Raw genomic sequence first — 70,902 nt, 5'->3', positions numbered from 1 at the left:
GAAGGTTTTCTCCAGCGTTGGGTGGGCGGAGAGACCCAGGAGAATGAAGCCGGTCACAGGGGAGGTCTCATTGGATCTGTCCATGGTACATCTGTTCTGAAACCTGCGGGAACTCAGAAATCAGCATCAACATCCTCTTACTCCAAAAGCTCCCGGGCAGCCAAGCAAAAGCCTTGTCCTGCCAAGCAGCAGAAGATGTCCTGACAGCCCTGTCGTCTCCGTGGCCTTATTTACTTCTAGGAAACAAAGTGGGGATAGATATTTAACTTCCTAACTTAGTGACAAGTTAAGTTGGACTATCCTTTCTGCAGAGGACAATTCAGAAAACGACAAAATGTATTAAACATCTCTGTGAAGCATTGGAGAGAAAATAAGAGATGTTATACGGGTAAGACTAGGGGAAGAATGAGGGTCCAAAGGAGTCAGCCCGGCCATGAGGCTTCTGCAGCCTCTGGAGGTCACCGAGAGGCCTTGGCACTCACTGGCAGCCTGGTGGAGAGAAAGAACAGGTTTTGAGGCACAAGAGCCTGTGTGCAGGGCACCGGTCCAAAGCAAACTCCCTCCACTTTGTGACAGGATCCCACGGCAGCACCACAGGACAAGGAAAATCAGGAGGGTGCAGGCATTTACGAGGGCTGGTTTTCACCTTCAGGTCCTCTAAGCCTCAGGACTGGTCTGAGGAGGTCACAGGCTTTTAGTGCTCTCGAGTCCACAACAGGAGCAGATCCAGACTTCTCCGAAGGAAGGTAGCATCACTCTGGTCTGATATCATTCCTGTGAATAGCTGCCACACATTTCAAAAGAAAAAAAAAAAAAGCTGTGGGTTGGGGGATGGTCCCGTGGGTGAGGTTATTGCTGGGCAACCATGAGTATCAGAGTTCAGGTCCCCAGAACCTTAATAGAAAGCCACATCATCACAATGGCCCACATGAAACCCCAGTGCTCAGGAGGCAGAGACCAGGGATCCCTGTGGTAACCTGACTAGATAGGCTAGCCAAATCGGCATGCCGCAGGTTCATCGGGAGAACCTGCCTCAGTCAATGAGTGAGGAACACATCTGATGTCAGCCCTGGCCTCCACACACACGTATACATGCACACATGTGTCCCTCTACATGTGGACTCATGTTTAACACAGCACATGAAAGAGAGACATGTACACGAGTGCATTTCCACATACATGAACACACATGCATAACACACACCACAAGAGAGGGAGAGAAGTAGACAACACAAATGAAAGCCAGCAGAAACCCATCACGGGGCAGTTCCAGTCAAGAAGACAGCCCCATGACACTGACACCGTTTTGAGGGTCAGCCCTGACCACAATGACACCACAGTGCCAATGCTCAGCAGCCTGTTGACACTTCTATCCACTGGGCTGTGAGGGCAGTGAGGGAGATGAGGGCGGTGAGGGAGGATTGTGAGGACTGTGAGGACTGTGAGGGCTGTGAGGGAGGGCTGTGAGGGAGGTGAGGGAGGACTGTGAGGGCTGTGAGGGAGGACTGTGAGGGCTGTGAGGGAGGTGAGGGAGGACTGTGAGGGAGGACTGTGAGGGAGGTGAGGGCTGTGAGGGCTGAGGACTGTGAGGGAGGACTGTGAGGGCTGTGAGGGCTGTGAGGGAGGACTGTGAGGGAGGTGAGGGCTGTGAGGGCTGTGAGGGAGGACTGTGAGGGAGGACTGTGAGGGAGGTGAGGGCTGTGAGGGCTGTGAGGACTGTGAGGGAGGACTGTGAGGGAGGTGAGGGCTGTGAGGGCTGTGAGGGCTGTGAGGGAGGACTGTGAGGGCTTGAGGGAGGGCAATGAGGGCTGTGAGGGAGGACTGTGAGGGAGGTGAGGGCTGTGAGGGCTGTGAGGGAGGGCTGAGAGGGCGGTGAGGGAGGACTGTGAGGGTGGTGAGGGAGGACTGTGAGGGTAGCCCTTGGCCCAAGAGCTCTGACCAAATTCTCTCATCATCTGTTTCACTTTGCTCACACCAGTGTCTCTGCTTCCCTCCTGACAATCCGCTGAGCCCCGGCCTGTGCTGGTCATTCTAGAGACGCTTGTTGGGCACCTCGGAATTTTAAGTTCCTCTCAACACTGGGATTTGTTCTGAGACAGCAGAGAAAACCAAACCAAACCAAAAGAACCCTTGAAACAATAATAAAAACCTTTTGCAACTTTGAGCATCTCATTACCGTCATCTCTAAAACGATCACGAGCTTCCCAGGCAGTCATCCCTCCAAGGGTAGAGATCGAGTGACTCAGTCCCTTCTCGGTCCTTACTGTGAAGCTGAGTCACTGCTCTGTAGTTAGACTTAATGACTGTCACCACGATAGGGCCACAGTGACTCAGTCTGGGTTAACTTACTGGATACCTCCTCTGGGCTACTAGGTTTGAGGGACATCGCAGTAAAAAAGGCACAATCCTTGACCCTAAGGGAAGATTCTAGTAGGGAGATAGCTGTGAAATTAAATAATTACATTGGCCTCCATAACACTGTTATCAACATCAAACTTATTACCCCGGTGATCACAGCAGGCCTTGGATGTACTTAGCAACCTGCTCCCCCGCTGGCAGTGGTTTTTCCTCCCTACATTCCTGATAACCCTGGAGCCCAGGCTTGACTGTCAGGGTGATAGGGCTTCTCATTTCCTCCATCCAGCCCTGTCATCTGGAACCTCATCCCCAAGGCAGTTAATCCCTCTCTACACATCCATGAATATCTGTGAATCCAAATATCCATGAATGGTTGGGTGTCAGGTTGAAGATAAGCAAGAATATACCTTTTCTCCTAGGGCTTTAAAAATACAAAATACCTTTTAGAGGCAATATATCGCCCAGGAATCAACTACGAAGCTGATAGTGAGAATAGTCTCTAAGCTTGAAGACAGCCCAGGATCACGGAGCATGCTGTCTGTGTAGCATGTGGGCTGGGCAGGGCAGTGCCCAGCTGGTTTTCCTCTCTCCTTTGGCCAGCCCTCGTGTCTCCCCCAGGAATCCAGGTTTTGTAAAGGAGACATTTCCTTTAATGTCACCCACACCAAGTTGAGAAATCCAGCTCATTGGTACTATCAGACTATGGACTCTACAAAATGAGAAAATGCCCAATGGTTGTAGGTGAGGGAGGGAGGATGGCTTGTGGAGAGGGGGGATGGCTGGCCAGCCCTTTCCTGGGTTCTGATCTTAGGGACTCCTGCAGCTTCCTTCATGGGTCTTTGTGATTCTGTGAGAACAGCAGCACACCGCCTCAGGCCCCTCTGTTGTGGACAAGCTGATCTGAAATGTTGCTCTGCTAATGAAAGTTTGGTGTGGCTTTGATCAAAGCTTGCACTTACCTTTCTTGGGAACATGTTGACCAAGAATAGCAGCTTTCTCAGAGCGGAAAAGAACGAGAGTGAGAGCTCAGAACGTGTGACACCCAAGGGGTCAGGCTGGACCTCTCCCCTCTACCGACATCTTGCGCTCAGGGCACAACCTCCAAAGGTTGGGACTTTACCCTTAGAAGTCAATTTAAGTTCCAGTTAGTTCTCTGGGACCATTTTAGTCCCCAAAGTCATTTAAAGCTCAGAAAAGTATGTTGTCCTCAGCTTAGAAACTTCTATCCTTCTGGGATATCATCCCTAAGATCCAATTATACGGAAGAACTAGAAGTTTGCTGACTGCTTCCTTTCATGCTTTCCTTCCCTCTCTTGACTCTCTCTGAACAACGTAATTGGACCAGTGGTGTCCATATCTGTTTAGTGATTACTGGATTCTTCAAGACCTTCCCCTCAGCTAGTCTTCTTCAGGGCTGTGGCCAAGTCCTATTAGCCCTACCTAGTCTGTGCTTGTGCAGTGGTCTGGGGGAAATGTCTGAGTGAAAAACTTCTGTTCTTTACATTTTTATCCTCTTGAGTCAAGCACTGTGAAACAAACAGCTATAATCTCCCTCAGTCCTCACTGGGCATCTAATAAAATGATTGTCCATCTGGCTCATATCCCTTAACCTTATAGGAAACACTGACTGAGTGTGACCCAGGACAGGGTCTAGAAAATGGGCTCATTGATGTGGAATAATGTTTGTGCTCTATAAATGTGTATTCCTCTCATTGGTTAATAAAGAGCTGGCTGATTGTATCAACAAAAACCTCTGCCTACATATGGCACCGACATCCACATAAAACCTGAGAAAGCTTTAAAAAAATTCTAAGCACACAAAAGTGAGCCAAACACAGCTTCCTAGTCTCATGTCTCTCATGCTGGTCGTGGTACAGGGACACATCTCCCAGTCACTGCCTGCAGGTGTGAGCTGCCAGTGCGAGCCCCGCCAGCATGGCATGAACTAAGCCACCTGGCAGGTTCCCACAGTATCTCATGTGGGCCTCAGTACAGAGAGGCATCTCCTGGCCGCTGCCTGTGGGATGGAGCCAGCCACCAACTGCCATGAGCTAGCACCATGTGCTAGCACCATGTGCTAGCACCATGCACTAAGCTGAGCAGTGCTGGCAACTCACATAACAATTTAAGATTCATCTCATTCGATCAAAAAACAATACAGATGCTCAGGAAAGACAGATCCAGATGGAAAAAAAAACACCTCTAAACAGGTTGCAGTGTGTTTAAAAACATACATAGGCCGGCTGGAGAGATGGCTCAGTGGTTAAGAGCACTGACTGCTCTTCCAGAGGTCCTGAGTTCAATTCCCAGCAACCACATGGTGGCTCACAGCCACCTGTAATGAGATCTGGTGCCATATTCTGGCCTGCAGGGACACATGCAGGCAGAACACTGTATACATAATAAATAAATAAATCTTTTTAAAAGTATACATAGGCTTGGGAGAGAAAAGAGAAAGAATATATAATCATAGATTAAAATATAGTTTAAAAGTAATAGTAAAGTCCTTAAAAAAGGAGTAAAGGAAAATTAAAAAAGAAGCCACATAAAGATGGGAAATACAACAGAGAGTCTGGGTCCTGTGTGTTATTGTGTTGTTTTTTAATTTTTTGACTGCTGATGAATGAGCAATAGCTGCTAAGAGACACTGGATTATGATAACTGCTAGATTAAACCAACCTATATATTTTTAAAATATCTTGACTTCAAAATGGAAGTCAAAAGGTATGTTGCTTTGGGGAAGAGGTTATGCTTTTATTTCCACAGGAAATGAGAGGCTATGGATTCATTCCAGGTTGATATGAATCAGATTTGATCAGGGAAGATTCCCTTAAAATCTTGGCTACAGACACAAAGAAATAAACCTAGAAAAATTACAAAACATGTAATGTATATTTTACCTGCTCAAACATAAAACAAAAAATCATCTTTGGCTGACTTGTGTACATCACACTATCTATACTTGTATGAATACAGATATGTATGTTGCCTTTAAAGGTTTATGCATTTTCAGAGCATGGGAACCAGGCACCAATAGATGGCCCAGGTGATCTAGCATCTCATAATGCCTCTGTGGCCGTTTCCTCAGAGTTCTGCATCCAGAACAGCTTCAAGGCTGCTGGCTGAGATGGTCCAGCCTCACAAACTACTCCAGACAAGACTTAACCATTATCCTAAATTTTCTCAGGGTCCCCCAAAGATGCCAGTGCCCCCAAACAACAGAAAGCAGTCTAGAGAGAACAACACCCACATCCCCAAAAGATTGGTTATGGATGTTTGTCATCATTTAAATGGGATTGGTTACAAATTATTATTGGTCATAGTCAGGAAAAAAGTTGAACAAATGAGTTAAATTTGAAGATCTCTTTCTAAAGGAAAAAAGGGGGATATGATATAGAAATGATGAGATAAAAGAGTAGATTATTGAATCTACTTTAATAAAAAAAAACTATTAATCCTGAAATATTTTACATTGGTATTGAATTTGGTTTATTGATACAAATTTAAAGTTATTTTTACTATACTAAATCTATATTTCTATTCTTGCTTGTGGTATTATGCTTATGCCACTCATTTAAAAATGTAATATATAATTAAGAAATACAGGTTAGTAGCTAGTCATTTATAATAATCAAACTTGTAGTCATATTAGGTATGTTTTCAAGGTTAAACAAATATATTTAGATGACAGATAGTCTTCAGACACTTCAAAGACTTAGAGAACATGGCATTTAAAAAATGTTTTAATAACATAAGGATTTTCTTGACAATGAGACACGTCTGCTCCTGGCAGCACCAATTTACTTCAGGGAAGATGGTGGACATGGAAGAAACTCCTTATGGAATTTGCTTTCTTTGTGGCAAAAGCTAGCCACTGAGCAAAGAAACTGCCCTTGCCTCAGTTGCTGACAGTTTACCGTCCAAAATGGACTAGCAGGATTAAAAAAAAAAAGTGACTTCCAAACTTTGCTCAGACAAGGTAGGACAGTCCTTCAAAATTCCCGGTTTTTCAGAAAAGTCTGTCAGATATACTAGACCTATAGGCCAAAGTTGGATGCCCCAATGCTACAGAAGAACTTTGGGTGACTGTCCAGGCAGCCAGATGTCCCTGTCATTAGATAATATTACACCCTTCTGGGGTCTTTGATGCAGTTAAAGACTAAATGATTAGACTTAAAGTTTTTCTTAGTTGTGATAAAAGGTAAATTAGGTATAAAACTTTAGACTCACAGAGATAAGAAAGATAATAATTTTCTCTAATTTTGCCAAATACAAATGGATCGGATGTTGTAACTGTAATTCTTACTTGATAACGGTTTTTGTTGTATATAATTTTACTATGTTAAAGTTAAAACCTTCCTTTTTAATTAGACAAAAGGGGAAATGCTGTGGAACGATCTTTGTACACTGTAAATATGTATTACTCCTCTTGCTCAATAAAGAGCTGGCCAGCAGTCCTGATGAAAAACTCTGCCTATAGCTCATTCCTTTACTCTGCAAGCTTTTTATTTATTTATTTTTTAATCCATCAATTAATTAAGTTTTGAGACGAAGTCTCATGTAGCTCAGGCTCCTGGCTGGCTTTAAATTCCTGATCTTCCTGCCTCCACCTTACAAGTGCGGAGGATTCTAGGCCTGGGTCACTGTACCCAGCTTCAGCAAATTTATGAGGCTGTACTCCAATGAAATGGAAACCTGTACTGGAAAGCAGGGCTTGGCCTTCCCGGAGTGCGCCCTCTAGTGACACGGAGGCAGGACCACAGGGTGGTTCAGGGATAGGGCGGTTGCCTCGCTTGGAATCCATCAGTCCTCAGCGTTGGAAAACGGGCAGGAGAAAAGAGGCGTGGAAGGGAGAAGAGGAGAGAAGGGAAAAGAAAAGAAAGGAAGACTGATTTACTAAATGAGAAAAGCCTGCTCAGGCAGAGTGTCCTGCTTGGCTACTGTGAAATTTGGGAGGTGGCAGGGCCACACCTCCTAGTGTGGAGCCTGACCTAACTGGCTCACCAGAGGGCCACATCTCCCACCTCTAGTCCCTGCTGGAGGGAAACCCTGCAGCCAGGGCAGCCAGGAGGCACTTGAGTTTCCATTTGTCGAGACCAAGTTTTAAAGTGTCAGACATCTCATTCTACATGTGGGCTTGTGTGTGTGTGTAAACGTGATTTGGCGAGGATAAGTGGTCTGAGCCCCAGGCCCTAACACTTCCAGGCTTGATAGTTGCATTTGTTGTTTTCCTGATGACAAACGTGGACACGATACCCCCTTGGAGGTCACGTAGCTTCCCAATTTCCTGGAAATGTTTCAGTGCAGTTCGAAGGATTTAGAGATCTGCCAGGACTCACGAGAAGCGGGGCACCTCACAGAAATGGAAGAGGCTAGCAAGGACTGGAACCAGGGGCTGTAAGGTCAGGGGACTAGAACTCTGAAGAGGAAGGCTGCCGCAGGAGGAGGTGAGGGGCCAAAGCTCCGCCCCCTGGTGGCGGGGAGACCACGTATGCGGGCCATGCTGAGAGGAGGAAAGAGGATCCCAGGTGAGTCTGGACGTCTGAAGGCTTGGCTGTCAAACCGTCCTTGGCCGCGCATCTGCTTCCGAGAAGCAATTCATTTTGTTTCCATGTTGTGTGCCAGGAAGAACTTCAGCCACAGGGACCACACACCCCCACCCCCCGACCCAGGGGCAGCAAGCCCACAAACTGTCCAGTGGCAAAGAACCCCTACATCTGTCTCTCGGGGATCCTGAGTGGTTGGTATAAGGAAGGGAAAAGAGAGAAAAGCAGAATAACGCAGAAGGCGGAGGCAGGAAGCCCGCCCGAGTTATGCCAGCTGAGACGGGCGTAAGGAGGGGAGCAGAGTGTAACGAGTCCAAGTCAGAAGCTGAGTAGCCAGGCATGGGGGTGGCGGGTGGGGAAGGTCTGTAAGAGAGCAAGCTCCTAGAACCTCAAGGCATAATGCTCTGCTGTGGAGGGGCCAACAGATCCTGATGAACATGGCAGTCTACCTGTGAGGCCCCACTGTGCTTTTACTCCTCCATGAACCCCATAATTTCCCCCCCCAACCCTTCATCAAAGCAAGTGTGATAAAGTGGAGGCCGCGGGCATCCAGAGGGCAGAGGACAAAGATGCTAGATATCACAAAGGCTGCGTGCAGGAGAGTCCCTCCCTGCTCACAATCCCGCTTCCCATCTACTACTATTCCAGTTTGCTCCCGGTACTCCTGACAGCGTATGTGTGTGTGTGTGGGCGCGCGTGTGTGGCTCTGTGTGTGTGTGTGTGTGTGTGTGTGTGTCTGTGTCTGTGTGTCTGTGTGTGTGTCTGTGTCTGTATCTGTGTGTATGTTTGTGTGTCTGTGTGTGTGTCTGTGTCTGTATCTGTGTGTATGTTTGTGTGTCTCTGTGTCTGTGTGTGTGTGTGTGTGTCTGTGTCTGTGTGTCTGCATGTGCTTGCTTGCTCGCATCCTCAACAAGTAGCTCTCTAACCTTCCAAACATCAAATGGAGATATTGCAATTGTTAGCTGGATCTCCCCACTCTCACATGCTAGTCAAAAGTCTGGTCCCCCAGCTTCTGATTGGCCTGCTGTGAAGGTATAGTGTTCCCACAACCCCCATCATGGTCTCAATAGTATACTACAGTGGCTCACAAAACGCAAGGAAGATTTACATTTATGAGTTTAAATATTATCTATCTATCTATCTATCTATCTATCTATCTATCTATCTATCTATCTATCTATTTATGTGTGCTTTCCATATGACCATAACCCCCATGCCCACTTCGTAGGCTTGTTGGGAACAATAGATACCCCAAGATTCGGAGAACCATTATAATGGTCCCTCTCACTGACACCAATGTTTCACTAATATCACAAGCATCACAAATCCAACTATGTAAACTCCTCAAACACAGAACTATTTATTGGTCATTTATTTATTCACAGATACCGGTGTGGCTGGGTACAACAGAAGTACAGAAATCATGTACTAAAGAGTCAGAATCAACTGTGTAGCTGCCGCAGCCCTGCTGGTCCAGACAGATGCTCCTCCTCACCCGCTCTGAGGCTATCTTCTAAGACAGGGTCTGGTTTGTGGAGGACAGAGGACAGCCTCTTCTACTCATCAGCTAGAGCTGTTAGAGCATAAGGCAGATTGATGAGAGAAAAGCACACTAATTTATAAATATAACTTCCCGACACACAAGCTTTTTTTTTTTAAGCCTTTGTGGACTGGAGAAATGGTTCAGTTGTTTAAGAGCCTGGGACCCTCTTCTGGCCTTCATGGGTACCAGGCTTGCATGCCATGCAGACATAGATGTAGGCAAAACACCCATACACATGAAAGAAATAAATTTTAAACAGCTCTTATTCTTATTTTTAATTATATGTCTCATGCATGTGAGTTCAGGTGCCCTCAAAGGCCAGAGAAGGGTGTCCAATCGCCTGGAGCTGGACTTAGAGGCGGCTGTGAACCACCTGATGTAGATGACGGGAACTGAACTTGAGTCCTCTGGAAGAGCAGCATGTGCTCTTAACCACTGAGCTACCTCACCTCTCCAGCCCTTCTGGAGTTCCTGTTGTTGTTGTTAGCTTGCCTGCTTGTTTTTTGAGACAGGGTTTCTCTGTGTAGCCTTGGCTGTCATGGCTGTCCTTGAACTCACTCTGTAGACCAGGCTGGCCTCGAATTCACAAAGACCCACCTGCCTCTGCCTCCCGAGTGATGGGACTAAAGGCGTGCGCCACCACCGCCCTGCTTCTCTCAGGAGCTTTTTCTAAGAGGAAGAAAAACTTAATCTGAATGTTCATTTTAGTAAGTTTGATGGAAAATGGGAAGTAGTTGCGAGTTACCCTGGGGTAGAAAGAGTAACTAATATAGTAATTAGGAAAACAGCCAGATCTGTTTATTTGGATTCCTCTTGGCAACCTGTGCTGACTGGTCTTATGTCAACTTGACACACAAATTAGAGTTATCTAAAAGAAGGGAACCTCAATTGAGAAAATGCCTCCCTAAGACCTGGCTGTAAGGCATTTTCTTAATTAGCAATTAATAGGGGAGGGCTTAGCCCATTCTGGGTGTGTCCATCCCTGGGGAGGTGGTCCTGGGTTCTGTAAGGAAGCAGGCTGAGCAAGCCAGAGCAAGCCATAAGCAGCACCCCTCCATGGCCTCTGTATCAGCTCGTGCCTCCAGGTTCCTGTCCTGTGTGAGTTTCTGTCCTGACTTCCTTTGATGATGAACAATGAAGTGGAAGGTAAGCCAAAGAAACCCTTTCCTCTCCAGTTTGTTTAATGGTCATGGCATTTTGTCTAAGCAATAGAAACCCTAACTAGGACACACCCCTATGGCTTTAAAAGCATTCTTATTAAATTTGTTTAGTGTGTGTGTGTGTGTGTGTGTGTGTGTGTGTGTGCCCACTTGCACACACAGGGCTCACATAAAAGTACAAGGACAATTTGTTGAAGAAGGTTCTCTCCTACCATGGAGGTCCCTGATATTGAACTCACCTTTACTCACTGAGCCATGTTTTTAGTCTCCACCCCTATCTTTTTAATTTTTTTCTTTCTGAGACAAGGTCTTGTGATATAGCCCATGAAATGTGATCCTCCTGTCTCATCTTCTGGAGTTCAGGGATCAAAGGCCTGTGCCTCAACAGGAGGAAGAGTAAGGGAAGGTGAAAGACACCTTCCTGCGCATTCTTGTTGATCAGCTTTTACTAATTGACCAACAAGCCCGAGAAGATTCACTTATAAAGAGAAAGCTGCCTAGAGACGGAGTCTCATGTAGCCAGTTCTGATCTTGAACTTGCTATGTGGCCAAGCATGACTTTGAACTTGTGATCCTCCTGCCTCCAGCTTCTGAGTGCTGAGATTGCAGACACGAGCCGTCACACCCCTTTAGGTGATGCTGGAGAATGAAGGCAGGGATTCCCGCATGTTAGGCACTCCCCCATCTGAGCCACATCACTGGCCCCTGAGAAAACGTTGATGTTAGCTCACAGGTTTCAGTCCATGGCTATTCGGCTTCTGGGCCTGTGGTGAGCCAGCATGCCATGGTGGGGAGGATGTGGTGGAGGACAGCCATTCACCCCATGGTCAGGATGCAGGGTCTCCTCCAGGCACATGTCTGCGACCAGCACACCTCCCACTTGGCTCTGCCTCCACAGGTTTATACCATCTCAATAGCACCAAGCTGAGACAAAGCTAACAGCAATGCCTTCTGGGGGACATTTCAGATCCAAACTGCAAGTGCCATCTCCAGTTTAAAATACTCAGTAGGCCAAGAGGTGGCATTTGGGGAACATGTCCTAAACCTAGCAGGTGTTTTAGCCTTCACTGGCTCATATCTCCCTGTACCTGCTTCTGAGATGGCTCTCTAAATCTCACCTTTTCTCACTTCTAAGTGTTTCCCAAGGCTACTATGGCTTCCCTGCCTATCAGTTTTCATCCTGGACTAGGTCTACACACCCTGCAGTGTCCTGCCTCCTGCGCAGCTTTATGGCCTGCTCAGTCATATCTGGTCTACCCATAGTTCCACTCTGCTGGTCCTTCTCTGAAGACAGCAACCCACTTCCGGTCACTGTGTCTCCCATCCACCCTGATGTGTTTGTAGCACAGAGATGGTCTGTGGTAATGGAAAGGTTGGTGGGAACGTGGGAAGTTGTTGATGGTGGAGACAGTCAGTGGGTCAGTGGATGGAGTGAGGCGATGTCTGGGTGGCTGGGGAATCTGGATTAAGATCCCTGAGGCTCAGTTTTTCTTACATGTAGTTTCTCTGAGGTGACAGAGCCACCTTGAATCAGTCCTTGGGATAAATCCCAGGAGAATTCTGGGAACCCAGCCCCAGAGAACTTTTTGAGCTGAACTTTGTGTGGAGAGGAAGCTCCGGGTAGGTTTCCGCTTGTTTAATTGGGCCTATAGGGTGGAGTCTCAACTTGGAGCCTCTCACTAAACTTTAAATTGCTTCTGGGATGGGACCTAGCCCCACAGCAACCCCATCCTAAGCTCCTCGGAGAATCTGGAGCCCTGGAGAGCAGGATGGAGCGCAGAGGTGAGCCGCTGGGTGTGGTGGCTCTGGGTGGCTTACCGGCTGGCCCAGGCACAGCCGCCTCTCGGCTGGGGATCCCTGGGATCCCCAGCCTTGACAATCAGTCCCCCTCTCCCTGTTGCTGAGCCCTAAGCTCGGGCATGAGCTCATAAGGCTAAGATTGCATCTTGGAGTCCCTGACCTTCAGAGTCATGTAGAGAATCAGGAAGGGAGACAGTAGTTAAGCAGTATACGCCATGATAAAAACACACAGCTAGCTGTTGCTGGGACACCTCTGAGAAGTGTGCCTTGCCTGGCCTGCTGGGCTGTGGCTAGACAGCTCCCAGAGGGGCAGGTGACCCAGAGCTAGTCACTTGTGCTCACCTTGGTACAGTGGCCACATTGCCATTCCACTAGTCTGCTCCTGGCAGCAATGGACACAGCGTGGATTGGACTCCACACTGGGTAAGTTCTAGGTTACCTCGACGTCCACTTTCTTCTAGCTGAAGGGAGGACGTGAGGAAAGGTGTATGGAGTGGGTTGGGACGGGATTAGGTGGAGAGGGCAGTGGTTTGCTGAGCTCTGAAGGCTCCAGCATGCAAGGGAACAGGTAGGCAGCTTGTAAGAGCCTGGGAAGCTGACTTAGGGCCAGTGAAAGGAAGAAGTTGGAGCAGGGCGTAGTTCGTGTCCCCAAAGAACTCTGACTACCTGACCACATGGCTGTACCCCACCCCTCAGACATTTGAGCAAGATGGCAAAACCACTCAGCAAGGAGAAGGCCCCTCTGAAGGAGGCCTCAGTGCCGAGGTTGATACAGTCTGAGGAAATTTTACTTTCTGATACTAAAGGGAGTTTTTCTTTGGATACCGTCCCTTGTCCCCAAACCGTCGATATTCTGAGATTCTGAACACTATCATGACCAACTAGGAAAAAAACCACCATCCTCAGGACCACATGCTAACCTCAAACCTCTCCTGACCTCTGAACTGAGAGGAGCTGAAACAGATTGGAGACATTCTTAGGGCTGGTATCTGTCAGTGTGTGGGGTTGTTTGTTTGTTTGTTTGTTTGTTTTAGACAAGATGTCTCTGTGTAGCCCTGTCTGTTCTGGAACTCACTCTGTAGACCAGGCTGGCCTCAAACTCAGAGCTCCTCCTAACTCTACTTCTCAAGTTCTGGGACTAAAGGTGCACACCACGCATGCCCGGCTGTGTATGCTTTTTTTTTTAGACATGTTCTTACCATGTATGTAGCCCAGGCTGTCTTCAAACTCGTGACCCAGGCTTGGCCTCCTGAATGGTGAGATTACAGGTATGTACCACCATGTTTAGCTAGGAACTTTTATTTTAAAAAACAAAACAAGCAAACAAAATAGAAACAGACTGCCATAGATGACCTATAATGAAAGTACAGAAACTAACAGCTTAGATACAAGATTGTAAAACATCTGTAGTGAACTTCTGCCCTCCGGGGTTCTCCCATTGTGCTGTAAGCCTGTATTTAAGACCTCCTCCCTCCTTCAATAAATAGCATTCAGCATTTAAAAAAAAATAGCTGAGGAGCCCCCATGGAACTGGACCAGGCCCTCTGGATAAGTGAGACAGTTGATTAGCTTGAACTGTTTAGGAGGCCCCCCAAGCAGTGAGACCAGGACTTGTCCTTGGTGCATGAGCTGGCTTTTTGGAACCTAGGGCCTATGCTGAGACACTTTGCTCAGCCTTGGTGTAGGCAGGAGGGGACTGGACCTACCTCAACTGAATCTACCAGGCTGGGCTGACTCCCCAGGGGAGACCTTGCCTTGGAGGAAGTGCGAATGGGGGGGGGCGATTGGGGTGGAAGGCTGGGGTGTGGGAGGAGGAAGGACAGGGGAATCTGTGGCTGATATGTAAAATTAAATAATTATAAAATAATTTTTTTTTTTTATTTTGCAATACGGTTCAGTTCTACATATCAGCCACGGATTCCCTTATTCTCCCCCCTCCCGCCCATAAAAATATTTTTTAAAAAAGAGTTTTGTTGTTTTTATTGGGTGAGCTTGCTTGCTTTATTTTCTCTTGTGTTTTTTGTTTGTTTTGTTTTTCTTTTTTAATTGGTGGTGGTATTTTTTTCGAAACAGGGTCTCTCTACATAGCTCTGGCTCTTTTGGAACTCACTATGTAGACTAGGCTGGCCTCAAACGAACAGAAATCCCAAGTGTGGGGATGTTAAGCATATGCCACCAAGCTGAGCTGGTTTTGGTTTGTTGAGAGCAGGCCTCATTCTGCAACCTGGCCTGGCCTTGAACTCATGATCCTTCTGCCTGCTCGATCCCCTAGAATTATAGACTTGTGCCACCACACCCTCCTGCAATCATGTGGGTTTTTTCTGTTTTGTTTTTAAGTTTTTCAATTTTATTCTAATTTCTTATTTGTTTTTAAAATTAGCAATAAAGTAATAGATTTCCACGTGGATCTTTGAATACACATTCCATTTTGGTTGCCCCGCCCCATTTCCCACTCATCTCCCTGCCTCCTTTCCCACGCTGTTACCCTTACATCCTCCCCACTTCCACTTTGTTCTATCATTATCCCCAGGCCTCTTCCCTTAAAGCACCCCCCCCCCCCCAAGTTGCAGGGGCCCCTTTCTGGCTCCCTGGCCCTTCCACTTGCTTGCTCTCAGCTGGACATGAATATTTAACAATCAGAGGCCAGTATTCAAATATGAGAGGGAACTTATGGCATTTACCTCTAAGCCTAGGCTACCATGCTTAAAATAATGTACGTCCACTAATCAATTTTCCTGAAAATTTTATTTTCCTTTATGACTGAATAAATTCCTACTGTATGTATGTACCACATTAACATCAGTTTTTAGAAATGTATTCATTTAGTGAGTTGGTTAGCCTTTTTGAGACAGGGTCTTACCAGCCTTGCCTGGCCTGGAACCCTCTGTGTAGACCAGGCTGGCTTTGAACTTGTAGCTGTCTTCTCGACTCCATCTCTCAAGTGCTGTTTACAGACATGTACCATGCTTGAAATCAGTGCATATAGCCAGTGCTAGGCAGCCCGAGGCAGCCAGCTTACGGGTCCCTTTGTCTATCCTGTGCAGGATCTTATGACATTTGGTGCTCCGAACCTCTTTGGAAGCGGGGTTGTGACCATCTGTGGCACAGGCACTGGTTCCCAGAGGCAGAACAGCTTTGCCCACGGATGTGCCTGCAAACCTCCAAATGCTCTGGGAAGGCCTGCCGGAGCTTTTCCTCCCCAGTTTTGATGTGGGTGTGACTCAAGGCCCCACCTTTCTAAAGCCGGAAATGTGAATTTTGAGAAGGCCCCAACCATCAGGTAAGATTCTATATCTCCAGCCACGTTTCAGAGCAGCCAAGGTACAGGTAGGCATGGTCATGGGGGAAACACGAGACTCCTTCTCTCCAGACTGCATTTCTGGAGACGAGGGTGGGGACTCTGTGTTGGAAGTTTCAGAAACTCACAAATGCAGAACAGATAATCGTGGTCAGATAAAGTGACTAAATTTACAAGAGACTGAAGTAGAAGCCGAACACTGACTAAGAGGTAAATGAGCTGGAGAGCAGACTCCATGGTTAGGAGCGCATATTGCTTTCCCTTTCCCGGGGACCTGGGTTTGGTTCCCAGCACCCATATCAGGAAGCTCCCAACCGCCTGTAACTCCAGTTCCAAGAGAGCCAATGCTCTCTTCTGGCCTCTGTGGCATGTGGTATATGTACACAGGCACACACATGCACACACACACACACACACACACACACACACACACACACACAAAGAAATAAAACCATTAAGGTAGGAAACTTTATGTTCTTAAACAAGTATATTCTCAGTGTAGGAATTAAAATTACATAAGTGGGTGATAAAGACCCAGGTTCAGAAGACTAGTCGATAAGCTATGTAATGGCCAAGGTCGCTGAGCTGTGATAGCCCAAAGCCTCTAACTATGTAGCACATAGAATTACTCACAGGGTCCTGCTTTCCTATAAAGTGCCGGAAACACCGTACATCAACATATGACATTACTTTAGATTATAGTAAAATATGTCATTTACATCATTAAATTTAATTTTTTTTCCAGGTCTGCCACACAGATTGGCTTTTAGATAACGTGGTTTTATTTTGTATTTTGTATTTTGTGTTTTATTTATTTATTCATTTATTTGTTTGTTTGGTTTTGGTTTTTCGAGACAGGGTTTCTCTGTGTAGCTTTGTGCCTTTCCTGGAACTCACTTGGTAGCCCAGGCTGGCCTCGAACTCACAGAGATCCTCCTGCCTCTGCCTCCCGAGTGCTGGGATTAAAGGCATGCGCCACCACCGCCTGGCTAGATAACGTGGTTTTACAGTTGAATCTCAGAGGGTAAGTTTTTGTTTTGGTTTGGGACGAGCCCTGACTATGTAGTCCGGGCTGGCTTCAAACTTGCCGTCCTGCCTCAGCCTCCTGAGTGATGGGATTAAAGGTCTACACTACCATACCTACTTCAGAGGCTAGTTTCTGGACGCTATTAAAAGCATTGTGTGTTAAATCCAGCAAGTCAAATCATTAGCATGCATTTTCTGCCTTCAGTATTCCTTGGGATAAAAGAGAGAGTTTGAAATGGAAGTATCCAACCAGTCTACTGTGACAGAATTTGTCCTGCTGGGCCTCTCTGCCCATCCCAAACTGGAGAAGACATTCTTTGTGCTTATCCTGTCCATGTATCTGGTGATCCTGCTGGGCAACGGGGTCCTCATCCTGGTGACCATCCTTGACTCCCACCTGCACACGCCCATGTACTTCTTCCTGGGGAACCTCTCCTTCCTGGATATCTGCTACACCACCTCCTCGGTCCCCCTGGTCCTGGATGGTTTCCTCACTCCCAGAAAAACAATCTCTTTCTCAGGCTGTGCAGTGCAGATGTTTCTCTCCTTTGCCATGGGAGCCACGGAGTGTGTGCTCCTGGGCATGATGGCGTTTGATCGTTATGTGGCCATCTGCAACCCCCTTAGGTACCCAGTGGTCATGAGCAAGGCTGCCTATGTGCCCATGGCCATCAGCTCCTGGGTGGCAGGTGGTGCCAACTCCTTGGTGCAGATATCTCTGGCAGTACAGTTGCCTTTCTGTGGGGACAATGTCATTAATCACTTCATCTGTGAGATCCTGGCTGTCCTGAAACTGGCCTGTGCTGACATCTCCATCAATGTCATCAGCATGGGGGTAGCCAATGTGATCTTCCTAGGAGTCCCAGTTCTGTTCATCTTTGTCTCCTACATCTTCATACTCACCACTATCCTGAGGATCCCCTCTGCTGAGGGAAGGAGGAAGGCCTTCTCCACCTGCTCTGCCCACCTCACTGTGGTGATCATCTTCTATGGGACCATCCTCTTCATGTATGGGAAGCCCAAGTCCAAGGATCCACTGGGGGCAGACAAGCAGGACCTTGCAGACAAGCTCATCTCCCTCTTCTATGGACTTCTGACTCCCATGCTGAACCCCATCATCTACAGTCTGAGGAACAAGGATGTTAAGACTGCTGTAAGGGATCTGGCAAGTCACAGATGCCTCACCCAGTGAAGGAGGGACATAGTCTATGACCCACATGTTCAGATGGCTCTCACTTGAGGGACAAGTTGCCTTAGAGCCAATCAGAGTGTGGTCCACAGACTGACATCCCCTGGGAGCTTATTGGCATACAGAGTACCCAGGGCCCACAGCAGGTTCACTGACTGTTCGGAACCCTCATTTTAACAAGATTCTCCTGGGGACTTATATGCCTGCTAAACCTGGAGACGCATTTGTTAAGAGTGTGGAATGGGGCGTGGCCTGCCCAGTTCAAAGGCAGCGGGGCTGGGTACTCTGGTCCCCAGGAAGGGGAAGGAGAGGGTGAATCCCTCGTAGGGGCTGGTCTGTGACTTGGCAGAGGCCAGGAGCCAGAGGCCGGGTCAGAGCCAACCAAGAAGCATTCAGAATCCAAGTCATGGATCCACCTGACCGGGAAGAAAAATCCAAAGTTAAAGAACCTGTCTTCAGAGTGGAGAAGGCTAAGCAGAAATCTGCCCAGCAGGAGCTGAAGCAAAGACAAAGAGCAGAGATCTACGCTCTCAGCAGAGTCCTGACAGACCTGGAGCAACAGCAGTTTGATGAGTTCTGTAAGCAAATGCAGCCACCTGGGGAGTGAGCCAGCCCCCATCCTAGTCAGAGGACCTGGAGCCTCACAGAACTGAACTGGACTTGTGCCGACCTCTGCACTGAACTTCCTGTAGGTAACTTCCACCACACTGGTTCCTCCTCTCAGAACTGGCCCAGTGCTTGCTGGGTAGACTTTTCATCTGGGACAGCAGATTTTTTTTTAAAGGCCTTTTTTCTACTGTGTGAGAAAAATCATTGTTTCTGGTAAAACTGTGTGTCTTCCTAAAAATAATAAAATATAAAATATTTTTTAAAAAAGTGTGTTGTCTGGATCCCTACTCCTGCCCAGAGATGAATTGCTCATCACCTCAGCCACCGGGCCTGTCGGTGGCTGACGACATCGGTGGGTTTCTCTGCAGCACTGCCCCTCACTAAGGAGAGCTACCACACCCAATGGCACAGGCTCTTCTCAGGTCAGCCCACACCTGTAACCCGTCAGTGGTGATATAAAGCCTTAGCCTTCCTGGTTATCTCTAAAAGCCATGCCACAAGTGCTTCTCTGTGGCAGACTCATGTTCTCTCTCTGCGCAGGTCCTCAGCCGCCTTCAACAGTTCCCACAGAAAACATCCTGCATGAAAATCTCTCCATACAATCAGCCCCAGGGGAAGCCAGCCTTTGACACGAACAACCATGTTGGCACAGGTTTGTGACTAGTGTGCGTGTCACCTGTGTGTGCCCTCTGCAGCCATTGCCTCTGCTGCCTCCTGGAGAGAAAAACACATGACTTCCTTCTGCTTAAAGGAAAACTTCACCCCCTAAAAAGCATTTACTGCATTAAATCCTTTCAATATTTTTTAAAGACAGTCTTGTGATGCAGCCCTGGCTGGCCCATCATACACAGAGGTCCACTTGCCTCTGCTCCCTCCCTACACTGAAAAGTGTGCCCACATAGGCACTCTTAGGACAGACACCCAGATGCCTTTGCCCAACGCTGCCTTTTAACTTTCTTGCGTTCCCCTTGCTTGAAGACATGTGTTGCGTGTGGGGACATCCTTACTATATTGGGCTTAAGTGAGGGCTCAGACGGGTGAAAGATTTGCCTCCAAGAAAGTAAAGCTGTCTCTGCCTTGAGCCTGTGTGGTCTGTGGGCTGAGGGTCCCCAGTTACAGGGCTTCAGAGCTTCATCTCCTCAGCCTTTAGAGAAATGGTCAAGCCCTGGTCAAGCTGAGTCCACACAGTGTTGTGAGAGCTCTGTGCACCTCTCCTGTGGCGTCATGGGCAATGGTGCTTATGTTCTCAAGATGGCAAAGATGAAAAACTCTGACGCCAGCTTCCTGCCTCCTCCTCACCAAGGTGCTATTAGCGCAGAGGATTCCTGTAAGCAGGTACCTTTACCCACTGAGCCATCCTGCCAGTCCCTATTCGTTATTTTATTTTGTGTTATTTTCTTTGATTAGAGACAGAGTCTTGTTATGTAGCCCAGACTGTCCTGACCTCTCCATCTTCCTGCTTCTACATCCTGGGTGCTGGGCTAATGGGCATGCATCGTGATACCCAACTATAACTGTAATCTCATTAATTTGTGTGACCAAACAGTGGGAAGTTAGAGATGCTGGCCTACAATAGACAGGGCCATAAAATGAGAGCTGCACAGGGATCCTCTGCCGCCGCCGCCGCCTCCTCCTTATAGGAGAAATGATTTATCTAAATTCTCTACAAGAGACATAACAAGGAGTAATCCTATTTAAAATTTAATTGACAAGGTCTTGTATAATCATGTTGCTCAACATGATATCTCTCTGCATTGTAGAATGGCTACATTGAACTATTTAAGCAACTTCAGGTATACGATATATTGTCATTAACTGTGGTCACCATAATGTGCTGTAGAGAAACAAACGCATTTGTCTCATCAAGTCGAAAGCTTGTATCTTTTGATCAACACTTCCTCCTTCCTCGGCCACCTCCGGTCATTATACTACTCTGTTGGGGTTTGAATGTATGTGTCCCACAGGCCCGTGTGTCTGAACAGTTGCATTCTGGGAGACTGTGGAGCTTTTGGGACTGTCACCTAGCTATCAAGAGTGGGTCCTGGGAATGGGGCTTGAGGTGATTGCTGCTTCTGGCTCTGGTCCAAATTCTGCTTCCTGGTCAGCTAAGATGTGAGAACTGCCTCAGGTCCTGCTGCCATGGACCTAGCTGCTCTAAACCTTCATCTCCTGCCACAATGGACCCAGTGAACTGTGAACCAAAGCACAATTCTCCTCCCTTGGGATGCTTCTGTCAGGTATTTGCTATACCAACAAGAGAAGGAACGGATGTGCTGTTCCTATGGACTTGAGGTCTATACACGACACATGGAAGAGCAGTGTTTGCCTTTCCTACCTAGTTATTTTACTTCATGGCATCCAGGTTCATCCTTGCTGCAAATCTAATACTTCATTTTAGGCCTTCTATCCCAATTCCTTATTTCAAATTGTCTTCTTCTATAAGGCTGGCAAAAGGGACTGAATATTACTTCAGCCTTATTTATAACTATAACTCACAGATACAGAGGGTTCCAAATTAGCAAATCCCAGAGGAGGTGCGTGATTGGCTCCCCACCCCACCCCAGTATAGTTTCCCATTCATAGCAAATGAAGCCCAGATGGGGACTTTGAAGCAATGGTACCCATTTAGGAAGGTTTTGCCCCTTTGTACCACATAGTTAAAGGGGAAGTAGGCTTTGCTAAAAGTAGTACTTATTTCAAAATGCTCACATGTCCTAGAGAGAAAACATGCCTTTATTCTACACATGTGTGGTCGCTTGTAGCAACGGTTCAAATCTCTTCTCCGCACACAGTTCTATTGTGTAACTCCGCATCGCCCTCACATTTGACATTGGCTCAGTTGGGACAGTTGGTTCAGTCCAGTGGGATCTCAGTGAATGTGACAAAATCAGAATGCAAATCAATAGTTCTCGGGGACCAGGGATGAGGAGGAAGCGGAACTGCTTGGGGATTTGACATTTGTTTGGGGCAGATGAAAATGTCTTAAGCTGGACACAGGTGGGATTTGCGCCACATTGTGAATGTGCTGTATGTCCCCAAACTGTCCACTTTTACATAGTTTTGTGTAATTCGAATATAACTTCAGTAAAAGTATTTCAATAAAAACTAACTCAATGTTTTTATGGATCCGATGGTGGTTTATGCAGTACTCACGTCTGGTTAAAGTTCAGAGAGTAAAGAACTATGGAGAACTCGCCTTGAGCCGTCCGTGGCACCACAACAAAGCCCTCCCCCACCCACCAGCAACGTCAAGGCTCAGAGAACATCGGGGAAGAGCGGAGTGGAGAGGTTGTGAGAGCCAGAGGTCTGGAAAGATTGATACAAATCGTGTATTCTGGACATGACAGAGCTGTTGAGCTCTCCAGCTCACAGCACCAAAACAAATCAGTCCATATTCTGGCATGAGGACCTATTGGCAGTCGGTGACCACTGAAGTGAGAATCATTTCCTTCAGCCATGTGGCTCGTGGCGCGTTTCCTAAGGTCCCTCTACCCACGGCATATACATAGCACTAATTAGATTCCGGTGGTTATAGAAGAAGAATAAGAAGGAAGAGGAGAAGAGGTTAAATTGGGAAGATATATGGTACAGGGAATCCTGGAGGAACTGATCTGGGGAGCTCAAGGCTTAGATACCATTTTAATACATTGTGTTCATGTATAAAATTATGAACAGATAAAAATCCTAAAGAATAAAAAAAAGAAATTCAGTCTTAGGGTCTCTGAGGTCCCATTAAAAATGAACAAATGATTTGACTGAATATTTCTCCAAAAAAGATGTACCAGTAACCTGGGGCATGGTGGTGCACACCTGTGAGGCCAGCCATGAGGAGGTGGGCATGGTGGTTCACACCTGTGAGGCCAGCCCTGAGGAGGCAGGGGCATGGTGGTGCACACCTGTGAGGCCAGCCCTGAGGAGGCAGGGTCATGGTGGTGCACACCTGTGAGGCCAGCCCTAAGGAGGTGGGGTCATGGCAGTGCACACCTGTGAGGCCAGCCTTGAGGAGGCAGGGTCATGTTAGTGCACACCTGTGAGGCCAGCCCTGAGGAGGTGGGCATGGTGGTGCACACCTGTGAGGCCAGCCCTGAGGAGGCAGGGGCATGGTGGTGCACACCTGTGAGGCCAGCCCTGAGGAGGCAGGGGTCATGGTGGTGCACACCTGTGAGGCCAGCCCTGAGGAGGTGGGCATGGTGATGCACACCTGTGAGGCCAGCCCTGAGGAGGCAGGGGTCATGGTGGTGCACACCTGTGAGGCCAGCCCTGAGGAGGTGGGCATGGTGATGCACACCTGTGAGGCCAGCCCTGAGGAGGCGGGGTCATGGTGGTGCATACCTCTGCAGGCCTTGTTGCTTGCAAGACAAGAACATCATAGACAAAACCATCTCCCCAGCTCCAGTGTGCATAGTTTAAGTTCAATTGAGGTAACGTCAGGATGGTCCTTTGGTTTAAGGAGGCCTCTTTGTGCTGCTCACAGCTAGGAGGGACATATGCACCGCCCAGCCAGCAACCTGACGTGGATGCTGACCCCCCATGTGGTGGAGGAGATGGGTAAAGTTAGTTAAATGGGGAGGGGGGCTAGTAAAACACTTCCACAGTTCTCCAGAGAAGACGCTGACTGCTGATGGGAGTGTCCATCAGTGAATTCAAGCCCTTCCTGTGCCCTTACTCACATATTCCTTGACTGTGGGAAGGGCTTCTTTTCTACCCCCAAATCCTTGGTAGCTACCCCAGGGCCTGCCCCAAGCAGGAGGCTAGGTGGGGACATTGGGACAAAACAACCCTCAGTTTCTATTTTATTTTATTTTTTGTGGTTTTTCGAGACAGGGTTTCTCTGTGTAGCTTTGCGCCTTTCCTGGAACTCGCTTTGGAGACCAGGCTGGCCTTGAACTCACAGAGATCCGCCTGGCTCTGCCTCCCGAGTGCTGGGATTAAAGGCGTGCGCCACCACCGCCCGGCAACCCTCAGTTTCTGATGCTACTGTAAACAGCTGCTTGGGAGCGTTGGATGACCAGGGTGCCTGTCTCAGCTATGGGGACCATCATCCTCTTGTGGCCAAAGCACAGTTGGGCCTTTGTTATCCCCCACTCCCAGGAAGGTCAGCAAGCGCCGGGCACAGGGCAGGGTCTTCCTTATCTAAGGAACATTCCTTTACAGTGAGCGTTCCGATTCACACGGGCCGGTCTGCTGCTGTCTAATTGGATTTGTGGAACACAGGCCTGAAACTCCTGGGAGCCCTCCCAGCAAACTTTAAATTGCCTCTGGGATTAGGACCGACTCCCAAACAACGAGGACTCTAAACTTTTCCAGGATCCTTGATAAGCCCTCTGGAGAGCCAGGTGAAGGGCAGAGGGCAGAAAGCACAGAACACGCAGGCCGGGCACAACTCCAGCGGCAGCCGGCAAGTGGCATCTCCAGGTGTCTCTTATGAGTTCCCTGGGAATGGGGAAGGGCAGCTAGAGTAGCGAGCAGTGGGAGCCTCCCCAGCTACAGCCAGCAGTGTCTTTCCTCCCTTCTGCTGTGCCCGGGACAGCGGGGCAGAACTGCTGTGTGTCCCAGGCCGACAGACCAGGCTGGGGCAGGCGAGCACAATATAGGTAGCTGAAACCATCCTTTTCCTAGTTCAGGCAGCTCCAGCCTCCCCCTCACCGGGAGACCTTCGCTGGGGGAGCTCCCCTCCCCAGCATGGACTTGTCTGCTCGCTGGACACAGGCAGGGTTCTCTCTGTGGCCAGACCTTCTTCAGGTAGGTGAGGGGAGGAGCCAAGTGGGGACTCCAAGGACAGATGGCATCCAAGGTCAGACTTGGTCCTGGCTTCCACACCTCTCGGGTTCTTTATAGAGGAAAGGAGGCAGGGAGTTCAGGGAGTCCTGGCTGGTGCAGGGATAGGGCAGAGTGGGGGCACATATGTGGAGGGCAACAATAATGTGTCTGTCTAATGTAAGGCAAATTTCTAACCATCAAGGCTGCCTGACGGAAGGGTGAGAGATGTGAGCTACAGATCAGGTGTCAGAACAACTGGGAAATGGTTTTAGTTCTGGTTTGTTTTTCCCCTGGAAGACTCGCACAGTTGAGGAAGAGAAGTTACTTCACAGCATCCCGGCCAAGGCTCCATCTCCTTTGCATAGAGCTGTCCCTGACATAGAGCTGTCCCTGGCGCGGTTCCTGTCTCCTTCACACAGGGCCAACATCTCTAAAACAGATCTCTTTTGCTTCAATTACTCCCTGTGTCTACAGCTCAGCTTCTCTGATAATTGCAGGAGGATCGCTTCAGCCCGGGTTTGGTTTCTCTCACCCAGTTCCCTAGCAACAGGGTGACAGTCAAGACACAGTGGGTGCAGCCAGGGCCCCACTCATCCCGCTCAAGCCTGGCTACAGGGCAGATTTCTTAGAGCGGTGGTTCTCTGCCTTCCTGGTCCTGCAAAACTTTAATACAGTTCCCCATGTTGCGGTGACCATAAAACTATTTTTGTTGCTACTTCATAACTGTAATTTTGCTACTGTTAAGAATTGTAATGTAAATATTTGATAGGAAAAATATCTGATATGTGACCCCTGTGAGACAGTCGTTAACCCCCCAGAGGGGTCTCGACCCACAGGTTGAGAACCGCTGTCTTAGAGGACGGTGCCATACATCTATTGTCTGCAAATGCCCTAGGGAGGGTGAGAATGGCCAAAGCTTCATAACTGGGCCCTTTTGTCCTCAGTAGACACGTTCTGTACAAATGGTAGGTGAGAACATATACGATGAGATGGAGTCTAGGGGAGACTGGAGAACTGCCTGGCTCTGTCCCAGCCTTGTGGTTCTCAGAGCATCAGTTTCCTCATTGTTTTAAAACATTTATTTATTTGTATGTGACATGCACACACATATGTCACAGTGCTCATGTAGAGGTCAGAGACCAACTTGAAGGAGTTAATTCTCCCTTTCCATCTTATGGGTCCTAAGAACGAACTGAGGTTATAACAAGAAATCCACAGACTCTGTTTAATGGGTAAAGGAATTTATTAGGGGAAAAACTCACTGTACATAACAGAATAGTCACAGGTTCTGGAATGCTGTTCCAGCCGCCTGACCCAGTCGGGTCTCCAAAAACCACGAGCAAGAAAAGAGAGCTGCCTGTGCGAATCTCAGGTCTGCCTGGCCTCCACCCATCACATTACGTCTCTGTGGAGCTACATTATTATCTTAACATTATCCTAAGGGTACAGAATTAAGCTAGAGGAGAGAGATGATGCCAATAGCTAACATTACCAAGAGTGACAGCAGACTAGGAGAGTGGAGGAAGGGTTCTGGGACCAAGCCAGAGAAGTCCATGTTTCTCCCCTCTTCTGGAACCCTGTAGCATTCTAAAGGTCCCTCTTTGTGGTTTTCATGTAGCCCTGCACGCAGAAAGAGACACATCCCTTCCTTCAGGCATGCCGGCTCCGCTGGCCTGGCTATATCATGATTTTCCATGTATCATGCTTGGTTAAGCTTCTATCAGAGGCTTTCTCCTGCTTGAACCAATGCATCCTGACCTCTAGGGCAACCTGATAGTGAATTTTATCCCTTCAGCGCTGATTTTACAAACTGGCATCTAAAGGGTAAATCTAATTATACATTCTAGAAGCATGCCCCTATACTGGTCCCCATAAGTGCTTGATGTCTCCTGTTTTCATGAAAGGGAAAGAGAGCATGAGAAATGGAAGTGGCCAACCAGTCCCTGGTAGCTGAATTTGTCTTGCTGGGCTTGTCAGATCACCCAACGCTGGAGAAAACCTTCTTCCTGCTCATCCTGCTGATGTACCTGGTAATCCTGCTGGGCAACGGGGTCCTCATCCTGGTGACCATCCTTGACTCCCACCTGCACACGCCCATGTACTTCTTCCTGGGGAACCTCTCCTTCCTGGATATCTGCTACACCACCTCCTCAATTCCCCTGGTCCTGGATGGTTTCCTCACTCCCAGAAAAACAATCTCTTTCTCAGGTTGTGCAGTGCAGATGTTTCTCTCCTTTGCCATGGGAGCCACGGAGTGTGTGCTCCTGGGCATGATGGCATTTGATCGTTATGTGGCCATCTGCAACCCCCTTAGGTACCCAGTGGTCATGAGCAAGGCTGCCTATGTGCCCATGGCCATCAGCTCCTGGGTGGCTGGTGGTGCCAACTCCTTGGTGCAGATATCCCTGGCAGTACAGTTGCCTTTCTGTGGGGACAATGTCATTAATCACTTCACCTGTGAGATCCTGGCTGTCCTGAAACTGGCCTGTGCTGACATCTCCATCAATGTCATCAGCATGGGGGTGGCCAATGTGATCTTCCTGGGGGTCCCAGTTCTGTTCATCTTTGTCTCTTATACATTTATACTCACCACTATCCTGAGGATCCCCTCTGCTGAGGGGAGGAGGAAGGCCTTCTCCACCTGCTCTGCCCACCTCACTGTGGTGATCGTCTTCTATGGGACCATCCTCTTCATGTACGGGAAGCCCAAGTCCAAGGACCCACTGGGGGCAGACAAACAGGATGTTTCAGACAAACTCATGTCCTTATTTTATGGAGTATTGACCCCCATGCTGAACCCCATCATCTACAGCCTCAGAAACAAGGATGTGAAGGTTGCTGTAAGGAACCTGGTAGGTTGGAAATGCCTCATTCATTGATAGTGAAGGAAATGGGTTATTTCCTGGTTCTGTGCACAGCAGGGCTCTGCTGGGAATGACCACTTATTAAGCATAGACTTGCTCACTGGTCCTTCAGATCAGTTTGGACTGAGTTCTTCTTGAGTGGCTGAGGCTGGACCATCAACTCTTTAGACTAAAGACAGTGGTTGTACTAAATGACCTAGAAACAAGAAAAAGTTTGTGAAAGTCAAACATTCTTTGTATGCCAAAAAAAAAAAAGCAATAAAAACTTGGTGAAAATGTTTCTTTCTTCATCAGTGAAAAATAATTTGGATGTGTGCATCAGTTTGGTCTTTTTTATTCTCTGTACAATTGGGGACACATTGTGAGAAAAACTCACTTCTTATTTTATTTTGATGTAGACAGAGTCTTACCGTGTGGCCCAAGGTGGTCTGGAATATACAATCCCCCTCCATGTTTAGAACATTTATATCACTTCCAAAGGTTCCCTCACATCCTCTTGCAATCAGTCCACACTCCAACCCCAGGGAACTCCTAAGTAATTGCTAGAAAGTTTTGTTTTCTCTAGAAATTTCAGACAAATAGAATGTGTATTTATTTTTATGTCTGGGTTTTTTTTTTCTTTTCCTCTTTCATGTTCTAGATGTTTAGCCAGTGGTAACATATATCAAGAAGAGGGAGTCATGAATTCCAGAGGGGAGCCCAGAAGACATTGGAGGGTGACGAGGGAGGAGTCGATACGATGCAAATGCAGTGTCTTCATGTATGAAATTCTCAAAAAGTTAGCAAGTGTGTGATATATCTAAAGCCGAGTTCCAATGGAATGTTAAAGCTTTTAATATATGCTAGAATTTATAACTTAACAAGCTAGGAAAAGGACAAAGTAAATCTAACGTGGGGACAAAGGAAATTATAATACAAACTATAAACAAACACAATGAAATGGAAAAGAGACAATAGAAAACATTAACAAATCAGATAGGCATTATAAAAGAGAACAAAGTTGATAAATCCTCAGCATGCCTCGGGCAGTAATAGAAAGAGGGTAGACAGATAACCAGATGACTGACAGAGAGCACATGAACCATCAAGAGTTAAAAAGAGTTGCTACTGACTTACAGATATCAAGACGATAATAATGAAAGGATAATATGAATTACTTTAGGGTCTAGAACTTAGATAATTTAAGTGGTATACGTAAGTCCTCTGAAAAAGTACAGTTTACAAAAACCACTAAAAGACGAAACGGAACATTTGAACAACTCTATACCTGTTAAACGAGCTGAATTTATTATTAGAACAAAGCCACAAAGAAAGCTGCAGGCCTCGATGGTTTCTTCTAGCGCATTATTGCCATAATTGTCATTATTAGCAGGCTCCTCCTCCGTAGTCCAGGCTGGCCCTGGCTATCACCCTCTTCTTTAGCCTTCCAAGAGCTGAGATTAGAGCAATGTGCGGCCACGCCCAGACGTGGTCAATTATATCAATCACTTAAGGGAGAAAGAACCCAAATTCCAGACAGAAGGTAGAGTTAAGAGTAGAAGAGCCAGAACCAGACCTGAACTGCCACAAAAACCTTAAAATAACTATATCGAATTCGGTAAGACTTCAAAAAGATCTATGTATTCATATCTGTGCAATTTTTATAGATAATATATCATCAAGTTGGGTTTATCCTGGTAAAATAAATTATTTTATTAAAAATGTAATTGTAATAAAAATCTACTGTAAAACCAAACTATTATATTTGTAGATGTCCACTGAGGGATAAAAATATTAAAATTACCAGGAGTTGACTACTGCAAAGGCAGAGCAATCATTAGTTATTGTAGAAGGAAGGAGTTGGGGTTAGCATGGGACACAGGGGCTCCTGGTGGTATAATTCTCCTTCTGTTTCTTGATCAAGCCATGTTTGTCTTCCCAATAATAAGTCATTACTCCATTTGTTTAATTTGTAGGTGTGAATGTTCAGTTTTAACGGTTAGCTTGACACAGCCTCAGATGACTTGGGAAGAGTCTCAGTGAGAGACTGACTAGACCAGATTGCCCTGTGGCAGGCAGGTCTGTAAAGGACTGTCTTGATTGACAGGAGAAGATCCAGTCTGAAAGTGGGCAGCGCCCTTCCCTGGTTCGGGGCTCTGGACGGTCTGAGAATAGAGAGAGCTGACATGCACTGTGTGTTTGTGCGTTCATTTCTCTCTCTGACTGTGGATATGATGTTACTAGTTGCTTCAAATTCCTGCTACCTCGATTTCCCTGAAATAAAGGACTGTAACCGGAATTGTGAGCTAAAACAGACTCTTTGTCCCGTCGGGTTCTTGTTGTTTGGGTGTTTTAACACAGCATCATAGTGATGCTGGAACGGCAGGGGTTTATTTTCTGTTATTTCTTTGGGGGGGGCATAGATGCCGTTCCCACTATCACGTATTGTGCAGTTGAGTCCCGATTTTCACAGGTCAGCACACCCAGAGTACACTAGACGAGCCTCAACCTGGACAAACATGGTTTTAATCATGGTAGCTCCCCTGCAGATAAGTATTATTTCATTTTGTTGTTATATTATTGATACGTGTGTGTCATGTGTGCACATGCTCACCTGCATACTCCATGATTGCAGGTGCCTTAAGAAGCCAGAAGAAGGTACTAGATCCCTTGGAGCTGGAGTCACAGGAGGTTGCCAGCCACCTAATGGGGGTGCTGGGAACTGAACTCAGGTCTTCTGGAAGAGCAGGAAGCGCTATTCACCATGGAGCCGTTTTTTAGAATCCAAAAAAAGAATCACGGAGATTCAAGACAGATGAAAATCAGGTGCGGGTGGCCAGAGTCTCAAGAGAATAATTTGGGAAAGCTGAAAAACAACTCTCGCGAAAGCAGCAGACACTCCAAACCGCTGGGGAAAGGCCACACCTAGAGCAGGGCAGGGGTAGAGGTGGGGCGGGGCGGGGAGGCTGGGGAAACTCTTCCCTTGGCCGGGGTGCTTGGAATTGGCTGACAGAACAGAAGCAAGACGCCATTCCAAAAGACTGAGGCGGCTCTGTGGGCGAGGGCACTTGCCAGCAAGCCTGACAGTCTGGATTTGATCCCTGGATCCCACGGTGGAAGAAGAGAATGGTCTCCTCCAAGCTGCCCTCTGATCTCCACACATAAGAGTGCACATACGCATAAAGTTAGAAAATAACAAACAAACATAAAAACAAACAAACAACAAAAAAGTCTGCTGCTTTGCTGGCTTAGCCGCCCCAGGCTCTCTCGGCATCACACTGTCGGGCTCAGACAAAGCGGCCGGAATGGTAGGCTCTCGTGTGATAAACAGAACACTGAAAGACCAAGGAAAAGAAACTTTGGGCAGATCGATCCGCACAGCATCCAGAAAGCTGAAAACTTGGCGGGAACCAAAGCACACCCCGGGAACCAAAGCACACCCCGGGAACTTTCAGAGCGACTCCAAGTGGTGCGCAGGACACTGGCAAGGTCAGCACAGGAGGAGAGCAGGCATTCAGAACAGAGCCCCGAAGGAAGTGAGAGATGTGACCAGATCTCAGACTCCACCGGTGAAACAACAGCACAGCATGAGTAACCCTATCATCTGAGAGCTACTCCCAGCGCGCTCCTCTCTGTCTCCTCTACCCATCTTTGTATAACGCTCAATGTCATTTAGCAGGACAGCTCAGCGGTCTCCTCTTTCCTTTCCTCTCTCAAAGAACCTAGTCTGGGCTGCTTTTCAGGGTCTGTGCCTCAGCTACTGAGAGAAGGGGCTGGTCTAGGTTATCTGTTCACTGACCTTCACCTGTCTTCAGTCTGCCTTTAGCCCAAATTCCCTCACCCCCACAATTCCCTCACCCCCATATTCTTTCACCCCAACCGGTTTCTGCTTCTATTTATATCTCCCTAGTTTTCTCTCTGTCTTCCTGACATTAGCCATGTCTTACTGTGGCTTTCTTCTTTTTCTTTTTCACACAGTACTATCAATGTGCTAACAATTTTACTTCCCCAAACCCCCCAAAGGATGATGTTGTATAGTTGACTACTGCATTATTTTCATGGCAAGTCTGCCCCTAGATAGTGACTGATGCTGTAGACAGTGTTATCCTCTCAGGGAAGGACTCATAGGGCCGTGGGTCTTAAACCGCAACCTCACAGAGGAAAATGACACTTGAACTTCATGACAACCTAGTTTCTCCCAAACACTGAAACTCTTCAAGCTGAAAGAAGAAACATGACCTAACTTCTGAAATAAATTTCAAACAGTGATTTAACTCCTGATGCACAAGTCCCAGCATGAAAACACAAGCAACATAAAAAGCAGAGACACGCCTCCTCCAAAATCTACCAACTGAGTAATGACCCCAAGGAGACTCAGAAGAAACCCCAGACAAAGAATTCAAAAGAATAATGATAAATATTTTCAAAACAGTGAGAGAGAACTGAGTAAATGTTGGATTAGTTCATTAAATGAATCGATTCTGAGAGAACACAGCTGAATGAAATAAGAAAATCCCTACACGATACAATAATAGAATTAATTAAACAGCTAGTGTAGACGAATTGCTAAATGGTCCTATTAAATAAAAAACCCAGAGCCAGATAATGGGTTCTGAAAGATCAGAGAAGCAAACAGGGTGGTGTTGGCACATGTCTTTAATCCCAGCACTTGGGAGGCAGAGGCAGGTGGATCTCTGTGAGTTTGATGCCAGCCTGGTCTACAGAGCCAGATCCAGGACAGGCACCAAAACTACACAGGGAAACCCTGTCTTGAAAAACAAACAAACAAACAAACAAAATCAGAGAAGCAGAACAAGCCACAGCTAACCTCACCTCGCCAACTTCTCAGCTTCCAAAGAGAGCTACTTCCTGTATACCCACACCTATATGCCTTTCTGTTCTGCTCCCTTATTTGCTACATCACTTCTTCTTCCTGCCCAGCTCTATCTGTCTTCCTGTCACTTCCTGTCTGTCTGTACAGACCTCCAGACTACTATGGTTAGTGCTGGGATTAGAGGTGTGTGTCACCATGGTTGGCTCTGTTTCCAGTGTGGCTTTGAACTCACAGATATCCAGACAGATCCCTGCCTCCCTAATGATAGGATTAAAGGCGTGTGCTACCATTGCCTGACTTCTATGTTTACTATAGTGGCTAGCTTTTTCCTCTGATCCTCGGGTAAATTTTATTGGGGACACAGTATATTGGGGGACACAATACATCACCACAAGCTAGAAAAAAACAAACAAAATGTTCAAAAAGTCAGTTTTAAAGCCCTCTGAAAAGCGTCACCAATTTAGTTGATCATGAAGAAAATAAAATATCAGGGCTTAAAGATAAGGTAGAGGGATTAGTAAATTCAGTCAAGGACATTGATAAAATTTTAAATTATACAGGCAAGATCTTTGAGACACCATGGAAAAACCATCCTATGAAATATTGGCATAGATGAAGAAGAATTCTATGCCCAAAGCCCAGAAAATATTCTCAATACAATCATAGTATGAAGTTTCCCAAACCTAAGGGGAGAGGCTCATCAATGCACAAGTGGCACAGAGGACACCAATTAGACGTGCCAGACAAGAACCCCACCCCACAGTAGAATAATTGAAACACTAACTACAATCAACAAAAAAGTGCATTGAATTCTACAAAACAGAAGCACAAAGTCACATAAAAAGGCAAGTCCAGCAGAATAACAGCAGATCTCTCAACAGAAACATTAAAATCCATAAAGGTATGGAAAGATGTTGTTCAAGTTCTGGAAGACCACAGCTGACAGCCCAGATGATTGCCCTCAGCAAAATTGTCTGTCATCACTGATGGAGAAAGAAAAATATTCTGTGATAAAAGCAGGCTCACAGAGTTTATGACCACTAAACCAGCACTGTAGAGGCTACTGGAAGGAATTCTTTGGAGTAAAGAGAAGAATAAACTCCTCTAAGAGGCTATGGAGAGAGTGTGCTACAACAATGGTTAAGCAAATGAGGATTAGGAAAAGGCCAACTGCTACAAAATCAACAAAATGACGGGAGTTAACACAAACCTTTAAATAATAACTCTGAATATGAATACTCTCAATTATCCAACCAAAAGATACTGACTAGCAGACTAAATTAAAAAACAAAACAAACAGGAACAGGATCCAGCTAGTTAATGCCCCTAAGAAACACATCTCACCATCAAAGACAGACACTGCTTCAGGGTGAGAGGATGTGCGAAGGTGTTCCAAGCAAATGGACCTAGGACACAAGCAGGTGTCACTGCTCTAATAGCTGACAAAACAGACTTCCCACCAAAACTAGTCAGAAAAGATTAAAAAAAGGCCATTTTATACTAATGAAGTGGGCAGTCAGTCAAGACAACGCTATAATTCTGAATGTATATGTACTCAGATGCACCCAATTTCATCAACAAATGTTGCTGGATATAAAGCCACAGATGAACCCCAATGCAGTAATAGTGGATGAGTCCAATACCCCAATTTCACCAGTTGACAAGTCATATGGTCAAAAAAGAAACAAAGGAACATCAGGAGTTAAATGACATCACAGATCAAATGGACTTAACAGACATTTATAGAAGATTCCATCAAAACACTTCAGAGTACACATTCTTCCCAGAAGCCCATTTTCTCTAAAATAGATTGTAGAGAAGGTCACAAATGAAGTCTCAACCAATACAGGAAAACTGAACTTCTTATATTCTATCTGACTATTATGGAGCAAAGCTAGAAATCAACAGAAAGAAAATCCAAAGCCCATGGAGATTAAACAACACACTACTGAGTAATGACTGGATTATTGAAGAAACCAAGAAGGAAAAAATTTAGGAGTCTCTATTACAGCAACAAAATAAGAGACAAAAGCTAAAGTGATACAAACAGAAAAGGCAGGATCAAAACATCTTTATTTGCAGATGATATAATTATATACACAAGAGACCCTATTGTGTGGGTCATCAAGAAGGCTCAATGAATAAAGCCACCTGCTGCCAAGCTTGATGACCTGAATTCAGTTGTTGGGGCCCACATGGTGGAAGGTGAGAACTAGCTCTTATAAGTTATCTTCTGACCTCCACATGCCTGTGGTGGCACGTGGGTGCCCATATATGTACAGCCAGAATAAACAAATGTAATTAAAAATAAATAAATAAGACCCCAAGTCTCCACTAGAAAATTCTTAGAGCTGATAAACACGTTCAGCAAAGTGACAGGATACAAAATTAACACACAAAAACAGTAGCTGCCCTTCATGCCCATGAAAAATAGACTGAGAAGGAAATCAGGGAAACAATTCTGTTTCCAATGACCTAAAAAAAAAAAAATACCGTAGAAGAAACCTAACCAAGGAAGCAAAAAACCTTAACAGCGAAAACTGTAAAACACTGAAAGAAGGAAACGCTTAGAAAGGGGACACTAGCCGGGCGGTGGTGGCGCACGCCTTTAATCCCAGCACTCGGGAGGCAGAGGCAGGCGGATCTCTGTGAGTTCGAGGCTAGCCTGGGCTACCAAGTGAGTTCCAGGAAAGGCGCAAAGCTACACAGAGAAACCCTGTCTCGAAAAACCAAAAAAAAAAAAAAAGAAAGGGGACACTATAAGATGCAAAGATTGCCATGTTCATAGACTGGAAGTCTCAACATTGCTAACATGACTATATTAGCAAAAGCAATCTACAGATCCAATGCAATCCCCATCAAAACTCCCAAGAAAAGTGTGAAATCCAGTGTTAACCTCACAGCTTCAGAATGGCTCTTCTAACTGTTTAGAAGTTCATTGTGATGTATATTGGGTCTGATGAATTTGGTGCATGATTTTATTTTATTTGCATGCTTTTAAAAGATTAAAAAAATGTACCATTTTTTAGAAATAGAAAAATCTTTCTTAAAACTGTCTTAGTGAGGGTTACTATTGCTGTAATGAAACACCATGACCAAGGCAGAGGCCATGGAGGAATGCTGTTGATTACTTGCTCTGCGTGGCTTGCTCAGACTGTCTTCTTATAGAACCCAGGACCACCAGTGCAGGGGTGGTCCCTCCTATAATGGGCTGGGCCCTCCCACATAAACCACTAATTAAGAATGTGCCCTACAGGCTTGCCTACAGCCTGAACTCATGGAGGCATTTTCTCAGTTAAAGCTCCCTCCTCTCAGACAACTCTAGCTTGTGTCAAGTTGACATAAAAGTAGCCAGTACAAACTCATATGAAAGCACAAAAGGATCCTGCCCCCCTGCCCATAGCCAAAGCAATCCTGAGCAAAGAGAATATTCTGGAGATATCACCAAACCTGATACTACAGATACATAATAATGAAAACGATAGAGTACTGGCACAAAACAGACATCCAGATCAATGGACTAGAATAAAAAAATCTACAATAAGCGCATACAGCCACAGCCATGGCCATCTAATTTTTTACAAAGGTGCCAAAAACACACATGGGGAAAAAAAGATAGCATCTTCAACAAGTGGTGATAAGAAACCCGCATCTCTTCAGGTTGAAGACCAAAACTAGATCCTTATCCCTCACCCTGCACAAAATCAGCACCAGTCAGAGCAAAGACTGTAACATAAGACTTGAAACTCTAAACTGCTGGAGAAAAAAAAAAGTAGGTAAAAATAGGTGACCAGGAAGGACGAAGGCTGAGCAGAAGGACACACGGGACATGAAAGAGGAATAGAGACTAGGAGAGGTTACAGGTGGGACGGAGGTAGCAGAGGGTCGAAGGAGATGGGGAGGAATCCACCACAATGCATGGTTTTTGTTTTTGTTTTGGAAGCACCATAACCATATGTTGATTTTTTTTTCCTTTTTTGTACTCAGGGTCGCACTATGTAGCCTTGGCTGGCCTGGAACTCGCTGTGTAGATCAGGCTGGCTTTGAACTCATGGAGATCCTTCTGCCTCTACCTTCTGAGTGCTGGGATTAAGGATGTGAGCCACCATAACCTGACTTGTACACTAATTTAAAAAAAATTAAAAATTGCTAAGAAAAATAATAAATAAATGTTGCTGAGATGCCTAGATATCCATTTGGGGAAATGGTCTTCACTGCCTAACTCACACCATACACAGACGTTAATTCACGTGGATCACAGATCTAAACCAAAGCTAAAACTATGGAGTTCTTTTAAAACATAGAAAAATATCTTTACGACTAGGAGTCGCAACTTTTTTTTAGAAAAGATATGAAAAGTAATAACTAAAAAAATCGATAGGGTTGATCAAAATACAAGACATCTATCTGTTCAGCAGAAGACACATTAAGAAAATGAGTACACACCAGGCATGGCATGATGAAGGCAGGAGAGTGAAGGGCCCCAGACCAGCCCGGATAACACAGCAAGACCCCAACTCAAAAGGAACCTAAGCTACAACCCTGGAGGACATATGCAACTCACATATCTAAAGAAGGTCAGGGTGCAAAATGTGGAAGGAACAAAACGTGGTTTTTTTTAAGGAACAGAATGAGAATAATGGACATAAAAGGTCTGAGTGGATAATGCTCAAAGGAAGATACATGAGTGACCAGTTACCAAATAAAAAAATGTGTTCAATGTCCCGTGGCCCAGAAATGCAAATTAAAGCCATAGTGGGTCACCACTACACCTGCCAGGGTAGCTAAAACTTAGAAGACCAGCAACATCAGATGCTGGCAAGGCTGGGTGGATTTAGAATGCTCATAGCACACCTTTGTAAAGGACTTGCTGAGTTCTTATAAAAACGAAGTGTATCTCTGTGGTGTGATCCAGCAACCTCATCCTCAGGTGTTTAGCCAAGAGAAAAAGAAATGGGTAGGAAACACTTGTCTATGGCAGTCAGTAATAGCTTTAGTCATAACGACCCCAAATGGAAACAGCCTGGCTAACTGTCAGCAAGGAGGATGGGCAAATGGACCTGGGCTGTCTATGCAGTGGAATACTACTCAATAATAAAGAACCTAGTAAATGCACATCGTTTGGTGTTTCCTCCGTCTCTTCTCAATATAGGTTTGACTTCCTTATACCAGCACAGCTGAGTCTACCTTCACATAATCTCTACTCCACTGCCTCCTTCTTGAAGTCTTTCCTGCCTTCTGGCCTCTATGAACCACATGCAGACAGTCTGGTTCACCTCTTCATTCACATCTTGTATGGACTGTGTAGACACGGCACAGTGACCACCTCTTGGTCTCTAAAGTAACTCCATAGAACATGGCCCCTGCTAGGTCTAGACCCACCCATTAGAACATCTCATAGGCCACTTGCTTGGAAATGACTTAGACTCCAGTGATGGCTTTAGCCCATGGGCCCCTTTCTCTCTGTCTCTTGCTCTCTGCCCACTTGTGGCACATGGAGGTCGCCAGCTGGTTCCTCTCTTGCTGTTGGCCTTGTGAGGTTCACTGAGGTCCAGATCTGACGACGGCACACAGCTTCTGTCACGGGCCTGGTGTGCTGTCTCTCCTCAGTCACACCTAACCATGACACTGAAACCCAACTCCTTTCCAGGCCAGGGCTGCCCTGGAGATTGTCTCCCCAGGTTCTTCTCAAATGCATTTAGCCAAACTGAAGTTTGTAGAAATTCAAGCAAGGAATGGACATGTCTACCTTGAGATCCCTCAGCAAGTGTGGGCGTTTCCAGCAGGAACAGAGGAGTGCTTCAGTGTAATTGGATCTTGGGGACATTGTCCCAAAGGGCTAAGAAGTTTCCCAACTGTGCCATTCCATTTCTGAACTTTTAATCACTCCAGGGAGTGCAGGAGTCCCATGTATGGCGTTGGTTTCAAATCAACACCCCTGTGTAGAGATGCTCATCAGATGCCGCCAGATAGATGCAGAGACCAAGTGGGAAGGACAAACTTTGAGTTTTCTCTTCAGATCAGAAGTAGCATCTCAGCCTGGGCCCCTTAAACCACTGCTACCTTTTCTGGCCTGGATACCCTTCCTTAGCCGCAGGCACCCCTTCTCGACAGGTGTCTAATTAAGGTAAGTAAGGATTCTTGTAAAAGCCAACCTCGACCTTTCATTAAGCTTATCGGCATTCCTGGTCTGACTTGACTTTCTACAGTGACTGAGTGTGAATAAATGAAGCGGTTCAGTGCCATCACCAAGACTGGGGACCAGTCTGTACCCCTTCCTGAGTCTGAAAACTTGGAATGTCAAGACAAGTTCTGCCAGTTTGAGCTCATGGGTTCACCTGACTTGGGAGACTGACGCATAACCAAGGTGGCCCCATCTCACAATGACCTTCCACAGACTCGGGCAGTTTAAGGAGGAGATGGACACCATCATATGAGCGAGAGAAACCCAGAAGGATGCTGGCTCCTTCCACATGGAGAATCTCCTGTTGTTCTAGAGCTCTGCAAACACAGAGCAGGCTGTTTGGGAACGTAGTGAGCTCCTCCACGCCAGGAGAGATCAAGCTGGGACTGAAAGGCAGTGCACCAGTGCCACTCGGGGAGGAACAAGAATGGGAGAGGAGGCTGAACTGGATTACTGAGGGGCATAGGCAGTGTTGGAGCAGAGGTCTGGGTGACATGTTGAGTCATAAGTCTCCAGGACTGTTATGTCCACTGATGCCTGTGTGGATGCCCACCCAGAATGAAGGAAACCTAGCAGAATTATGGCCACCCCTCAGTTTATCTTTAAGAAACATCAGATGCAAACTGTTAGGGACATATCAGAATTTCCAGAGTATAAAGTCACCTAGGAAATACTCACCCTTTGTTATATCTCTCTAGATACCATCTTTCCTTTTCCTTAAAGACTCAAGAGAATTCTATATCTCCAAGAGAGCTTCTGTGAGCCCTGTTCCCGTTAATGCCCTCTGCTGAATCCCCGAATGTGGCTGGATATTCAGACACACTGGATAGATTGACAGAGAATGAATGAAAGTGAATCAATAGGTGGAAGGCCGTGGGCCTGGCGATACGAGAGATCTGGAGAGTAACTGAGTGTGCTTTCTCTGAGAAGGCTCTGGACCAAAGCAATGGTTTTGGCAGGTGTGGTGGCTCACACATGTAATCCCAGCACTCAGGAGGCTGAGGCAGGAGGATGGCCATGAGTTTGAGGCCAGCCCAGGTTAGCCTCAGTGAGAGTGAAACCTACCAAACAAAGACAAATAGACAAATAAAAAACTACAAAGACAGAGAGAAAAGAAGAAGGGAGGAAAGGGAGGGAGAGAGAGAGAAGTTTTAAGGCAAGGATTCACAACTATGTTTCTAACATCTGGCACCAAGCAGCGGGAACGTGAAACACACTTAGTCTCGTCTGAGTACTATTTCTGGTGAATTACCATACAGGATACAACATGAATAAAATGAGTGCTTTGTGTGTCATTTTATTGATCAAATGCATTTAATTATCAGATTTGTGACTTTGTTGTCTTTAAGCTCCAATTTTTGATATTGATTGTGTTGCTTTTTTTTTTCTTGTAAAGAAAAAAAGCTTCTGTGAGCTTTCAGAACCGTCTTTAATCACTCCACCAAACTGGGGCTGCAGACCTGATGTCCTGGCCCTATGCAAAGAATGTTGGCCTTGGACCTAAGTATTTGCTTCAGTTGACAGAGAACACGCAGAATGGAAAGTAACAACCAGACCTCCCCTGTGACTGGTTTCATTCTCCTGGGTCTCTCTGCCCACCCAACGCTGGAGAAAACCTTCTTCCTGCTCATCCTGCTGATGTACCTGGTGATCCTGCTGGGCAATGGGGTCCTCATCCTGGTGACCATCCTCGACGCCCACCTGCACACACCCATGTACTTCTTCCTGGGGAACCTCTCCTTCCTGGACATCTGCTACACCACCTCCTCGGTCCCCCTCATTCTCGACAGCTTCCTGACCCCCAGGAAGACCATCTCCTTCTCAGCCTGTGCAGTGCAGATGTTTCTCTCCTTTGCCATGGGAGCCACGGAGTGTGTGCTCCTGAGTATGATGGCGTTTGATCGTTATGTGGCCATCTGCAACCCCCTTAGGTACCCAGTGGTCATGAGCAAGGCTGCCTATGTGCCCATGGCTGCCGGCTCCTGGGCAGGTGGAATTGTTGCCTCCATGGTTCAAACATCCCTTGCAATGCGGCTACCCTTCTGTGGGGACAATGTCATCAATCACTTCACCTGTGAGATCCTGGCTGTCCTGAAACTGGCCTGTGCTGACATCTCCATCAATGTCATCAGCATGGGGGTGACAAATATAATCTTTCTGGGGGTCCCAGTTCTCTTTATTTCTTTCTCCTACATCTTCATCCTCGTCACCATCCTGAGGATCCCCTCTGCTGAGGGGAGGAGGAAGGCCTTCTCTACCTGCTCTGCCCACCTCACTGTGGTGATCGTCTTCTATGGGACCATCCTCTTCATGTACGGGAAGCCCAAGTCCAAGGACCCACTGGGGGCAGACAAGCAGGACCTTGCAGACAAGCTCATCTCCCTCTTCTATGGGGTGGTGACCCCCATGCTGAACCCCATCATCTACAGCCTGAGGAACAAGGATGTGAGGGCTGCTGTGAGGAATCTGGTGGTACTTAAGAAGAGCTCCACCTAGTGATGTTTGGAGGACAGAAATGCCCATAGTTCTGTGCTCCTTAGCTGTGCTTCTCCGTGAATCTCTGAAACATGTTCTCCAAAGGAGGTGTATGTAAAAAGTGATTATCTGAAAATGGTATTTCCCGTGTATTGGAGAGCTGGACACAATTAAAATGATGAAACCTAAGACCTGCTGGGCATGCACCTTAAAGATGAAAATGGTATGCTGCCAGAAAAGGGGGGGGGGGGAATAGGGGGTTATCTCATTCTCTACTGTACAAATCTGAATTCACCTTTCTAAGCAGATTGCTGCTCTGTGTGGGGACAAGAAACATGTATCTTGTGAAATCATCCATGGCTTTTGGATCCCGGGGTATACTCCCATTTAAGTGGGGCCCAGCCAGTGTGATCTCTCTGCCCTGCTGTGCAATTTTCCTTACCTTCTAAGCACAAAGCCTATGCACACCCTCCATAGCCCTCTGTACAGGGCATGGCAGCAACTGAGTAAATTCCAACTTTTATTTACAAGTTAACAGGATCTTAAATTTATTTTTGTGTGTGTATGCATGTGACTAAACATTTTCGTATGTTTGTATATGTATGCATGTGTTGTTGTGTTTGGGTGTATGTGCACACACTTGCATGCCCTTGACTTCAGAGGCCAGCAAAAGGTGCCAGACCTACTGGAGCTACAGTTTCATGCAGTTGTGAACTGCCAGCCTTGGGTGCTGGGTCTTCTGCAAAGAGCAAGGAGGAATTATATCCACCGACCCATCGTTCCGGTCCCTGTAATCCAACAATTTATAAGCACTGAAACGGGGAGGTTGGAAGGATGCTGGTGGAAGACAGGTTTCAGAGACAATGCAGAAGAGATGTCAACATCGTGACCATTATAAGTCAGGGAGCTGGGAACTAACCAGGGTGTGTCCGGAAGTTCCTGGTGCCAACGCAGCAGATGGGAAGAGAGACTACAACATTAGAAAACCACCGTGATGTGAGTGTGAGATGTCCCCCACAGGCTCCTGTGTTGGAACACTCAGTCCCCAGATGGTGGCACTCTCTGGGCAGGGTGTGGGAACTTCAGGAAGAAGGGTCTGTCAGGCAGGAGGAAGTAAGACACTGGGGTGGGATTGGAGGGTTATAACTTGGCCCTGAGCTCCACCAGAGCAGTCTCTGCTTCCTGACTGCTGACATGATGTAACCATCTCCCTCACACTCCTGTTGCCCCAGCCAGGGGCTGCCTCTGCCCCCTGCCTTCCCAGCCACGGTGAACTGCACCCTCTCAAACCATGGCCAAAACAAAGCCTTCTTCCACACGGGAAATTCCAGCTATTTGGGAGAGTGAGGCAAGAAGATTGCAAGTTCAAGCCTAGTGCTACTTAGAGAGAGACCTCAGCTCAAAATAAGAAAGTTCAAACTGACAGTGATGATGTAGGGCACTGGGGAGGCAGCCCCGTGGTCGATCACTTGCCTGGCTAGCCCGGTGAGGCTCAGGGTTCAGTCCCCAGTTCAATCCCCGGGGTTGGAAAAACAGCAGCAACAGCAACAATGCTCTCTTCCTGACCTTGTTTCTGACCGGTACCTTGTCACAAGACAAGTAAGCAAACACAGAAGCAGACTGGTGTGGAAACAGCTACATTTTGGGTGAGTCTTTTCCTTCTTTCCCGCTTTTGATGGTAAGATTTAAAGCCATAGAAAAGTTGGGGAACAAATCCAGACACTCATCTCTGGGGCCTGATAATGATCTGTCATAACCACTCTGTTCATCCCCAAGGAGTGCTTCTCCCTCTGGCTTTTTTTTTCTTTTTCAGTGTGAGGAAAGTGTGGAGAAATCAAACCCAGGACTTTGCACAAGCTGGCAGTCATTCTACTACTAAGCTACGTCCCTGCCTTCCCTGTCCCTTTCCTGGGTTATTTTGATGCAAAGCCCAGATGGTCAGACAGTCTATATTTATATCTTTTGGTATCTGTCTCTAAAATCACTGGTGCCATGCTGTGCTGGCTAGGTTTATGTCAACTTGACACAAACTATAGTCATCTGAGAGGAGGGAATCTCAACTGAGAAAATGCCTCCATAAGATCGGCCTGTGGGAATTTTCTTAATCAATGATTCATGGGGAGGACCCAGCCCATTGTGGGTGGTGCCACTCCTGAGCTGGGTCCTGGGTTCTACGAGAAAGCAGGCTGAGCAAGTCATGTGAAACAAGCCAGTACGCAGCACCCTCCATGGCCTCAGCTCCTGCCTAGGTTCTTGCCCTGTTTGAGATCCTGTCCTGACTTCCTTTGACGATGAACAATGATGTGGAAGTGTAAGCCAAATAAACCCTTGCCTCCCCAACTTGCTTTTTGGTCATGATGTTTCATTGCAGCAATAGAAACCCTAACTAAGACGCATGGTAAAGTAGCATATATACATATATACAATATTGTAAATAGACGACTGACACATCGAAAGCCCAGCAATGATTCTTCTGTAACCCATTATCCAGGGTTCATATCTCTAAAAATGTCCCACTTGCTCCATGTTTTGTGAGTCTCATGTAGCCCAGGCTGGCCTCAAACTCACTATGGAGCAGAGGAGGACTTTGTACTCCTGATCCTCCTGCCTCAGCCTCCAAAGTGCTAGAATCATAGTTATGTATCATCACACTCTATTCCAAAACTGTTATAGATGCTTTGTTTCAATCTGTTCAATTGAACTAGGAGAAGAATAAAATATATATACTTTTTCTAGACAGGGTTTCTCTGTGTAGCTTTGGCGCCTTTCCTGGAACTCACTCTGTAGCCCAGGCTGGCCTCGAACTCACAGAGATCTGCCTGCCTCTGCCTCCCGAGTGCTGGGATTAAAGGCGTGCGCCACCACCGCCCTGCTAGCATCTTAATCTATACTTCTCTGTTCTTTTTTTCTCTTTCCCCACTCCCTCCCTTTTTCTCATTCTCTCTCTCTCTCTCTCTCTCTCTCTCTCTCTCTCTCTCTCTCTCTCTTTCTCTCTCTCCTGTCCCTATTAATTGTTTGAGAAGACAGTTGCCCACTAAAGGACACTAAAGTTTCTCGTGTCTGCACTTCATTGGTGACAGCTCTGTGTTGTCTGTGTCTTCATTTTCCATGAATTGGTGACTAGATCTAGAAATGAAGGGTTTCACTTAAGTGTAGTCACAGGTACAAGGCTCCAGGAACAATGCAGGACTGCGGTAGCTTCTGTGATGACTGTCCTGCTTCCAGGTCTGTCCAGGTGTCCCTGGTTCAACAGTCACCCTTCCTCCGCAAACCTGGAAACAACCATTTTCTCTAAGAATCCCTTGTTTCCTTTAGTGAGGGATGGTAATTTAGAAATCACTGTCTGCACACTAGGGATGCTATGTAGGCTGTCAAAGTTCGTCATGGTGGGAAGAGCTGGGGAAAGAATTACATAATTATAACATGTAGAATGCTGCATGCATTGCTGCCGCCCCTTAAGAGGGTAACAGGGCTGAAGACCTCCTGTTGTGACGTCATTCTGCGGTGGATTATTATTTCCATGGCTGTGGTGTTGCCACTTCAGAGAGGCTAACCACACACAGTCTTGTAGACGTGTAGCATGAACTCGAGGATTTCTGATCTGCGAACCCTCGGGGATGCTCCGAGGAAAAACAGCTGCCCAGGCTTTGATTGTCAAGTGAAGGGCTAATGGCTGACACTAGACCAAAGCTCATTGCCTAGTCTAGCAAGGAGCTATGTCATAGACTGACACTGGATGTCAGCTACTGCTTGATCCAGGACTTTGTATATCTTTTATCCTTTTCTCCAAGTGTAAGAAATACTGTAGATTTCAGAAGCAAAAACGTTGGCCTACAGTGGCACTGAGGAAGGTGTTTCCACCAGTAAAGAAACCTCCCGCTCAGCCACTTAGCTCTAAAATCCAGAAAAGACAGTGCTCACATCTGCATGCCCCAGAGTCACATCTTAGGCTTTTGCAAGGCATCCGTTTCAGCCTTGAGCCTTATTAATGATCAAGCTGGAGTCTCCCTTTGAAGATAGACAGTTTCTACATTGTTTCTGATAAAAGTAGCACCTCAGAAAGTACAGATTCGAGATTAACAAATGCTTGGTGCTATAAAAGAAATCACCAGAAGAGCATAGCACATAAAATTACACAGCGTCCACACTACTCGGTACTGACGATAAATGAGTACGTTTCTGGTTTCTGCACTTGGTGCTGTAATGTTTACTGTTATTTTAGAAGAATATTCCCACTTATAAAAATGTTTGCTGTAAAATAGTGTGTCAAATTACAGCAGCAGCAGCAGCAGCTTCGTCTACCTTATGTAACCAAGTATCCGGAGTGCATCATGTTCTCTTGCACATAGTTCTGGTCCTCACGGCCCCTAAGCATACAACATGTTTTGATAATGTTCCCAAGTGAGAGGTCACATGGGCTGACTGACCTGTAAACAAAACTAAAGTGTCCAGTGTAACCGGAGGCTTTTCTCTGTCCCACCCCGTCCCACAGCCATTTCTAAATCCAGAGGCTTAGATTAATTATAAATGTTTGGCCAATGGCTCAGGCTTATTGCTAGCTAGGTCTTACATTTAAATTAACCCATTTCTATTAATCTATGCATTGCCAAGTGACCCGTGGCTTACTGGTTCTCTGACATCTTGTTCCTTGGGCACTTGGGTGGTGATTCTTTCAACTCCACTCTTCCTTCCCCCTGAATCTCCGTTTGACTTCCCTGTCCGGCCTTATTCTGCCTGGCTATGGGCCAAAACACCTTTATTTATCAACCAATGAGAGCAACACATATTCACTGTGGTGATATTTTATTTGTGCTGAAATGTGGTGATATTTTATTTGTGCTTTAATAAATAAAGCTTGCCTGGAGATCAGAGGGAATAGCAAGCCATTTTAAGTAAACAAGAAGTCAGGCAGTGGTAGCACATGCCCTTAATCCTATCCCTTAGCAGGCAGGATCTCTGTGTGTTCAAGGCCACACTAGGGAACAGAGCCAAGCGTGGTGACACAGGCCTTTAATCCCAGTCCAACCATAGAGTTCTGGAGGCCTGTACAGATAGGAAGTGACAGAGCCGGCCAGGAAGAGGAAGTGATGTAGCCAGACAGAGAGTAAATCAGAACAGCAAGGCATATAAGCCTGGGCAGACAGGAAGACTCTCTCTTGGGAAGCTGCGGAGTTGGTGAGGTAAGGTTGGCTGGTGGCTTTCCGTATTTCCCTGATCTCTCTAAGGCTCTCACCCCTATATTTGGCTCTGTGTTTTTTATTTAATAAGACATGTAGAAATTTGTCTACATATTCATGGCCTACAGAAAGACCATCCCACAGCAGTCCAGTGATGGTTATTGCTCATCAACCAGGTGTGTCCAATCCCATGATACTTATGATCTCAAAAAGCAAGAACCAAGTGGTGGAAGCTGTAAACGATCTCTTTATTGAAGGTAACAGAGCTGAAACTGTGAGGAGGGTCTCCATCATTGTCTTAGTCGTCTTGTTGCTATGACAAAACACCCCAACAAAAGCAGTTAAAAGAAAGGACGGGTTCACTGTGGCTCACAGACTGAGGGTACAGTCCATTATGGCGAGGAAGTCATGGCAGCAGCAGTGTGAGGAGGCAGAGAGAGAGCAAGGTTAATGCTCAGTTTGCTTTCTCCTTTTTATCCAGTCCGTGCCCTCTGCCCACAGGATGGTGCCGCCCATAGTTAAGACGGGTCTTCCCACCTCAGTTCACCACATCCGATTCTCACAGGTGTACCCAGAGCTTTGTCTCCTAGGGGGTTCGGGATCCTACCAGACTGGTAGTCAGTATCAGCCGCTACAATCATATTTATAAAGCCCTAATGCCCTGAGTCCCTTCCTACCTCCCTCTCTCCCTCCCTTCATCCCTTTCTTCCCTCCCTCCTTCCCTCCCCAGTAAAACCCATGAGGCTAAGGAGAAGTCAAATGTCAACAGTGATGCTATGTGGAAAGTGGATGGACAGTGTTAACCATCCTCGATCTGACAGAGCCAAATCCCCAGGCAGAACCTGGAATGCTGAGCAATAATGAGGCTGATGAGGCAGAGGATTTTCTGCACCAAGCACCCTTATCCCTGAGGCAAAGATGGTACTGTTAAAATAAGGAAGGCTAAGTGGCAAATGTGTGAGAGATCGTGCCCCTCCCTGACACTGAGCATCCACCCCAACAAAAAGTTTGTTCTGTAAGATGGAAAACCAGGACTCTGGGCTGAAGGGCAGCAGCCAAAAATGAGAACATGGGAACCTTGTGCTTCCAAAGGGTAAAACCAACAGCCACACCCACAGACCGAGAGTCAGAATGACCTCTCAACTATGGAGGATGTGCCTTCTGATTCAGAAGAGAGATGTTCTCTAAAAAGTTCCCAGAAGCCCATCTCTCCTTGAAATGTGACTGAAGGGGCGTAGGTGCTGGACTATTTGGTCAAACATTATTCTGGATTTATCTGTGAGGTGTTTCTAGATGAAATTAACCACATCTGAGCAGGTAAACTGAGTCAAGCAGGCTGCCCTCCATAATTGGTGTGGGCATCATCCAATCAGATGAAGGTCACAATAGAAGAGAAAAGAGGAACATGAGGGGCCGCCTCCTCAGAGTTGAGACATGAGCTTTGTGGATGGCGACAAAGGTTGTTCTTGGGTCTCCAGCCTGTTCCATAGCACCAGGAGGGGCTTGTCAGCCTTCACAGTCACATGACCACCTGAGCTGGTTCCCTACTTCACATACACACACACACACACACAAGTTGGGTTTGTTTTTGTTTTTGGAGAACCCTGACTAATACACACACCAAAATATTAGTCATTTATAAAGACTGAATAAAATATGCTCTGACATATAAGGTCTTCAATATTCTCAATATTCTTCAATTTTCTCAAGAAGCTATTGAAGAACATGTTCCACCAAAAAGAAAGAATAAACCCACAATTGGAAAAAACAGTTAAAAGATAGGAGTCTAATCTATGACGTAGTGTAAGGAGTCCACAGGATTCTGAAAGCAGCTAACTGTCCTCCACACAGAGAAGGCAGACCAGCCTGGGGACACCAGAGACAGGTCTGTGTGGGGCCTTCTACAGAGCTCTGCTGTCTGGGGCGATTGACTAGAAGATTCCTCAGACTGCCTGGCCCACAGTCTTCTTGTGCAGGTCTTATCTTAACCATGCACTGAGTCTTTTCTCCTCTCTCTGCCTTCCTGGTGGGCTAGCTGAGGGTGCTCACTCAACACCACACCATGCTCTGCTCTCCTCTGTCTCTAGAAGTGGGGGCGGTGGCGGCGGCGGCGGTGGGTGGGGTAAAGAAAGAGAGCTGAGAGAAGCAGAAACGTGAAGTGATCCATTCCTCTACTGCTCTTCCATGCCAGATGTCTGGTCCCTGGTCACGCTCAGCCTTGCCTGACTTGCACAGAAAGGGCTATGGAAACCCTGAATTTAGGTTTTCAGATGCGTTTCCCTCCCACGGTAGCAGACCTTCCCTTTCCTTAGCAAGCTGGGTTTGCAATTATTACTTCGTTTTTCAATGAAACAGTTTATTTACACTGATGTTTTTGTAGGTGATAGAGCCATGAAAGAAATCAAGAATGGATTATTAATCTTCCTTGGCTGCATAACAAACTACACAAAGTTAACAGTTTAAAACACCCCCCAACTATCATCTATAAATGAGGTGTCTGGGTGAGAGTGGTTGAGAGCTTAAAAAAAAATCCTCTCCCAAGCTCATCCAGACTGTTGGTGGAAATCAGGTTCTCTAGTTGGCAGTCTGGAATTCAGGTTCTCTAGTTGGCAGTCTGGAATTCAGGTTCTCTAGTTGGCAGTCTGGAATTCAGGTTCTCTAGTTGGCAGTCTGGAATTCAGGCTCTCTTGTTGGTAGTCTGTGACCCCATTTGCTTTGCTGACTCTTCCGAGGGGACATTCTCAGATCCTTGTGGCAGCCCTGTGGCATGTAGAATCCTTTCCACTCAGTAAATATGATTTCTCACCTGATGGGACCAGACTCAACTGGACAAACTTAAAGTCAACTACCATGGGACTTTAGTCGCACTGATAAAGGTCCTTCACGACAATACCTGGGTGCTGTTGGCTCACCGGAGGGTGCATGGGAGTCTGCCTAGAAGTGAACAACTTCTCCAGAAGTCAGTAGTCATCAAATAAATAGAAGGAAATCTATTTCAGGAGGGAAATGAGGCATTGCCATAGTCCTGGAGGGAGGAGACAGGACAAGATGGAGGACCTATAATGTACTGGAAAGTTCTAGTTCTCACCCTGAGTAAGGCATGCATGATGTGAATTTTATTTTTCTCTTAAAGAGTATACATTTTTTATTCTTCTTAAATTTTAATTGCACTTATTTATGTAGTGTGTGTGTATGTGTAAGTGTTTACCCCTGTACATGTGTACCACATACGGAGTCAGAGGGTAACTTAAAGGTGTCAGTTCTCTTCTTCCATAATGTGGGTCCTGGGGATCAAATACAGGTCATCAGGTTTGGCAGGCTTGATAGCAAATGTTCAGATTTATTTATGGCCCCTCTCATGCCCTTTAAGGCCTGGGCTGTGGCAGGAGCTTGCCTTGTGATTGGGTCCAGCTAAGAAGGAAACTTTGAGAACCTTTTGTACAGTACTGAGCTCTTGAATTTGCAAACAGCCAAGGATCCCAAGCCACAAGGATTTTCCCTTTGCAATGTGTGGGTCCCACATTCTCCCCAGATTATTATAGTATGCACTGAGAGTTCTCACGAGTTAGACGCTTATTCCAACAGGGCCAGGATGACCGTTCTCCAGCGCTTCCCAACAACCCAAGTAGGAGGAAAGTATTTCTGCAGAGACTTCAGACTAATTGGATCACAGGGACATAGTCCCAGGTGTAGGGAAAGTTTCTGAACTTTGTCACTCTAGTTTTGTAACTTCAAATCACATCGGGGACTAGAATAATCCCGGCAGCAGAGTGCGGTTTACATCGCTTTGCCTAGGTCTCCAAAGGCCCTTTGTGGATTGATTCAAACAGAACATAACAAGAAAACAAAACATGACCTGAGGTACTCACTCCTTTGGCTGGTGCTTCCAGCCAGGTCTGCTGTTTCTGACTGCTGGGCTATTTCTCGCTCTCAAAGAAAGTGATTTTATCAGCATATTTATCAAAAAGGTAAGCTAGCACTGTATGTGTGTGTATGTGAGTGTGTGTGTGTGTGTGTGTATGTGTGTGTGTGTGTACCCCAGGCCCATAGGCAAGCACTCTACCACTGAGTTAGCTCCCTAGACCTGAAGAAACACTTTTTTAAATTACATCTGTGTGTGCGCATGTGTGTGTGTGTGTGTGTGTGTGTGTGCGCGCGCGCTCACATGCATGCTCACACTGAGGCATGCTCACAGAGGTCTGAGGATGACTTGCAGGAGTTGGTGCTTTCCTGGTATCGTGTAGACCCTGGGGGTCAAACCGAGGTTGTCAGGCTTGGAAGCAAGTGTCTACCTGTTGAGCTGAGAACACTTTTAAAAGAATAAAGAAACTCTTGTGAGCCAGTCACATTCCTGGCTTCCTACCTGATGTGAGGAGGCATGTGGAAATCCGAAGGTGCGAGAAAAGGGCGCATCAGTGATGTAAGGAAAGGTCAAAACAGAGAAATTCATGAGATCAAATCGTCCTTGTATGGAATGCCTCAGTAGCAGTGAGGTCCAAAAAATGAGCATCTCCACAGAGGAGGGGAGCCTTAGCCATTCCCACGCCCCGACCAGTGCCAGTGGGTGTCAATGCCAGTTCTTTTAATGAACGTTTCAGAAGATTTCAGCTTATGTGATCATATATGAATGAATGAGTGACTGGCTCAGGATCATGTGTATCATGAAAATGAATAAGGAAAGAGGAAGAAGGCAGCCTTCAGGAGCGCTCACACAGGGGCATGACCGGGAGTTGAGACACAATTTTAGGGGTTTCAACCAGACCTAGGCTCCATGGGTGAAATTTTTCAAGTAAAATATAGTATTTCTTGACAAAGCTGAGAAAAATAAGTTGTTCACAAATGGTCCAACTTCAACTAAATGTTATGATACCTGTTTTAAATGTGATTAGCAAAATTAAATTTACCCAGATGACATTTCAAACATCTCTTCGAGTGGCCAGATACCACCAAGCAGGCGCTGTTCGGGTTTCCTGCACTGGATTCAGAATAACATGGATGACCACTTCTCACAGATCATCAGAGCTCTGAGCCAACTGCTCATCAAGGAGGTCTTTCTCACAGGTTCCCTTGGCATTACAGGCACCCAAGAATCCTGCAGGTGACCTTCTGAGTTCCTGCCACATAGGAGGAAGCATGGAGAGAGCCAATAAGACCTCCCCTGTGACCGGCTTCATTCTCCTGGGTCTCTCCGCCCACCCAACGCTGGAGAAAACCTTCTTCCTGCTCATCCTGCTGATGTACCTGGTGATCCTGCTGGGCAATGGGGTCCTCATCCTGGTGACCATCCTCGATGCCCACCTGCACACGCCCATGTACTTCTTCCTGGGGAACCTCTCCTTCCTGGACATCTGCTACACCACCTCCTCAGTCCCCCTTGTGCTCGACAGCTTCCTGACCCCCAGGAAGACCATCTCCTTCTCAGCCTGTGCGGTGCAGATGTTTCTCTCCTTTGCCATGGGAGCCACGGAGTGTGTGCTCCTGAGTATGATGGCGTTTGATCGTTATGTGGCCATCTGCAACCCCCTTAGGTACCCAGTGGTCATGAGCAAGGCTGTCTACGTGTCTATGGCCGTCAGTTCCTGGGTGGCTGGAGGCATCACAGGCACAGTGCAGACATCTTTGGCAATGCGGCTGCCCTTCTGTGGGGACAATGTCATCAATCACTTCACCTGTGAGATCCTGGCTGTCCTGAAACTGGCCTGTGCTGACATCTCCATCAATGTGATTAGCATGGGGGTGGCCAATGTGATCTTCCTGGGGGTCCCAGTTCTGTTCATCTTTGTCTCCTACATCTTCATCCTCGTGACCATCCTGAGGATCCCCTCTGCTGAGGGGAGGAGGAAGGCCTTCTCCACCTGCTCTGCCCACCTCACTGTGGTGATCGTCTTCTATGGGACCATCCTCTTCATGTACGGGAAGCCCAAGTCCAAGGACCCACTGGGGGCAGACAAGCAGGACCTTGCAGGCAAGCTCATCTCCCTCTTCTATGGGGTGGTGACCCCCATGCTGAACCCCATCATCTACAGCCTGAGGAACAAGGATGTGAGGGCTGCTGTGAGGAGGCTGCTGAGTCAGAAACACTTCAAGCAGTGATGGTGAAGGCCGCAATGGTTCTTGTATAATCCTTCATCAAGAACTATACAATAAATCCCAATCCACAGAAGGGCATTGTATGAATGGGAAGATATTAATGGCAATTCTCCCGCCTCATTCTAGGAGCAGTTCCCCCAATGTGCATAGCCATTCCATTGAACACTCTGGGTATCACACATTGTTTTAAAGATTTTTAAACATTATCGATGTGTGTGTGTGTGTGTGTGTGTGTGTGTGTGTGTGTGTGTGTGTGAGAGAGAGAGAGAGAGAGAGAGAGAGAGAGAGAGAGAGAGAGAGAGTTTATGTGCACCACATGCATGAAGGAATCCACAGAAGCCAGAAGAGGGTGTCAGATTCTCCCCTTCCACCGGAACTGGAGTTACAGGTGGCCATGACTACCATGTGGGTGCTGGGAACTGAAGTAGATCCTGTGCAAGAACAGTAAGTGCTCTTAACCACTGAGCTGTCCCCCCAGCCCACATTTCATGGATGCTAGCAATACAGAGGCCAAGAAAAATGACCATTCATCCAGCAAGAGGCTCTAACTCAGGCTTCCCGATTCCATTCCTCAGCTTCTCTGCAAATACTGAAAATAGTAGATGAGTCCCTGCTCTCCTCCCTACCTCCCTTCCTCTCTCCCTCCCTCCCTCCCTCCCTCCTTTCTCTGGGAGGACAGAATCTCACTATGAAGCTGAGGCTGGCCTCAAACTCAGGATCTTCCTGCCTCCGCTGTGTCTTTCCGTTTACATTAAGTTGTACTTTGATATACCAGTAGCACAGTAGTAATAGCTGCCCTTTTCCTTGTCTATCCACAATAATACAAATGCTTAATAAACGTCTTCTGAATTGTTCTCTTCCTGTGTGCTCAGACGCACTCTCTTGTCCTACATCACGATCCTTGCCTGAAGTCATTTGTTCCCTCAATATAAACAGCAGAATGAGGACGTTTTGGCAAAACCAATGCCAGGTTAACAAAAACTTCTGTTTTTTTCTTTTCTCTTTTGGAGGTTTTACTCATTCCTAGTTTTGTCCCTGGATAGCAGTGAACATCCCTTATGAGTAATTAGAATAATATAATATAATTGTAACAATATAATGTAATTGTATTACTATGTATAATAATTATAATAATATAATAACTGAGATAATTGGAATGTTGACATCAACCCAAAGGAGAAGGATAAAACCAACAATCAAATAAGTGGTCTTCAGAAAAGGAAGGAGAGGGTAATGCACACACACATACACACAGAGACACACATGCATACATGTACACACACATGCATACACAGGAGAGAGAGACAGAGACAGAGAGAGAGAGAGAGAGAGAGAGAGAGAGAGAGAGAGAGAGAGAGAGAACTCTGAGGGCTTTGTCATTTTCATTGTCAGTGATGTTTTCGTGGAATTAAGATGCTGTGACTTGAGTATCTATGGCGGGAGGAGGGGCTGGGTGTGAGGCACATGCCTGCAATCCCAGCACTCAGGAGGCAGAGACAGAAGGAACACCCAAGCTTGAAAGGCAAGGCCAGCCTGGGCTACATAGCAAGACCTTGTTAACAACAACAACATGACAAAAAAGTCCACCAGACTTTATGAATGAACACTATGAGTGTTTTACTGGGAATAAAGAGATGTTATTTTTACCAAATGAAAATCTATAATATTCAATAGAAAAGTAGAGAAGACAACACAAAGATAAATTCTTGTTTTGAAACAATGTGTTCTTTTTATTACCTCTTCCTGAGGGGCACATGTGTGCCATGGCATGTGTGTGGAGGCCAGAGGACAACTTGAGGAAGCCGATTCTCTCCTTCTACAATGTGGGTTCCCAGGATCAAACTCAAGTCATCAAGCTTGGTGGCAAGCCCCTTAACCAGCTGAGCCATCTTGCCAGCCCCAAAACAAATTCTCTAATTATAAATCAACTCAAATTGTTTGTTTAGACTTCAGAGGGAAAAAAACATGAGAAGATTTAATTTGCTGAAGAAAAAAAAATACAGGAGGCCCAGAAGAGACCAGGGTCAAGATTTTATGACGCATCTGCCACAGAATTTAGAACCGAGCGTAAGAACTGAGCACCTTGCCCTGGAGGCAGACTGGTGGAAGACAAATACTCCTGAAAAGGAAAAGCAGACTGGGGGGGGGGGGGGGGTTCAGCTCTCTGGTGGGGTGCTTCCTCAGCACGGTGTTTAGTATGTAGTTCAGGTTGGCCTTGATCCTCCGCCCTGTCACAGCTTCCCAAGGGCCGGGTTACAGGTGTGAACTCATGCCCCTTTTCTTTACTCATTTGAACAACCCACTGAGTTTAGAGTTACTAGGATGTTCATGGATGTGGGGCTGTTTCTTGGGTCATGGTTAACTTACAAGTAGCTGCATCCCTGAAGAAAAATGACTCCCTGTCCCCATCAGCCATGAACTGCCCAAAGCTCCTCGGCTGGGCGTGGGGTCACATGTGGCCCTCCCCAACCAATTTATGACGTTTTTAAAGGAAGGGACTTGAATGAAGGATGGAAGCATCAGGGCAGTGACAGGCAGCTTGCTTGGTGACAAAAGCCCCAGATGTCCTGGGCACCTGCTCTGTCCGTCATATTGCAGTCCACCTCATGACACAGATCCAGGAAATAAAACAAAGGGGAAAATACTGAAAAGGGCCAACAATATGGCTCATCAGGTAAAGGCCCTTGCCACCAAGCCTGACAACATGAGTTCAATTCCCAGGACCCTCACTGTGGAAGGAAGTAGTCTTCTGACCTCTACAGGCATGCCATGGCACATGTGCACCAATACTCCCCCTATAAATAAGTAGACAAATAAATAATAAATAAATGTAATTTAAAAAATCTAATACTGAGAAAAAAGAAAAGAACAAAGCTATCCACAGGTGATACGTTGTCTCTCTGAAAAGAATTAAATCCACGTACTCTGCTGTGATGCCCGTGAACCACAGCAATGACCAGCACGGTGTGATGACACTAACAGTGCATTCGTGGCACACACACCTTAGCAGTAACCAGCAGCTCTCTAATTGCACTTCAGATCTGCTCATCAAGAGGGACATCATGCCGAGTACTGGAAACGCAGACAACTGCCCAGGGCGAGTGAAGTCGTGGACCTCGGAGGACAACCTACAACCACCACTTTACTAACCCTGAATCATCCCTAACTACATCTGAACATTTGTCCTTACACCCACAGGTAAGTGTAGACCTTGCCCCCATCAAGGAAAGTTGTTTTTTGGGGTTTTTTTTTTTTTTTGGTTTTTTGTTTTGTTTTGTAACAGATGAAGATCATTATAGAAAACCACACCTGATCAAAATGTAGTGGCAGGGCTGTAGAGATGGCTCTGAGGTTAAGAGTACTTGCTGCTCTTGCAGAGGAACTGGTTTTGATCCCAGCACCCACATCGTGGCTCACAACCATCTGTAACTCCAGTTCCAACAGATCCAGTGTCCCCTTCTGACCTCCATGGGCACCAGACATGGACACGGCACAAAAACATACGTGCAGACAAGACACTCATGCACATAAAATAAATAAATCAAAATTGCAGAGTTGTGGTACACAGTCCCGTTTTATACATCTACAACACAGCTCCTGTACCAAAGGCTCAGTGATCACTATGAAAGAGAAGCTAGAAGGATTATAAGAGCTGAGGGAACAGGGGGTTTGCTGTGAGAGTGTGTCTCAGAGAAATGTCAGAAGCTACACCTGTGAAATCTCACCAATAGGTCTACCTAAGCATGACCTGGAGAAGGACTTCACCAACAGGAACGCTAATACGGGAGGCTGACAGCTCACAAGGCCTCAGTCCCATCCAAAGAACCACAGACAACTAAGGGATGCTGGAAGAAAGAGAAATAGTCTTCCTCAGGGAAGATCATACCGACTGTTTATCCAATATGAAAGGGTCAGCCCTGAAAACATATATACAAGTAACGTTACACAGACTGAGCAAGTTGGATTCATGTATTAAGAAATATATAAGTGTACACACACGTGTAACAACAATTAAAGGAAAAGAGGCCATGAACTTGAAAGAGAGCAAAGGAGGGGTCCACAGGAAGGTTTGAAGGGAGGAAAGGGAAGGGGGAAATGATATTAAATCTCAAAGAAAATAAAAATCTAAACAATAAAAAATTAAATTTATTGCAAAATTACTAGAAATACAAAGTACAGTGATGTGACTGTGTGTCATCTGGCTGTCACGAAAGTCCTAAATCATCCAGGGGAAATGCATCAGGAAATAGGTGAGACCTGTATGAGATGCTATATTCGTAGTGATCACATATGGAAAGGAGAAGTAAAAAAATGATAGCTTCATGATGTGGAGAGAAACGCCAAAGCTGCAAGCCTGGGCAGAAACAGATCACCAACTAGAGAAGTAATCCTCTTTATTTTTAAATAAGAGATTGTGTGTGTGTGTGTGTGTGTGTGTGTGTGTGTGAGAGAGAGAGAGAGAGAGAGAGAGAGAGAGAGAGAGAGAGAGAGAGAGAGAGAGAGAGAGAGCGCCTAAGAAGGCCAGAGGCATCAGACCCCCCGCCCCCAGTGGAGTTCCAGGTGGTTGTGATCGCCACTCAAGGCAGGTGCTGGGAGCTGAACTTGGAGCCTCTGCAGGAGCAGCAAGCTCTTAACTACTAAGCCATCCCTTCAACTCAACAACCCTCCTTAGACTTAAGCTGTCAGCTGGACTTATGTCTTTGTGCATGCGGAGCTCCTCCTGTTTGGAGCCCAAGTATAAAGACTTCTGAGCATGCTAGCTCTAATGACTAGATCTACGTGGGGATTTTTCCTCTCTGAAAAGTCAAAAAGATCCCCAGTTAAGTGAAAGCTGTACATTTGCATTAGCAAGAAGCCCTTCATGGCGTTACCGGCCGTTACTCTCAAGGCTGTGAAAAGCCCTCCTTCAGCACGGGTTAGTGTGGCCGAGTTGAAGTCCTGCCTCTGTCACCAACTTGTGGGGAAGACTCCAAGAGGCCACTTCCCTGCCCCAGGTTCCAGCTGCTTTGGTGGACACAGAGAGCCCAGCAATGTCAGAGAAAACCACTCCAGCCACTGGTGCACTGGAGACTGTCACCCAGAGCAAGCCCAAAGTGTCCCTTGTCCCTCCCCATCAACCTATACCTCCCCCTCCATGCACTCCCAGTCCCAGCCTTTTTTGAGACAAAATCTCACTATATTGTCACACCGACTTCAGGCTCACTATGTAACACCATCTGCCCTTGAACTCACAGCAATCCTCCTGCTTCCACCCCACCAGGATTGAGATTATAGGTTTGTGACACCATGCCTGGTTTCAAAAGTACAACCCAGGCTGGCCTCAGATTTACGATCCTCCTGCTTGTCCTCTTCAGCGACTTGCCTTACCAGTCTGCACCACTGTGACAGGGCACTTCTCTCATCTGAAGGCCAGGAACAGTCCACTCACTTCTCATCACCCCTCACACATGTACTTCCTGTTATACGCCAGGGACTCGACCACACTTGGGCTACGTAGGTCTCTGCCCAAGGAAGCTTAGCGTGCAGTTGGTGCTTTGCAGATGACAAAGAGAGTGTCATCCCATGACTGCAGTGAGGACCTTCATATTTAAGAAATATTTCACCCAGTGATGGTAGCAAGGTCCCCTGTGATTGCCACCCACAGAAAGAAAGGATAGCATCAGGGGCCACTCAAAAAGCCAATAATCCCTTCTCTGTGATGGATTGGGTTGCCTGGAGCTCTCTGGCTGCCAGAGCTGGAGAAAACATTCTCTCTTGTGTCCAGCCTGCTGAGTTACATGGTTGTCTGGGTGACAGAGACCTCATTTTGGTGACCATCCTCAACTCTAACCTAAACACGCCTACGTAGTTCTTAGCGGGAACCTCTTCTTCGGAGACATCTGTAGCTAAAGAGTTTTCTCTCTGGGTCCCACCAAGCTCCGGCAGTCTGACAGCCCACTTATAAAATAAACACACAGACACTTATACCATTTAAACTGTTTGGCCTAATGGCTCAGGCTTCTTGTTAACTGTTCTTACATCTTAAATTAATCCATTTCTATAAATCTATACCTTGCCATGTGGCTTGTGGCTTACCAGCATCTTCACATGCTGCTTGTCATGGCAGCGGCTGGCAGTGTTTCTCTGCCTCAGCCTTCCACTTCCCAGAATTCTCCTCTCTCTTTGTCCCGCCTATACTTCCTGCCTGGCTACTGGCCAATCAGTGTTTTATTTATTAACCAATCAGAGCAACATTTGACATACAGAACATCCCACAGCAGACATCTGCTACATGAGCTCCCCAGTCTCACTGGTCCAGGCTGCCTCCTGACCCCCAGAGAAGGCATCATTCTGGGCTTGGCTTGTGCAGCTGGCCTTTCTCTGGATGTGGCAGGAACAGTGTGCTCCTAAGCGTCGTGTTGTTTGATTACTACCTGGCTGTCCACTGACCTGAGGTCAGGAGCAAAGCTGCTAAGGTACTCAAGTCTCCTGGATCCTGGTGGCACTGCTCTGTCACCAACCACTTCACACAAGATCCCGGCTGTCCTGAAACTGGCCTGTGCTGACATCTCCATCAATGTCATCAGCATGCGGGTGGCCAATGTGATCTTCCTGGGGGTCCCAGTTCTGTTTATCTTTGTCTCCTACATCTTCATGCTCACCACCATCCTGAGGATCCCCTCTGCTGAGGGCAGGAGGAAGGCCTTCTCCACCTGCTCTGCCCACCTCACTGTGGTGATCGTCTTCTATGGGACCATCCTCTTCATGTATGGGAAGCCCAAGTCCAAGGACCCACTGGGGGCAAACAAGCTCATCTCTTTCTTCTGTGGAGTTCTGACCCCATGACTGCTGTGAGGACCTTCATATTTAGGAAATATTTCTCTCAGTGGTGGTAGCAAGGTCCCCTATGATTGCCACCCACAGAAACGAAAGGATCGCATCAGGGGCCACTTAAAAGCCAAGACAGGCCAGTCAGGATTGTCTCTCATCCTTAAGCCAATGTTGAACTTTTCAAAAGCTGTCTTCTGAGTCTCATGTATTTAACAACTTAATCAGGTGTCAGACTTTAAAAATACCCTAATTTACTTCACTAAAAACATCCTAAATACACACTAACGCCGTTTAGACAGCAGCCACCAGAGCCGGCTGAGTGGCACTTACTGTACCTAACCCACAAACTTACCAGAGGCAAGTGAGACAGACTGGCACAGCCACAGGGCCACCCCTACTCTCACCAGGCATGAGAAGAATAAAGAGGAAACAGAAATGCCCACTAGACTTTCACCTACCAGGTTTTGTTCTCCTGAAGGGCTAAGAAGACACAAAGGGAAGTTCCCCACCTAGATTGTCTGGAGACAATCTAACTGAAAACTGATAGCATTTTAACACAGCAGAACTGAGCTGTTCTTTCACCATGCATGGCAGATTATGAAACATGGCTCATAAATTAAGTTTAAGCCAAGTGTGGTGGTGCACACCTGTAATCCCTGTACTCTGGACGCTGAGGCAGAAGGACTGCAACCTGGAGCCAGCCTGGGCTCACAGTGGGACTCTATCTTAAAATAACAAAAGGCTGGGGAGACTGCTCAGTGGGAAAAACATCTACCATGCAAGCATGAAGTTTGGAATCTGGATCCTGCCAGGACCCACGTGAGTACCAGGTGGCTGTGGTGGTCTAGGACACAGAGGCTCCCTGGAACAAGCTGGCTAGCCAGACTAGTCAAAGTAGTGTGCTCTGGGTTCAAGAGAGAGAACCTGCCTCAAGAGTTCTCTCTTGCAATTAAGGAAGATGCCTAATGTCAACTTCTGGACTCCACATGCACACACATACACATGCATGCACACACATATGTATACACATGCATGCACACACATATGTATACACATGCATGCACACACACACAAGCAAAAAAAATAGAAAGGGAATACAGAATTTGGATTTGACATTGTCTGTATTTTAATAAATATATATGTTCTGGAAAAAAAAAGTCAGGAAGAGGAAGAGGACAGAGAAGGACAGAAGAAAAGGAAGGAGGGAGTGGTGGGAGGAGGGAGAGGTAAGTCGGTTGTGACCGAGTCTGTTTGAGTGACAGTTCCCTGGGTTTGTTACCAGAAATTCCCAACACCCTTTGACAGGAGCCCACTGTGAAGGTCCAAGAAGGTAAAAGCCACGGCAGCCCCTGAGCATCCATGGTTCAGCAGAACAGACACTGGAATGGGACTTCTTACGGGTGACCATGAGCAGATAGCTTGATCCCTCTTGGCTTGTTTCTCCACATCTAACATGTCTTAGTCACTGTTCTATTGTGTGATGAAACACCACAGCCAAGGCAACGTATAAAAGAAAGCATTTAATTGGAGGCTTGCTTACAGCTTCAGAGGGTGAGTCCATGACTGTCACGGCAGGAAGCAGGGAGCTGGAGCAGCAGCTGAGAGCTTACATCTGATCCACAGGCAGCAGGGAGAGAGAGACAGAGACAGAGAGATACAGAGAGAGAGACAGGGCCTACTGTAGGCTTTTTGAAAACTCAGATCTCACTGACACACCTCCTCCAACAAGAACACACCTCCTAATCCTTCCCAAACAGTTCCACTAATTGGGGATCAAGCATTTGAACAGATGAGCCTATGAAGGCCATTCTCATTCAAATCACCACTGAGCACCTCATTTTATAAAGATCAGATTCCGTAAACAAGTGCTTTGTAGACGGTGAGGACAACCGAACAGAGGGTGTTACTAATGATGCTGCTGTGACACTGTTTGTTGCCCTGTGGTGTACAAAATGGAGTGAGACTAGTTCTTGCCAATAATAGTAGCCACAGGATGGATAAGAGGATCTGAGACGCTGATGATGAGGGACATAGCGGTTTTATGGGAAGTTATACTTAATTCTGAGAGTATCAGAAGACACAGAAAAGAAAATTGAGAAAGCAAATTCATTTTTGAGAGTATATCTTAAACTTTTATTAAAATTATATGTAAGTCTTCTTAAATGCATTTACAATGAATTGCCTACAATTAAGGATATGTACACACACACACACACACCCCACACACACACACACTTTAGAGACAGGTCTTATTGTAGCCCAGGCTAGTTAAGGATGACCTCAAACTCCTGATCCTCCTTCTACCACCTCCAGAGTGCTAGGATATGGGCATGTGACACCTAGGATGCTCTTTTTTTTCCCCTTAAGACAGGGTCTTACTCTGTAGCCTGGCTGTCCTGAAATGTAGACCAGGCAAGCCTTGACTTCACGGAGAGTCACCTGCCTCTGCCTCCCAAGAACTGGACTTGGTGTGAACATCTGTGCCTGGGCTAGGATGCATGTTTTTGAAACAGACTTTCACTTTCTTAACATGAGTTTAGGAAGCTCTGGGTTGTAGCAGAGCCAGCTGAAACCTTTGCCACTGCAGATGCCCAAGTGTGACATCTAGTGGCCATTCAAGCCAAATTCAGGCATTCACAGGGCCCTAGAGGGAAATTTAGCAGAGGTTCCTCTAAGTGGCACGTAGAACTCTGCTCACCCGGCATCTCTCCACACCTCCCGAGAGGGGCAACTTGGCGTTTCCAAATTATAGATGTTTCATTCGTGGCCGCCACAATCTTCCTGGAGCTGACACGTGTGCTCTTCAGCAGCTGCTTCCTTCCTGGTCTCGTGCAGTTTTGTGCCTCTGCACACAGACACCTGGTCCCTTCCCTTCTGGGCGGCGGCTGTTCTCCTGATGCCAAGTCTCTCCCCTGGCAGCTGTAACAGCCCCCCCACCTTCACCTGCGCTAAAATCACCCAGTATCTGTCTGATGCCGAACAAACAGGACACGCCAAAAACCCAACAAATACCTCAGCTCTAGCTCAGTGGTTTGGTTTGTTTTGTGGCTGTTGTTTTCTAGAAGCCGGTCCCCAGAGTGTTGTTTAGTGGAAAACTCCAAATTTAAAGTTTCTCTGCTTTGGTTGAACCATGGAGTGCAGGGACTGGAGACACAATGCAGTGTGTGTGTGTGTGTGTGTGTGTGTGTGTGTGTGTGTGTGTGTGTTGGGGGGGGCTGGGTCTGCTGAGCTGACCATTCATAGTCACCCCTAGTCCCTGTTTCGCTACTAGCCTCTAGTTAGGCACAAGTCACCACTACAAAGGAAAAATCAGAAATTTTATAAGAATAGCTCTACTCACACTCAAGAAAAAAAAAACAGTTAGCCAATTAAGAGAGAAATGACCTTTAAAAAAAAAAGAAGGAAAGAAAAGAAACTCACATTAACTGAAAAGACATTGACAAAGTTTCAGAGTTACTGCCTTAAGATATTTCAATTTCAGATGGTTTCACAGATTAATGTCACTGGGAGAAAAAAAAAAGCATTCAGGGAACAAAAAGCTTTAGTATTGTTCAAACTGTTTTAGAATACACACACACACACACACACACACACAAACACACACACACGCAAAAAAAAAAAACAAAAAAAAAAACAAAACTCTTCCACTGGGCAGTGGTGGCACACACCTTTAATCCCAGCACTCGAGAGGCAGAGGTAGGTGGATCTCTGTAGAGTGAGTTCCAGGACAGGCTCCAAAGCTACACAGGGAAACCATCTTGGGAAAAAAAAAAAATCTCTTCCAAATCCCTTTAACCAAGCCAGCACAGCGCTGATATCAAACATGATAAAGAAGGGACAAGAAGAGAAAGCCTCGAAGCCAGCACATTAATATATGTCATTCATAGGTGTAATAGAATCCAGCAACACGCTAAAAGAGTAATAACGTGTGTGTGTGTGTGTGTGTGTGTGTGTGTGTGTGTGTGTGTGTTGAAAGCACATGCAGTGTGGGTGTATGCAGAATCCAGAAGAGGACCAGGACATTGGATTTCTACCATATCTCCTTGGGACAGCATCTCTCACTGAATCTGAAGTTCGACTTTTGGCTAGGCTGTCTGGCCAAGGAGCTTCCAGGCTCTACCTGTCTCCTCCCGTCAATGCTGGAGTCACAGGCATGTGCAGCCATGCTTGGCTTTTACATGGATGCTGGGGATGCACACTCAGGTCCTCATGCTTGCGGAGCAAGAGCTCTTACCCACTGAGTCATCTCCCCACCCCTTTTATTTTCAGTGGAAAGATAAAACAATTTAAGGACATATACTGGCATAACTCCCTATACTCCTATACATAGAGAGAAAAAAAATCTCAATAGACTCCTCAAAGTTACTTTAAAAGATTAAAATAAACTTCTGAATTTTAAATCATGCTAATAAAATAATTGATAATTTTTAATAAAAATAAAAGGATGTTTCTAATTTTAAAAAAATGTTAGGAATTATAGCTAATGCTCCAAAAGCAGACGGATTCATTATAACAACAATGATCTGGAAATGTCAACTGTCTAGGGGTCTTGAAATGATACAGTCTAGGGGTCATGATCCTCCTGCCTCTACCACAAAGTGCTAGAATTACAAGTGTGCATCCCTACCCCCACCCTAAGCTTTCAAAAAGGGATTTTTAAAATCCATAGAGGGCTGGCAAGATGGCTCAGTGGGTAGAAACTTGCCACCAAGCCTGACAACTAATTAATTCCAGGTTCCACATGGTGGAAGGAGAGAACCAACTCTTGAAAGTGTCCTCTGACCTACACTTGTGGGCTGTGTGCTACACACACACACACACACACACACACACACACACACACACACACTTAAAAATAAATCTTAAGAGAAAACACTAAGGTCAATGAAATGAAGCAATAGCACAGAATCTGGGAGGCAGATGGAGCCATCTTGCCACTGAGGGGTAGATTTGTGTCCCACTCCCCAGTGTCAGAATTGTTGGAAGGGCTTCAGGGGTGACACTTCCCTGTCTTCAGCTGGGAATTCCATGTCCCCAAGTAAGGAATGCCCAGGCTTGTTTCACCAGCCTTTGCTGTGGTATTAAAGGACTCAAACTGGTTAGTGGCTCACATCTTAGTTCCCCTGGGCAGACTGCAAGACCTGTCCCGTCTCGGGGTGACAGCTGACCAGGACCCCAGCAGCAGGAAACCCAACAGCAAGACAGGAGCAAACAGAAAGTGAACCCCAAGAAACAAGGCTGCTACAGAGCACCCCAGAAGACCGAAGTCCGGCACAAATGTCTCTGGGATAGAAGAGTGGGTTGAACTTCTGTGTACAGTGAAATTAGCTAAGAAGACAGCATGCTGCGACGCCTTCCTGGGGAAGGCAGGGTCAGAAGCTACTGTGGTTTCCTTTCCATGGAGGGAGGATGATAAAAAAGACCTAACGTGTTTAGAAAAGGAAATGGGACTTGAACCAGCTTCGTCTCACCCCACGCCTCTCAGCTCTGGGGAGCACTTGCTCTGCTAGGGCCTCGGTGGCTAAGAACAAATCCTTCTCTCAAGAGATTTCAGAACAAAATGGGAGAGGCAGTGTGAGCAGGGGTTGATGAATTACCCCATTCTTTCTCCCGGCGTCCGTGGCTTTCACCACCCAGCAAGACTTGATTCTTCAACAAAACAAACCTATGTGTGCCCAGGCTGGCCGAGGCGGTCCAAGTCCGGTCTCTTTAAGTCAGTAAGTGTGTGGGAACTCCCACCACTGCTTCCCAGAAACACTAAAGCTTCCAGGCCTCACACAAGCCAGGTCTGGCCTAAAGAAAACAGAGAGGTTGGAGGTGTGAGGGCCCTGGCAGAAAGGCTGTGTGTGGCAGAGGTTGGTTCGCAGCCTCCTGGCTTAACCACACTTCAGTGCGCTGGGGAAAGAATTTGAGTTGTCCTGCTCAGCTGTCTCCAGCTACACATTTCCCAGCATATCGGCAGTCCAGGGAAGAATTCCCACTGTTCTGGCTCTGGAAGCTTCTTAGGAAGCTTCTTCTGCGTTCCACACAATGGCACCCCCACCCCACCCTGACCCTGGCCGTCATAACAATGTTTTAACCCAACAACACATCCTACAAGAAGTAATATTTGACTTTCTATTTCAGGCAAAGGTATATTTATAAGCTTTTTTTTTTTTTTTTTTTGGCACTCCATATTCTAGATGGAGACTGTCCTGTGGAACAAATAGGAATTGCTTGTCATGAGGGATGAGTCCAAAACATATCACCAAGCAAGACAGACAGATACACGGACTAGTAGTGTCTTCTGAAAACTTCCATGGGTTCTGCATGTGCATTCCTTTAAAAAAAAAAAAAACATGTTTTGATACACTTGTATGTTTAGTTTTATATTTGTCCCTGAAAGTACTTCCTGTGGCATAATTTTATTAGTGCAAGATCACCTTAATGGCCTAAAATGTGGAAAAACACTTTAAAGGAGACTACTTCTTAGGGGCTCATTGAGTGAACGTGATTGCCAACAACCCTGATAACATGAGTGTGGTCCCTGGGAATTCTGATGGTGGAAAGAGAACCAAACCCTGCAAGGTGTCCTCTGACTTTCACATGGGCATCTGACCCCCACACAATAAACAGACAATGAATATTTTTTAAAGAATATTTTAAATATTAAATATTTTTTTTAAACAGATAGGTTCCTTCTTCAGACCCCACCCACACAGAGTCCTTATTTCCTTGGCAAGTAGAATAAACTTGATTTCATCATCTTTTACATACAAATTTGGTTGACTTTCTCATTGTTTCTTATACAGTCGTGTTCTCTTCTTTCAGTCACCATAGTTTTCTACTTGCATCATTGAGATATCGTGGGTCAGCATAAAACATATAACTTTTCCCATTAAAATAAATGAGTTCGGGGCTGGTGACGCAGCTCAATTGGCAGAGTGGTTGTCTAGCGTGCAGAAAACCATGAGTTCAGTTCCCCAACACTGTATAATAACCAAATGTGGTGGCATGTGCCTGTAGCCTCAGCGCTAGAGGCGTGAAGATCAGGAGTTCAAGGCTTCAACTACGGAGCAAGCTCTCACCCGGCCTGCATATAACATACTCTGGTTGTTTTCCCCATACACACCCTCCCTTAAGTTCCCCCACCTCTGCCAGCCCCTCTCCTTCCTTACAAACCTTTTCCTCTGTTTTCTAGTCTGTGTCTTGTTCGGTGTCCTGCAGGTTTAACAAGGGCTGTCTGTCTACAGGACGCCGCGTTTGAACTAGCCATCAGAACACAGTGGACTCACAGTGGGTTCACACCTGGATACTGTCTTCCCCTCCCCCGAACCTGTTAGCTGCCCACAGGTCAGCGCCAAGTAGCAGAATTGGTTGAGGCCCTTCCACCTCCATAGCTGACTGGTAGGCGGCCCTGACGTGTGTGTTCCTGGTGCCCACAGGAACAGCTGCTGTGAGTTCATGACTGCCGTGGCTTGTCATACTTACACACCTCTGAGCCAGGCAGGGTGGCACACACCTGCCTCTCAGTGCTGGGGAGGCTGAGGCAGGAGTCTCTAAAGCATGAGGCTAGCCTGGACTATACAATAAGATGCCGTTTCAAAAAGAGAAAAAGAGGATCTGGCGGGGTGAGGGGGAGTGTGTGGCTCCGTGGGAGAGGGTTGTTAGCATTCACAAGGCTCTGGGGTCCATCCTCAGCACCACAAACTAAAATAAAAACCCTACTTACAGAAACTTCCTCAGCTACAATAGGAAAATAAGTCAATAAAGAAGATATTAAAGCTTTTATCTTCATATGCATTGATTTTCTCACAGTGTCCAGGACAATCTTATACAACTAACTCATGATAAAATGGCTGTCACAGACTGAATTAGTGACCTTAACTATCCAGTTCAGACTCTCTGAATTATGAATTCCTTGACAAAATGGGTGAGACATTCTTTGTTCTTAATTCTCATTCGGGTTCCGATAAAGTGGGCATCATAATTATATTTTGGATGATGGGTACTAGTTGACTGTGTGCATCTAAAAGACACATTTGCATGTGGGATGGGCTTCATTGACTGTTTCCAGGTAACAGAACTGTCCTTCATCTTCTGAGACATGCTTCCAGAATGTGCAGAATAAAACCTTCCCTTCAGCATCTCGGAGCAGAGACGCGCTTAGGAGTGATTTGACTCTCCTAGCAAACAGGCTTCCTGAGAGCATACTGCACCTCATACCTTCTTCGTCCCTTTTTGCAGGCTAGAGTCAAGAGCTCTAGTAGACACTGTCTTAGTCACTGTTCTACTGCTGTGAAGAGATCCCACAGCCAAGGCAATGCTTATAAAAGACAGCATTTAACTGGGGGCTTGCTTACAGGTTCAGAGTCCATTGTCATTATGGAGGACAGCGTGGCGGCCTGAAGGCCGGCGTGGTGATGGAGAAGTAGTTGAGAGACATATCCTGATCTTCAGGCAGAGAGAGATTGGGCCTGGCATGAGCTGTTGAAACCTCAAAGCCCACCCTCACACATAGTTCCTCCAACAAGGCCACACCTCCTAATCCTCAAACAGTGCCATTCCCTGATGACTAAGCATTCAAATATACGAGCCTATGGAGACCATTCTGATTCAAACCACCACAGACATTTATGTTTGCATTTCAGTTCAGGCCCAAAAGCTTCCCACAAGCTCATTCATTGGAGAAGGAAGATTGTCTTCAACAGTTGCTGGAGACAGACTCACCACAGACTGCCTGTGCTTGAGGCTTCTGCCCTGGACAGGGAGTGAGCCAACCTCCAGGACTCTACCAGAGGCTCCAGGGGAGTCGTTCCTGCCTCAGCCTCTGAGACTATGTGCTTCTGCTGCAGACAAATATTGCCACAGTTGCTTCCAAGACCTGCATTCCCATCAGTAACCGGCTCTTTTAGTTAGGGTTTCTATTGCTGCGACGAAACACTATGAACAAAAAGCAAGTTGACGAGGAAAGGGTTTATTTGGCTCACACTTCCGGATCATAGTCCATCATTGGAGGAAGTCAGAACAGGAACTCAAGCAGGGCTGGAACCTGAGGACAGGAGCTGATGCAGAGGCCATGGAGGGGTGCTGCTTACTGGCTTGCTCCCCCTGGCTTGCTCAGCCTGATTTCTTATAGAACCCAAGATCTTCAGGCCAGAGAAGGCACCACCCACAATGGGCTGCCCCGCCACCCTCCCCCATTGATCACTAATTGAGAAAAATACCTTACAGCTGGATCTTATGGAGGCATTTCCTCAGCTGAGGCTCCTTCCTCTCTGATGACTCTAGCTTGTGTCGAGTAGACACACAAAACCAGTCAGGACACCTGCAGACTTGATTCTGCAAAGGACTGCAATCAGCTGGCACCCCAAAGCCCTTAAAGAACATTTGAGTTGTGGTGCTCCTCAGAGCCGTGATGACTTCGGGCTTGCATCCCGCTGCTACTAAGTTCAAACCTGTTTCACTCAAATCTCAAGGGGCAGCCTGCTTTGAGTTGTTTTCATTTTTTATTTTAATTTTAAATACATTCTAAAAGGTTGTTTTTATTATGTGCATCTGAGTGTTTTATTCTACGCATATGTGACAGAACTGTGTGTTGCATGTGTCCCTGGTGCCCATGGAGGCCAGGGCCATCAGATCCCCCAAAGCTGGAGTCGTGGATGCTGGGAGACACCTGATGTGAGCTCTAGGACCTTCCCAGAGTGTCTAAAGCAGCAGGTGCCCAGGCTGCTGAGCCATCTCTTCAGCTCCCTGTTTGAAGTTTTGTTTTCTCCCCACTTAAGGTTGTACCCTCAAATACTGACATAATCAACCCATAAGCTTAAAAGTGTTCCTTTAACCTGTCCAAAAATTTGTCAGAAAATAACGTAACTTTCTCATTATGTATCTGGAACACTAGGAGTTGACCTTTTCTCGTAAAAATAAATGCTGGGACTGTGGAGATGGCTCAGCAGCTGAAAGGATTGCCATTCCTCCATAGGACCTGGTTACTTTGGGAAGTAACTTTTTTTTAAAGATTTATTTATTATGTATACAGTCTGTCTGTATACCAGAAGAGGGTACCAGATCTCATTACAAATGGCTGTGAGGCACCATGTGGTTGCTGGGACTTGAACTCAGGACCTCTGGAAGAACAACCAGTGCTCTTAACCCCTGAGCCAACTCTCCAGCCTGGGAAGTAACTTTTGATAGACCAACTGTTGGAATTATTATGCTTAGTTGTTCCTATCTCATGTGTACGGGTGTTGTCTGTATGTCTGTGTATCACTTATGTGCCTGCCACTTGTTCTCAGCGGCAGACAAGGGTTTCAAGCTGGAGTAACTGATGGTTGTGAGCCTGCATGTGGGTGCTGGGAATCAAACCCTGGAAAGTCAGCCCGAGCTCATAACTGCTGAGCCGTCTCTCCAGCCCCTTGTTTTATTCACTGAAGTACTCAATTCTCTCATCCGTATCTCCTTGGACATTGTGTTCAGGGCCAATATTTACTCCATTTGAGTCTCAAACCACGCTCCACTGTGCCTCTAGGCATAACCAAAGAAGTCACTCTGACCCAAGTAAAACCCAGTTGTTTGCCAATATTTTCACCAGTTAGGAATTAAAGGAATGTAGCCATAGGACTTGAAAATAAATTGAAGTCTCTTTTTAGCCATTTTTTGTTTTTAGTAGAGACCAAGATCCCATTCATTGCAAAGCGTTTTCCTAGGTATGAATGCCTGCGTTTGAGCCAGGAATCACAAATGATTGACTGTTACCCAGCAGTGGGTGGGTGGGGTGGGATTCCTGGCACCTTTTTTTTTTTTTTTTTTAAAAGCAAAGGAAAAAACAACTGAGTAGAAACTTGCACTTTCAATAGCTTTTTGTGGGAATGTAGATCAAAGAGGCCAGTTTTCAAAAATCCCCTTCTTGCAATGATTATAAATATGATTGTGCAAAGCCAAAAAAAAAAAAGTGTGTTCCAGGTCAATAGACAACTGACTTAGACTTTGCCTTTGGGGGCATTAACTAACAAGGCGGCTTTAGTTTAACTTTTTCATCTAATGGACTCTGGATCAAATGTTTACTTTTAAAATCTAAATATTTGCTTTTGCTAAAGCTAAACTGAAATGCTTGAGCGTGGAGCGGAGCCCATCAGTACTGAAAAGAAAAGTCTTGTTGGAGGTTGATGTGAAACCTACTGTGGGCCTTTAAGCAAATGTATTATAAATCATTACATTTCCCTGGATAATTTTACCATTATATAGAATACACTTTAAAATTTGAATTAAATAAAATATTTTTAAACTAATTTTTAAGGTTATCTTATGAAGTACCGGGTTTCATTAGACATACAAATCAAGTGACCTACATAAATAAAAAGGCTTAACTATCTTCTGTGAGCAAATCTCCGGGGCCAGAAACCCTCAGTTTGAGCTGTGGAATCCCGAGCATTGGATGTAGGGGTGCCAGCCGCATCAAATAAGAATAGATAATTAATCTGGTTTTGAATTAAAATACTGGGTATCCTATGGTTGTCTGGCACTCTGATTCAATAAAACAACAAGAGACAAAAGCTTTATCTCGGAGTGCCTCGAATCTCTTCTTTCATGTTGGTGTTCTAACCTTTCTCCCTTTATTTGAAAGATGATTTTATTCCTGTGAGCTCACACATATGGGGTGGGGCAGGCAGAAGAGGAGCTGCCTCCCCTGGGGCTGGAGTTACTAACAGGTGGTTGGAGCTGCAGAACCCGAGGACTGGAAACTGAACAACTCTGGAAAAGCAGCCTGCCCCCCTAAGCGCGGAGCCGTCTCTCCAGCCCCGGTCCACATCCCAGCCCCTGTCTTCGTGTCTACCCTCCCGGTATCTCTCATTCATTTAATTTTTCTTTCTGTTTTATTCATAAGCCGTTCCCTTTGCACTTTCTGATCCGTCTGAAAACTAAGCTACTACGTGTTCCTAGGGGAGGAAGAAGCGGAGCGGAGAATCCTCGCACCGCCCGCGCCTCGGCTGCTCCACAGTCATCTTCGCCAGCTCTGTTTTAATTCTCTCCGCAGCCTCCAGCGAACAGGTCAACAAACAACGTGGAACAGACTGCATGGCAAAGATTCTTTCACATCCAGGAAGTTTTTCTGATCCGCTCATCCCATGGCTTCTGGTTTAAAACCAGGTCCCTCCTACCACTACCAGATCTTTTGCGAGCTTAAAGTGGTCCGTTATAAATCTAAGAAAATACAATCGGAC

At 46.4% G+C, this 70,902-nt stretch overlaps 6 protein-coding genes and 1 pseudogene across 6 annotated transcripts in view; 6 read left to right on the top strand and 1 right to left on the bottom strand.

Annotated features, from left to right (window-relative positions):
- LOC131904682 (olfactory receptor 13C7-like) overlaps positions 1–84 on the bottom strand; it is a 960-nt gene extending 876 nt beyond the window's left edge. Inside the window, exon 1 of the mRNA XM_059255745.1 lies at positions 1–84. This exon is cut by the window's left edge and continues 876 nt beyond it. Coding sequence (XP_059111728.1) covers positions 1–84 — 84 coding nt within the window.
- Positions 85–16,966: 16,882 nt separating this feature from the next.
- LOC131904681 (olfactory receptor 13C7-like) lies at positions 16,967–17,923 on the top strand. Its single transcript, XM_059255744.1, has one exon. The coding sequence runs from the start codon at positions 16,967–16,969 to the stop codon at positions 17,921–17,923; it is 957 nt and encodes a 318-aa protein (XP_059111727.1).
- Positions 17,924–18,314: 391 nt separating this feature from the next.
- LOC131904679 (small vasohibin-binding protein-like) lies at positions 18,315–18,527 on the top strand. The gene has a single exon (XM_059255743.1). The coding sequence runs from the start codon at positions 18,327–18,329 to the stop codon at positions 18,525–18,527; it is 201 nt and encodes a 66-aa protein (XP_059111726.1). The 5' UTR covers positions 18,315–18,326.
- A 7,684-nt stretch (positions 18,528–26,211) lies between these two features.
- LOC131904756 (olfactory receptor 13C7-like) lies at positions 26,212–27,168 on the top strand. The gene has a single exon (XM_059255796.1). It carries the CDS (start codon positions 26,212–26,214, stop codon positions 27,166–27,168), a length of 957 nt encoding a protein of 318 aa, XP_059111779.1.
- A 12,518-nt stretch (positions 27,169–39,686) lies between these two features.
- On the top strand, positions 39,687–40,646 carry LOC131904755 (olfactory receptor 13C7). The gene has a single exon (XM_059255795.1). It carries the CDS (start codon positions 39,687–39,689, stop codon positions 40,644–40,646), a length of 960 nt encoding a protein of 319 aa, XP_059111778.1.
- A 9,783-nt stretch (positions 40,647–50,429) lies between these two features.
- Positions 50,430–51,895, top strand: LOC131904678 (olfactory receptor 13C7-like). The gene is made up of 2 exons (XM_059255742.1): positions 50,430–50,437; positions 50,935–51,895. The coding sequence occupies exons 1-2, from the start codon at positions 50,430–50,432 to the stop codon at positions 51,893–51,895; spliced, it is 969 nt and encodes a 322-aa protein (XP_059111725.1).
- A 4,858-nt stretch (positions 51,896–56,753) lies between these two features.
- LOC131904754 (olfactory receptor 13C7-like) lies at positions 56,754–58,717 on the top strand (annotated as a pseudogene).
- Positions 58,718–70,902: the final 12,185 nt, after the last annotated feature.

This window comes from Peromyscus eremicus, chromosome 2 (genome assembly GCF_949786415.1).
Source record: "Peromyscus eremicus chromosome 2, PerEre_H2_v1, whole genome shotgun sequence".
Classification (NCBI taxonomy): Eukaryota; Metazoa; Chordata; class Mammalia; order Rodentia; family Cricetidae; genus Peromyscus; species Peromyscus eremicus.
Note: the sequence above shows the minus strand (reverse complement) of the source record. Positions and strands in the feature narration are given on the sequence as shown.

What these genes read in the sequence shown, in the direction of transcription:
- LOC131904679 (XM_059255743.1), top strand. Translation starts at nt 18,327, where the DNA reads ATGGATCCACCTGACCGGGAAGAAAAATCCAAAGTTAAAGAACCTGTC.
- LOC131904755 (XM_059255795.1), top strand. Translation starts at nt 39,687, where the DNA reads ATGGAAAGTAACAACCAGACCTCCCCTGTGACTGGTTTCATTCTCCTG.
- LOC131904681 (XM_059255744.1), top strand. Translation starts at nt 16,967, where the DNA reads ATGGAAGTATCCAACCAGTCTACTGTGACAGAATTTGTCCTGCTGGGC.
- LOC131904756 (XM_059255796.1), top strand. Translation starts at nt 26,212, where the DNA reads ATGGAAGTGGCCAACCAGTCCCTGGTAGCTGAATTTGTCTTGCTGGGC.